Here is a 71,248-nt window from a genome sequence, read left to right on the forward strand (position 1 = left end):
AATGTCCCCTTTACAGCCTTTATTAACAGTAACTGATTACGAGCGTGTGCACTGCTTGCAGGCGCTTCTCCTAAGTTGAAGCAGAGCTACTCAGCCATTCTGTATCACTCAGGCACAATTTGCATTTCACCGTGATGTTTTCGTCCCTTTCACACAAGTTCAGATTCATGCGAATACCTCCACCATCTCATTAGCTGAGCTACACATGCACACCGATTGGATGCCTTCCACAGGTACGCGGCTACGCCCAAGACGTAGCAAAGAAACAGAAGCAATGCAAACGCATGGAGTATTTAATTTCTTTTCTTTTTGTGGCAACAAAAGGAGCAGAAAACACGATAATGTTTTCATAGTAAAGGATCCCTCATTTGAAAATGTAACTAAACAGCTGATTACGTTACGCTACCTGTTACAACAAAAAAATTATTTGAGTCCACTGATAATTATTTGTTGGCTCTTCACTACTTTTTCATTACACATATTTACTTCATCCACTGTAAATATAAAAATATTGTTTACAGCAGCTTTAAACATTAAAAAATCTAAAAATTCCCCCAAACAAGGAAGAAACGTAAAGGCTGACACAACACAGGGCGTGTTCATCCACCATTTCTTTATCTTTCTGCCGTCTTTTCCATCAGCCCCCCCCCTTTCATCCATCTCCCTCCATCTTTTTAACCCCTCTCCGTGTGAGGGCACGATTTGCAATCAGAGCATGCTTGGCGGCTGTTGTATCTTATGTGTGACACCTGTCGTCTGCGTTTTTTTTTCTATCCCATCAATCTTCCTTATTGGTATGGAAACCACGTTAAATCCCCAGTAAGTGCACAGAGCTGATGTATTAAACACACAGTCACTGATTACAGATGACAAGCTCACATCTCACTGGACCCATTTGATACCTCCAGATGTTTCATCTGCTATTATGTTAATTTAGCAGTTGTACCGGACCATGAGCACAGAGAATACTTGTGTCTGATTGGTTGGCAGGTATCAGTTAAAAAGCCGCAGGGCTCCCATGGAAACAGTGCTTCTGCTTCATGACGCGGTTTTAAACTTTATTGTTTTGATTCAGTCTCATGACTTATCAACGTAGTTTCCAGAAGGAGCAGGCAGCTGTTTCCAGGGAAAAGGCTCTGATAAAGCCCTGCTCACGACCTGCCCAGCACCAAATATCAGACAGTGACAAGCTAGTGAACACAGTGGAGCATTTAGCAGCAAAAGAGGCGAATACTTGAGTTATATTCGTCAAGTGGTCTGAAACATGACTCCAGGTTCATGCTAATGTTGGTCTGTGTCTGCTGGATTGCTGAATATTCAACTGTTTGCTAATATATTAGCCATGTTAGCCAACAGACGCACACACACACACATAGTGAGTACATATTGTTTGCTAGCTAGAGCGAATGCCTGCACTCCGAGTACATAGCGTTTTATAGTGGATAAATAGAGACTGCCACGGCCAAATTCATGTGAATAATGTGTGCGCACAAACTTCCTTTAAGCCTCAATGCATCTTTAAACAGTGCACACGTGCTTCATGAAAGGCACGTACTGTACCATGGTACTGTGAGTGCGGCGATCTCGTAGCTAAATGCAGACGATTTGCACACCGAGGTCATTCCTGATTCTCATCTAACAGCCCTAATCAGCCACATCAAATCTGCAAGGAAAGCTGTGTGAGAACACATTCATAAAATATACACCAGAACATCCACACACACACACACACGCACACACACACAGACTCTCCATTCACACATACCAGCTTCACTTTTGCATGAGACTCGAAACGTTGCGTTGCTGGTGAAGAGCGAACGGGTGTGTATCGGATTTCTCTCCCTGCCAGATTGTCTTTATGGATTTTTTCAAAGGACATATTTACACCGTGACTGCTGCCGTTCCATACGTTATGACCTCGATTAATGACACGCCTCGGCCTGTTTTTACTTCAGTGAATTACAGCTTGTGGTGTGAAACATAATTAAGACATATTCATAGATGCAGAAAAACACTCACAAAGGTTAAATCCTGCTTTGGGGAGATTTGAAGTCTTGACCTTTCTGTCACTATAAAATTATAAAAATGGCCCTGGCCAGGGTCCATGTAGATGGCAGAGCCAATAAACTATAGATAGAGTCCATTGTTTTGGGGTTTTTTTTTCTCAAGACAAAGAAACTTTCTTTGACCTCCACAATCTAGCATTGTCTGGCACTTTCCGTGTGCTGGAGCCAGTGGACTGTACAAGGAGAGGACATCAGTATGAAGTCACACACACACACACACACACACACACGCACTGAATTCTTAGTATTCTCTGGGGGACTCCAATCTGTTTCACAGTGTCCTCAAGACACCAGGCAGACCTGAGAAAGCATGAAAAGTCCCTTTAACACACCGCAGTCCACTGCCATTAGTCACACTGATAACACAGGAATATGTGTAAAAGTGCGTGAGCGGGTCCACAGGGGTTATCTTAAATTGGAAGGGGAAGAGTGTTTTTAGTGCTACGGCAGGATACCCGCTTTGATGGGCTCGAGTAGAAGCTAAATAAGCAGAGACAGTGGAAATAAATCATATATTTTCATGAGCGCTGCAACTCGTGATTATTTTCTTTATCAATTAATAAAATAGTTCCCATTCCAAGTTCCCAGAAGTCAAAGTGACATCTTCACATGTCTTGTTTTGTCCGACGAACAGTCCCGACCCCAAAGATATTCAATTAACAAAGAGATAAAACACAGTAGAAGATTGAGTTGCTGGAACCAGGAAATGGCCGTTTTGGTGGAAATTTGGGTGCCAATTAACTTTCTGTCTATCAGCATTCAAATAACACACTTTCTTTTTCAGCTGCAATTGCTATGTAATTATATTTTTGGCTGTATTTACATTTATTTCAAGGAAAAGTTACATTTGAGGAGATATCTGATGCACATGTGAAGAAATGCATGTGTACATTATGTATTTAAAATGTAACTTGGCCATCTTCCAGTCAAGTTCTACCATTTTTATGATGTTTAATGTTACATTTTTGTTAAGTTGTCTGCCCTCAGTTATGTCTTATATTTGCGTTACTATAAAGGCAAAATAAGAAACTAAATTATTAAAAAAAAACAAACAAAAACAAAACCAAAAACAAAACACCGTGAGAATACAAATAAATAAAAACTGATCCGGGACCTGACTAAAGCTCTTTAATTACAACACTCGTCTGTTGTAAGAGCTGTCCTCCAGCACTGTCTAAAGCGCAGCTTATTATGTCCCAAATTCATAACTTCATAAGACTGAAACATTTAAATCTGACCTGAGATCAGACTGAGAGTTAATTCCATCTTTCATATCGCTCACTGCTGTTGGGCAAAGCCTGCAGGCTGATAAGAAGCACTTGTGTCTACAGTTATTAATAAAAAAAATGATTTGATTCCTTCATTAGCGTGAAACGAGGCTGTAAACAAACCTCATACAAGATCTCCTGTCTCTAAAAACTGCTTCTTTTACTGAAAAACAGTAGATTCTTAACCTTAAAAGACTCACTTTATTACTTCTCCAGCTCAGTTTAGTATGAGAGGTACATTCTGTGTCAGCCCCTCAGACATTACAGTATTAGCATATAGCTGTCTTGACTACTTTTGAAGGTCAGAATAACAGTGTATATATTTCAAGTGTGGACGATATACATCTTCACACAATACATCCAATCTAAATCCAATTTATTCTGCATAAAAACACGCCAGTACCCTGAATTCAAAGTAGAAGAAACAGGCGCCGAGCAAGGAAACTAGTCTTTTATCTCACGAGGGTAAAAGTAAAGGTGGTAAGAATAGCGAGGAGAGTCAAGGTCAAACATGTCATTAAGGCGATCTCGACTGCGCCGGCGGGACTGAGCCAAGCTGGGGAGGGGGCTTCATCACCGGCAGGCACCGCTCAGCCAAGGCGCAGGAAATTACGTTTCCTCGGGGTGGGAGTTCGTTGATTGTTTCTATATTTGGGAAATTCCTGGGGATCATAGAGGCAGAGATCTGAGGAATGTTGTGCCAAAGTTGGTGCACAACAGTAACACCCTCCATTGACTGGACACCCAAAATGTCAACAAAGAGACGACAGTTTCAAACTGTGTCAAAGGTGAATCTCCTCAACCTCTGGTAAACTTTGGAGGAGGTTGGACATGACGTGAGTTGTTCTGAGCTTGGGTAGGGCGGGATGGAAACTAATAAAACAGATGTTTTATGGGAGAACTTGAATTATTTTCTTAGTTTTGGCTGGATGGCTTCAGTTCATATTGGACAATTCTGTACCTCCCGATATGTAGGATGGTGGAAAGCAAGGTTGTGGAGATCAGAGGAGACCGGAGCTCACATCCAATCACAGACCTGTGGTGAACTTTTGCATTCATCATCAGCAACCATGATCTTTCCCTAACTCATACCTTAACCAAGGTCTATCTGCCATTACTCTGATTTATCCCTAATCTCAACCCAACCATAGCTGCCAGTCGCACACATTGCAGGAGCAGATTTCAAAAACACTGCCACTGAACCTTAATTCTGGGTTTTACACAGCTGTCCAATATTGACGTTCTTGTTTGGCAGTGAGGTTGAATTTTGAATCATTCCTACTGGTTACACAAAAGAGAAGCCAAGAAACACAAGCAGTCAGACCATCCAAAGCTTCTCAGTTTACCCAGAAAACGATAGTAAATGTTCAGAATATTATTCAAACTATCCATTCCCACCTCACAGTTTACAGACAGACCTCCTGGTTCAGCCTTGACTTGTTCTACTTGCCGCAGTTTGATTGAACCACCAAATGGTTCCGTAACCTGTCTGTCACTCTTCAGCTTGTGTTTGTTGGCCCATCAGACAAAAACACCTGTTTGGAACATTCCACAGGTAAACAGATTCATTGGTAACAGGTGATAGTATCATGATAGCGTATGAAAGGGGCATCCTGGAAAGGCTCAGTCGCTCATAAGCAGTATGGAGCGAGGTTCACCACTTTGTGAACACAATTGGATAATTGACATTACTACATGGCCTCAGGAACACTTCATGTAAAACTGTTGTCGGTAAACATGGTTCATTTGCAAAATGATTGTTTTATTTACATTTTACAGAGCGTCCCAACTTTTTTTTTGGAACCAGGTTGTGAAAGAAAAGCTATTTTTGGGTGACCCAAAAAGTCAACGTCAGCGTACTAGTTACATTAGGTCTTAATATCTGCCTGAAAACCGCTGAATTCAGCTTACAGCTTGTGCCCGTGCGCACATGGAGGTGTGTAAAGGTTTCGCATGTAACGTGTGTGTTTGCATAAGCGATTGCAGTCTGATGCCTAACTCTGTTTCCCAGTGTCCGCAGCACTGGGTGATCTCCGCTAATGAACAATTTGCTCGGTGAGGTGTGACCACAGGCATTGTGATGGGAGCCACACAGTGGACTACTGATGCAGGGAGCGAGAGAGATAGACAAATAGAGAGAGAGAGAGAGAGAGAGAGAGAGAGAGAGAGAGAGAGGGAGGGAGAGGGAGGGAGACTGGAACTCTATTCCACACAGACAAACCTACACGGGCTCAGAAAGACGGTCTCTCTTGCAGCACACACACACACACACACACTCACACACACCGCTGGCTGTGGATTCTCCATCTTATTCCAAACATCTGTAGGTAAGCAGCTGACACGCTTTCATCTGCCTGTCTGTGCATCTCTCTCTGTTTGCATGTGTATGTTAATCAGCTGCTTTGCATCTAGGAACAGGGACGTGTGGGTCTGACTCCCACATGCGTGCTGTTACACGCTGAGGCGCACAAACATACTGTATACCCTGGAACACATGCTAGAGGGCTTCAGATTAGGGACATCAGAGGCAATCATTGAATAGGAAATCTATAGGAAAACCAGAAATGTGTGTGTTGGTAGGTGTATTCATGAGAGGTTGTGTGTCTGTCAGTGTGTCATCTGGGTGAACCTGACATATAAAGATGATAACATCTGGAATTTTCATGACTACCTGCCTTGGATTATGCATGTCATAACCATGTTTATTCATTCTATTTAAATATAAGGATGCACAGAATATATGCATGTGTGTGTGTGTGTTTTGGTGCTAGCAAACCAGCAGATGCTCTTGCAAGCAAGGATTGTTTGTGTGTGTGTGTGTGTGTGTGTGTGTGTGTGTGTGACTGCTATTTGCATGTGAGTGCAGCACACTCCTACAAGCGGAACAGCGGAGTCCAAAAGGTGCTCAAATCCCGGGGATTAGCGAGACGTCTTTGGCTTTGGCTGTCACCATGGCAAAGGCAGCCGGTGGAACGCCTGTGTTTGAGAGCACCCTTTATAGTCGGCAGGTTCACTGCATTCATCAGCTGCAGGGCTAACATAAGCATTAGCCCGGCACAATTAACGTCAGTCACAAGCACGGGGAATGTGTTTCATGAGTGGTCAAAGTCGGGTTTTAAATAAGTGGAGCGTAAGAGGCACGGAAGACGTTTGGAGGACCAAACTAATCCGAGAAAAAGGAAAAATGACCATTGATGCGAATCAACAAGTTTTGCAAAAATGAAAGTGCAGGAGAGATCATTCATGGTGCTGCTAATGCTCCGAGAAGAATTCTGCTTATGGGAACTGAATTTGTAAAATGGCCAGAGGAAACCCCACAGATTAGGACAGCAAGGCTTTAATCTTGTTTGTAAATAGCATGACTCAGGATGTTGTTCGGTTGTAAAGCCTGCAGGGCAGACGTAGCCTGTCAGAGTCCTGCCTGTGATGCCGCTCATTTGGACCCATGGCCAGAGATGTGGCTATTCCCGGCCATGAGAGCAGCTCTCGTTATGGTCAATAATGTCCAGGGACTATTGACTGCAGCTGGCTGCACCATTTCTATCTGTGGATCTGTACCTCACTACTCACAAGTTAGTGATGGGACGCCAGAGAATCAGCTTGAAAATGTTGTCAAATAAGGAATTATACAGTTAAGTGAATCAGGGATCGATGAAACACAAACTGGGATCTGGATCTGGAATCTGTTTTTTAAAACTGACCTCTTCTGATATGCCATTTTGGGATGCTTTTTGGCTTTGAGTTAAGTCACAAGAGCAATAGCACTCTGATATCCTTCTGGTAAACGTGACACTACAGCCTGCAGCCGATTATCTTAGCTTTGCAGTAAAACTGGAAACTGGTATCTTGGCTCTGTCTGAAGGTCCACCTGCCGACACATTTAAAGCTCCGAACACGGTGTATCTTGTTTGTTTTATCTGTACAAAAGAGTAAAAACAATCAGGTGCGGTCTTAATGAATAATGAACCGGACTATTTCCTGCCTAGAAGAGGTAACTTTCCAGAGACTCGCTGTCACACCACAGAGACACCGAGTCAGAGCCAGCCAAGCTGTTTCCACCCTTGATGCTAAGATAAGCTAAGAGGGAGGAGCTGTATACTATGAAAACACTGGAATACCGATAACCTGACTGATTCATTTTAAATTACAATATTGATATGGCCTGTAATATCTTTATTGATATAAATATGGTCGTGTTGTCTGTAAAGATTAAATAAGCCAAGGGTTAAATAAATCCTGGGGTAGTCTTTTTTTGTTTTTTTTTTTACGTGTAAAACGACATTAATCACCTGAAATCTTCATTTTTTCTTGGTTGCTCTCTTTCCCAAGCTGTCACAAGAATTTTTCATAACCATAGTGACAACTACAGTACATCGATTTATAGGTGGATGGACAGACACTTGTTCGATGCGTTAAGCTCTCTAACACCTTATAAAGCCCTTCAAAGGCGCTGCTTTATGTAGAATAAATCCCTGCTGGCCTAAAGTGGAAAGTCAGATTGAATCTGTTCAGTATTGACATTCCCGCGTAAGCGTCAAAGTCAGGAGAGGACAACAGGAAAAAGCCATAAGTTGACTCCTTAGATGGGAGATAGCCTGTGTTAAAGAGCTGCAATTGAAAATCCAGCAGCCAACAGCATGTGGGAGGGTGCACATGTAAATACAAACTCTGATGCAAACATACCATCATATAACCATGGAAATAATACTAGAGTGAAAACTACAGTGCTTGTAAATATGCACACCCACACAGCCGATTCAGAGGAAAACAACTGTCACCCACAACAGTGGCCATTTGCAGGGAGGTAAATTACTCCATTATCCTGCACTGTTGGCATTGATCCTCAGGCCTAGCCGTGTTCATAGCAGGTTTGTTAAATAATAATGATTTTGGCCACAGTCAATTCGTCTCCATTTGTGGCTCCCCTCAGTGTAGGGCCTCTCCATTTCAATCACTCAGGAGCGACGCACACCTCTAATTCAGTCACCACTCCTTTAACAGCTTTCTTCTTCATTTGCCTTTCCTTTCATTCTCCGAGCCCGTACCCCCTCTCTTCGTCTGTCGCTCTCTCTCGTTAGCTTTGCCACAGCGGCCCTGTTAGGATCATAGTCTTCGCGGAGGGGGCTTGTAATGGTGTGATACTGCGGTCAGATTAATTTAGGATGGAGAAATTTCCATAGAGAAATGTTGTACAGCAGGTTGACGGGTGATTTAGAGCAAGATGGCTGATGGATCTGAGAGAAGGGAGAGAGAGGGGGCTTCTCACACACACAAACACACACAAACACACACACACACACACATACACACACAGACTAAATTGAAAGACCAGAGTCTGTTTACAGAGTTAATAAAAGAGGCTCTGGCAACAAACTAAAATGAGCATTAGGGAGACCGCCGCAGAGTTTACTCTCCTGCACTAAGAATGCCACAACTGAATGTCAATATGGTGTCTTTGTCTCTCTCGCTCTCTCCTTTTCTGCCCTTGTCTTTTGCTCTCTGCCCTTCCTTTCTGCCTCTCTCCTTGTCTTTCTCCGTCTCTGCTCCATTGAGCACACTACAGTGGCAGGCCCCATCTTTGTCAGGAGCAGCGAGACAAAACGCCAGCAAAATAATGGAGGGGACTTGTAAAATCCCCACAGACACTTTTTATAGTTCCTTTCCACTTGCTCTGCTGCCTGTCAAGCCAGACAATGCCCTCACTAACAGGCCTGTATTTGATGTGGTCATGAATGGTGACAAGAAAGTTAAAGGGCCACTCTGGAATTGTAGTAATGCAGAAGCTGTGTTGTGGTTTTCGATTCATTTGTGGCTAGTACATTAGGTTATCAATTTGTTAGCTTGATCGCTAGTTTGTTTAGAATGCTTTAAAATAGTAGCTAATTGTAATGTTATGATCAAATCAGAGTTGCAGTGAATTCTAACTTCAGCTACTTTCGTGGAGGTGGTAGAGCCTAAGAAACATCTTTAAGAAAAGGCCCTTGCATGCGTGCCATGCAGGGTTCTAAATTAACTTTTTTGATCACCAGCCAATGTGGCTGGTGACCTTCTAAAGTTACCAGCCAATCAGAATTTCCACTAGCCAAATTTTTTCCCTTGAAAATAAGAGATTATGAGTGCCACTGAATGCATTTGATCATTTTATTTACATTGTTGGCATGAAAAATGCACAGAAAGTACAACACATGAAACAAAATATACACAGAAAGTGCAAACATTTAATTTATACAAACAAAAAATGCTGTCAGATTTATTATTTTCTAAAAGACATTTTTCCAGTATTTAGTATCATTACATTCCTAATAAAATGTATTTTTCCTTTCAACTTAAAGTGTTTCTGCTTTCCTTCTTTAATAAGAAATATATATAAGTAACAGCCATGACTTAAACACTTGCAAAAAATTGCATTGGTAATAAATTGAATTATGTATGTACAACTAGAAAACACAAATAGTGCAGCAGTCAGTACTGCAGACTCCTTCGGCTCTCCTGATGACTTCGGGCACTCTCATGGTCCTTTACTGCCTCGACTTTAAAATTATTAGTCCCCACCACAAAATTATTCGTCTTGTTTTTTTCTTTCGTGTACATGCGGCAATCCTTACAAAACATGACGGCATTTTCGTGATCAAACACAAGCCATTCACGACCTGTCAGCCATTTAGCGTTAAACTTTCTTTTCTTCGTTTCGCACGCTTTGTCGACATTCTCATCCCCTGCCTCCTTCCTCTTCTCGCCCCCAGACGTCTGTCCCAACCACGCATGTAGTTTAACTGTACTTTTTACTTTTAGCTAGCTCAGTCTCCTTTTTTACAGTTTATACGCCGCCGTTCATTCTTCTTCTTCTTCGTTTGCGTTTCCGTGGTTTCTCGCGCCGGTTGCACTGCAAACTATAGTGTGCCTGCGCACAGCCAATGGGCGTCTTGTACGTCATCACGTAGCATTACGACAGTGTTCATGGGAAATGTAGGACGGACTGTCAGGGGGACAAATGACCAAGAACTGTAGAGCGGCTCTGACTGACATGATTGCCTAATGCATTACCGGCCAAATTGGCTAGTAAGTTTTTATTTACACCCGCCAATATGAATTTTAACCCGCATTTGGCGGGTTGGCGGGTGTTAATTTAGAACCCTGGTGCCATGACAAGATGAGTCAGCCATCAACAGAATACCATCTGCCACGGCGCATGAGTCAAATCAAACAAAGTGCAAACCGAAAGTCTTCTACTTGACTGGAAAGAGCAGAATCGTGTAAACTGCTCCATGATGAGGTGTTACTGATGAAAGTCATTCTGATTGAGTGATTCTACAGTTGGAAACTTAAAAACATGTTGGAAGATGTGTCGTGAAGTGTCGTTTCGTGTGCTACAGGAGTTTCCTTTTACCGCACGATGCCGAGTGAAAGTGATACTGACGTGAAATGTGAGAACCTTAGCCAAAATAAATTATACATATTCCTGACGCTGTTTAAATAATTGATCAGTAATGCATCAAATCAACAGAAAGGCAATCAAGGATGGACTATAATTTGCCTCAAGCTTCACAACTAATCAAACTTGGTTCCTCAACAAGACATCTTTCCCTTTCTCTTTAAACACAGCATTTAATAGTTTATTGATTTATAATTGTCTTGAAGAAGGCAACGCAGCGTGCATGCGAGAGTGTGTGTACCTACTATATGTGGCGACACGAGGACAGATGAGGGCAATTAATAGTGGGTTGGTTAGTGAATATCACTAACCAGGGCAAGCCGGACAACGCCACCTTGGGAGTTTCACCCAAGGAAATACAACAACAAACCCCAAGTTAAAGGCACTAAGGTTCGTAACGATGAGGCAGAAGACGTGCTTAAAAAAAAGATAAACAACCAATCCTTTATTATGAAGTGCACACAAAAGAAACCATAGATGCCACCGGCACACAAGGGATAAGGACGGGGGGACCTTCCAGTGCTGAGGCTTACCGGCAGGGAGACGGGTCCACAAGAGTGTGAGGGATCCAATAGGAGGATTCAGGTCACCCCGGTCACACGTGGCAGCCACACACACATGCAAACACTTTAGTTGGAGGAGCCCATTCCAGGGGACGCACAGCACACACACAAAAAAAAGAAGGGAACCCACCACCCAGGACACCAGAACCACCACCATCGGCTCTCAGCAACTGTAAGGAGAAAAAGGGAAGTAAAATTAATGGGGTTACACTCACAAAAAGAATAAAACGCAATTCCCCAAATCAAAGTAACAAAAACAATTTGATTAACAAACCAAATCCAAAGGCAGCGTATCAACTTAACGGCAAGAACTTAAATCCCACAAAAATCAGGAATAAAATAATATAAACAAAAGAAAATAAATGAACACAACATAACTTGAACAAAAACAATTTAACTCCAAAAGTACATAAAGCAAAATCAAGGGCAACCCCACTATCCTCACACACACACACACACACACACACACACGCACACACGAGCTAAAAAATAGTACAGGCTCTGCAATTCGGCGCTGTAGTTGCAGCGTTGCACGGGGCGAAGCGGGCCACACCAAGCGCAGCACACCGTTAGCGTAGCCAACCCCAGTAGCGTGAAGCAACGCTATATGAAGCAGGATGGCATCAGGCGAAAGAGCGTCGAATCAGACAACAGTACGTAAAACAGTGGCAGGCAAGCAATAGCAGGCAAAGCAGTAGCAGGCAAAGCAGTAGCAGGCAAAGCGGTAGCAAGCAAACCGTAACAGGCAAAGCGGTAGCAAGCAAACCGTAACAGGCAAAGCGGTAGCAAGCAAACCGTAACAGGCAAAGCAGCAGCAGGCACACAGTAGCAGGCAAAGTCGTGCCGGTCTCCGGCGCTGCTTCGGTTCCGCAGCACCTGCAAAAAAATAAAGTTAAGAATCTCACTGGGGGGGGGGCCCACGAACTAACGTCAACAAACTGCCATCAGGCTAGCTTACCGATCGGATGTTGTTTAACCACCTGAGCGGACGTGGAAAGCTCGCACGCTCCAGCAGCAGGAGGACAGCCAGGCAGTTTGGGAGACTGGCGCGACTGGCGCGTAAGTATGGAAGTACCCCGTGCTATGAAGAGAGCCAACTAGTGAGATAAAACAGCAAACTTTCTACACCAGTACCGGCAGCTAATGCTACGTTACCTGTGCAGGTGGCAGCGGGGGGGGAGCGGAAACGAGGCGACCAGGAAGTGAACGGTCTCAACGCCAAGGAGCAAGAGGGAGTCCGGATGAACCCGGTCCCCTCATATAGAGTGCCCCTGTATGGCGATTGGCCAAAGTGGCAATGAGAGCATGGCAGCACACTCATGCGTTAGGGGCGGGGCTGAACATTTCACCCTGCTACAATCTACCCCCCCCAAATGCATCGTCGCCCCGACGATGGGTCAGCCAAGACCAAAGGATCGATGCTAGCTCCAGGGTCTAAAGAGTGCGGACACTGCATTAGACACAGGAGCTGGCAGGTTCACAGTTCCATCTCCCCTGCCCCTCGCAGATCTTGGGAGATGATGCACATTAGAGTGTTGACCAGCGGTTGACCGCGTGCTCCGACGAGCTGCGACTTCACAGGTTCCAGGGTAATCGACTGGTGGGGCAGCCAACCGTGCAGGTGGCGCATCCTCCACCACCGCCCCTGAAACTGGAGCAGGGCCTGACACCATTGGGATTGGGTCCACTTGTGGAAGCAGCACCCACGGAGTGGTTCGAGTCACTGCAGCTGTTTGTATGGGGGTCGCATGAGAAGTCTCATGCCTCAACACAAGCAAATCTCCCTCACGAGGTAGTTCATCTTCTGACTGTGGCTGGTCAGGAGAGGGTGGAAGAGGGACAGCAGCACTATCTGGAGCACCGGCCCCAACTACAGCCTTCAACAGTGTGCGGTGGACCTGTTTGACTTTGGCCTGGTCATCTACAGGGGCAATGGTGTATACAGAGCCTCCCTCTTTTGGTGCTTTTAGGACCTTATACACTACAGAGCCCCACAGATCCTGGATCTTATGCCGCCCTTTCAAATTGAGGTCCCGCAACAACACCCATTGGCCCTCCTGCAGTGGGGCATCTCGGACATGCCGGTCGTGGTTATTCTTTCGGCGCTGAGCTGCAACCCTCAGCCTCTCTCGGGCGCCTTCGAAGGCAATGTGTAAGCAGGTTTGGTGCTCCTGGATCCATTCACTGACATCACCACCGACCGAGTCCTGGACTCGACCCAACAAGAAATCGACTGGGAGTCTGGGCTCCTGCCCAAACATCAGGAAGAACGGGGACTCACCAGTAGCCTGGTGGGGGGTGGTGTTGTAGGAGTACAAGAGCTGAGGCAAACAGGAGTGCCAGTCCCGCTTCCGAGAGACAGGCAGGGTACGCAGCAAGTTGTGAAGGGTTCGATTGAACCGTTCGCACTGCCCGTTGCCAGCTGGATGGTACGGGGTAGTGCGGGATTTCTCAACGCCATAGAGGCTACAAAGCTGCTGAATCAGACAGCTTTCAAAGTTGCGGCCCTGATCTGAATGTATACGGGCAGGGACACCAAACTTACAAAACCATTCTGTGACCAAAACCTGAGCCACAGTGGAGGCTCGTTGGTCACGGGTGGGAATGGCCAGCGTGTACTTACTGAAAACGTCAGTCATAATGAGGACGTTTTCAATCCCAGTGTGGGTGGGCTCCAACACCGTGTAGTCCATGGCCACAATTTCGTTAGGCCGAGATGCCAGCAAATGCCCCATGAAGCTTTGAGCCGTGGGCTGGGTGTTTTTGGCAACCAGGCACCTCTCACACGATTGACACCAGTGTGTCACATCGGAGGGCATACCTGGCCAGTAACACCGCTGTCGCAGTAGCTCCAAGGTCCTCTCGACACCTTGGTGGCCATGCCTTTGGTGGACCTCTGTCAGAACCTCTTCTTTCAAGGCAGCAGGCAACAGCAGCTGGAAAACGGCCTCCGCACCATCTGGGCAAATGACCTGCCGATACAAGACTCCGTTATTCTCAACCAGGCGATCCCATTGGCGGAGGAGGGCCAAAGCCGGCTGTGATAGCTGTTTGCGCTCCTCATAGCTTGGGCGCCGCTTCTGTGTCCAGAAGGTCAAGACTTCCCGAATTACAGGGTCAGCCTGCTGGAGTGTACAGATGTCAGAGGGGGCACGATGAGGCAAAGCCACCACGGCAGCTTGGGTCACCTTGGACCTTGGAACCTGCAAGACTTGCTGCAAGGGTTCAGGAAGTGATGTGCCCGGGAGCAGGATTTCCATGTCCTGTGCACCAGGGGGATTCTGACGAGACAAAGCATCAGCATTCCGGTTAGCCTTTCCCGAGCGGTACTTGACCTCAAAGTCAAATGCGGCAAGCTGGGCTGCCCAACGCTGTTCGGTGGCACCAAGCTTGGCAGATGACAGGTGGCTAAGGGGATTGTTGTCTGTAAAGACAACACACTTGTTACCAAGCAGATACTCCCTGAATTTTTCAGTCATGGCCCACTTCAGCGCCAAAAACTCCAACTTCATGGAACTATAGTTCGTCATGTTGCGCTCAGTGGGCCTCAGACTTCTGCTTGCATAAGCGATGGGCCTCACCTTACCACCCTGCTCCTGCGACAGTACTGCTCCCAGGCCACCATGACTGGCGTCAACCTCCAGGATGAAGGGGAGGGAGAAGTCGGCATAAGCCAGGACAGGTGCAGTGGTAAGCTTGGTCTTAAGGGCCTCAAAACTGCTGTGGCACTCCTCAGACCAGTTTCCAGCAACTGCATGCTCTGACCTCTTCCTGGACTTGGTGCCGCCCCACTCAGCCACCAGCCGGTGTAGAGGGGCAGCCAACTTGGCAAAACCTTCCACAAACCGGCGGTAGTAACTGGCAAAGCCAAGGAATGACCGCAGTTCAGAGATGGTAGTTGGAGGCTGCCAGTTGGCTACCACCTCCACCTTGCTGGGATCTGTGGAGACACCTTGATCAGAAATCACATGCCCCAAATAGCGCACCTCCCGTTGGAAAAAGACGCACTTTGAGAGCTTTGCTTTTAGCCCCTCCTGCTGTAGCCGCCCCAGCACCACCTCCAGCCTCTCCAGGTGTTGCTCAACCGTGGAGGAGAAAACCACAATGTCGTCAAGATATAACAACAAGGATTGGCATTGTTGGTCCCCAAAGATCCGTTGCATTAATCTCTGGAATGTGCTGGGGGCATTGCAGAGCCCAAAAGGCATGCGATTCCACTCAAAGAGGCCGAATGGAGTGCAAAATGCTGTTTTAGGCCGGTCTGCCTCAGCAACTGGGACTTGGTTGTACCCGCTGGCGAGATCCATGGTGGAAAACCAGCGGGCACCTGTCAAGGCATCAAGAGACTCCTCAATGCGAGGGAGAGGAAACGCATCCTTTCGGGTCTTGTTGTTCAGCGGCCTATAGTCAACGCACATACGGAGACTGCCGTCTTTCTTTTTAACAAGTACGATGGGGGACGCGTAGGGGCTGCTGCTCTCTCTGATTACCTGGGCCTCCAGCAAGTTATTAATATGCTCTTTCACCACCTCATAATCAGAGGGAGGGATGCGCCTGTAACGCTGGCGGACAGGAACATCGTCCACCAGAGGGATGTCGTGGGCAATCAAGTTGGTGCAGCCAAGGTCCCCATCATGAGCAGAAAAGACCGGTGCATACCTTGTGAGGAGGGACCTCACCTTACTCTGCTCCCCAGCAGGCACGGAGGACAAATCCATGGCCGCTATCTGCTCTGGGACAGAAGCAGAAACAGACTGGGAGGCCACTGTGGCCATGCTAGATGGCACTTCTGTGACCCCAGCAGGCATGCTCACAACGCTTACCTCATCCAGACTGCCCACAACAGTACGGGGATAGAGCAACACGTCTGTGGAACCTACATTCACAATAGGAATGTAGGCAGTGCCCCTTTCCACCCGAACCAACGCAGGAGAGGCAAGCAGTCCAGCTGGAAGGCCAGAGTCCAAGGGCTCAAACAGCGTGGTGGTACCAGAGTACTGTTTGGAGCAGGTGGCCGTAACAATCTTCATTGTGCCACCGGGGATCCGGCATGCCCTCCTGCCACGCACCCTGACCTTACCCAAGACAGGCTGGGGGGCCTGCACAGTGGCTTGGTGGCACTTCTGCAGTGCCTGCAGAACTGACTCTGGCGCCTCAGATACTGAGGGCAGATCAAACAAGGCCAGGCCGTGCTGCCCGAAGAGCTCTCGATAGCATCTGCGGATTACATTCATCCCTAAAACACCAGGGACCTGAGCAGACACACCACCAGGAGGGTCCTTGACCACTAAAACCCCACACCGCGGCATCAACTTACCACAGAGCTCAACTTCGAGCTCCAAGTAGCCAATGTAGGGGATGGCTAAACCATTGGCTGCCGTGAGCTGTAGCCAGTGGCATGACTGAAGTTTCTCTTGACCCCAAGGCTCAAAATGTTGGTGGAAGAAGCTCTCTGTTACAGTAGACACCATGGAACCAGTGTCTATCAAGCAAGGGACGTTAATTCCACCCATGCTTATGCCTAAATGAGGGCAAGAGGACATGAGCTTGGACACCTCCGTGGAATCACCAAAAACAACTTCTGAGCCAGTGGCTGCACCCCCCGAACTGTGGCTCTGCAATTCGGCGGGCGCTAGTTTTCCGACGGCTGAGTAGCATGGGGCTGCCTGCTGAACTGTTGCGCAGGTAAGGAAGGCTGGGTGCGAGGAGCAACACGAACCCCATCGCACTCCCTGGCAAAATGACCCGGCTGCTGACATCGTCTACAAATGATGGGGCCACGATGAGGGGAACGACTGCGCTGCTGAGAAGTCTGTAAACGAGAAATGCTTTGAGTGAGTTGATTAAGCTGCTCTTGCTGGACTTTAAGCATCTCCCTCATCTCACTCAACTCGGACACAGGGGGTGGGTTAGCTACCCCCTGAGGACCACTTTTGACTCCACACTGAAGGCCAAGAACTGAGGGGACCGAGTGACTTCGGCCCCTAGCACCTCCGGGCAAACCCTCACGCTCCCACCTGATCGCCTCACCCCGAACCTCAAGCAAGGTAGCAGTAGGCTGCCTGCGCACAAACTGTTTTAGCTCACGGCGGAGAGCCCCGTCAATAACATGCTCGACAAACTGATCGCGTAGCAAGACCTCGGCGTTCGGCATGTCGCTAGGCGCACGCTGTTTTACAGATGCCATGAGGCTCATTAACGCAAGGGAAAACTCTTGCAGGGTCTCCCCCTCTTGCTGTCGTCTGGAAAAGAAAGCCTCTTGCAAGGCTACGTAAGAGTCAGCACAACCATAGAGCTCTTGCAACACAGCAATTATTTTGGCTGGATCCCCCCGTTCAGCACTAGAACGGAATTTGATCTCCTCCCGAGCCTCTCCCTCAAGGTGATCAAACAAGAAAAAGGCCTGATCGGATGTAGCCAAATGACGTGCTCTTATGCAAGCCTGCATCTCTTCAACCCACTCAGCTAACCCTATACCAGTTCTACCCCTGAACATAGGACATCGCCTATCTCTGGGCACAAACACGAGTCTCTCTGCTAAAGGGGCACTAGCAATGGAAGGGGCAGTCGGGGGCACTGCAGAAGTAGATGGCACGGCACTAGGAGCAGATATGGCTGCAGCCTGTTCCTGCCGCAGCCTCTCATTATCTGCTCTCAACTGGGCAACTAAATCCCTCAACTCTTGCAACTCTCCCTCCATAGCTACACCTTGACCAAATAAAGTGGAGACTTAGCACGCTGCTTGGGTTGAGTACACTCACCGGCCAGACTTCCTCCACAGGAGCCAACTGCTGCTTTGCCTCGGCTTGATATAAGAAAAAAACAAAAACAACAACAACAACGACAACAAAACACTCACGCACCTGGAACTGCTTTTACCTGAAATCACAAGATTATGTATGAAAGACAAAGAAAGAAAAAAAAGGACAAGAAACGCACGTCTCTGCTCTCAAAGTGATCCTGCCGACAACGCCAGATTGTGGCGACACGAGGACAGATGAGGGCAATTAATAGTGGGTTGGTTAGTGAATATCACTAACCAGGGCAAGCCGGACAACGCCACCTTGGGAGTTTCACCCAAGGAAATACAACAACAAACCCCAAGTTAAAGGCACTAAGGTTCGTAACGATGAGGCAGAAGACGTGCTTAAAAAAAAGATAAACAACCAATCCTTTATTATGAAGTGCACACAAAAGAAACCATAGATGCCACCGGCACACAAGGGATAAGGACGGGGGGACCTTCCAGTGCTGAGGCTTACCGGCAGGGAGACGGGTCCACAAGAGTGTGAGGGATCCAATAGGAGGATTCAGGTCACCCCGGTCACACGTGGCAGCCACACACACATGCAAACACTTTAGTTGGAGGAGCCCATTCCAGGGGACGCACAGCACACACACAAAAAAAAGAAGGGAACCCACCACCCAGGACACCAGAACCACCACCATCGGCTCTCAGCAACTGTAAGGAGAAAAAGGGAAGTAAAATTAATGGGGTTACACTCACAAAAAGAATAAAACGCAATTCCCCAAATCAAAGTAACAAAAACAATTTGATTAACAAACCAAATCCAAAGGCAGCGTATCAACTTAACGGCAAGAACTTAAATCCCACAAAAATCAGGAATAAAATAATATAAACAAAAGAAAATAAATGAACACAACATAACTTGAACAAAAACAATTTAACTCCAAAAGTACATAAAGCAAAATCAAGGGCAACCCCACTATCCTCACACACACACACACACACACACACACACGCACACACGAGCTAAAAAATAGTACAGGCTCTGCAATTCGGCGCTGTAGTTGCAGCGTTGCACGGGGCGAAGCGGGCCACACCAAGCGCAGCACACCGTTAGCGTAGCCAACCCCAGTAGCGTGAAGCAACGCTATATGAAGCAGGATGGCATCAGGCGAAAGAGCGTCGAATCAGACAACAGTACGTAAAACAGTGGCAGGCAAGCAATAGCAGGCAAAGCAGTAGCAGGCAAAGCAGTAGCAGGCAAAGCGGTAGCAAGCAAACCGTAACAGGCAAAGCGGTAGCAAGCAAACCGTAACAGGCAAAGCGGTAGCAAGCAAACCGTAACAGGCAAAGCAGCAGCAGGCACACAGTAGCAGGCAAAGTCGTGCCGGTCTCCGGCGCTGCTTCGGTTCCGCAGCACCTGCAAAAAAATAAAGTTAAGAATCTCACTGGGGGGGGGGCCCACGAACTAACGTCAACAAACTGCCATCAGGCTAGCTTACCGATCGGATGTTGTTTAACCACCTGAGCGGACGTGGAAAGCTCGCACGCTCCAGCAGCAGGAGGACAGCCAGGCAGTTTGGGAGACTGGCGCGACTGGCGCGTAAGTATGGAAGTACCCCGTGCTATGAAGAGAGCCAACTAGTGAGATAAAACAGCAAACTTTCTACACCAGTACCGGCAGCTAATGCTACGTTACCTGTGCAGGTGGCAGCGGGGGGGGGAGCGGAAACGAGGCGACCAGGAAGTGAACGGTCTCAACGCCAAGGAGCAAGAGGGAGTCCGGATGAACCCGGTCCCCTCATATAGAGTGCCCCTGTATGGCGATTGGCCAAAGTGGCAATGAGAGCATGGCAGCACACTCATGCGTTAGGGGCGGGGCTGAACATTTCACCCTGCTACATATAGAACAGAACATGTGGGCGAACAAGTACACTATTGCACTAACATGCAGCGTCAGATCCAAATTCATCTACAATCACATCTCTGCATGCAAGAAATGTGACCGTGTGTGGGTTGGTTGGTGCAAGCTTCAGCACGCAGGCATCTAAAAACAACCTCACCTCACTGGAAGCTGATTTTCATGCTGTTCAGTCAAAATGCTAAAACGAGGGAGTGTGTGGGAAGCTCTGTGTTTGACCCCCCCCTCGTAGTCAGCCTTCATATCTCAGCAGCTGACTGCGTATCCGGGCTGGTTTCATCCCTCCAGGCGGGAACAGAGGGGGAGATGGGAGGTCAAGTCCCTGCTCTCCTGATCAGCGAGAATGGGCTCGAGACTCTTATGCTAGTGGCCGATTGATCTGGTGTGTGTGGGTACGAAAGCAAACACCGAGAAGTTGGGAGAGCAGAGAGAGCTGGCATGGATTAGGGGGAAAAGGGAGTCGTAAATAAACTTGTCAGAGAGAAGAAGAGAGGTAGACAATGAAGAAAAAGTGTGAAGTAATGAGAGTATGATAGAGAAGCTGGAGAGAACTTCACTCTGATCACTTATTTCTGTGAATATTCATGATTTTTTTTACTCCCACACGAACAGATCTCCGTCCCTCTGCTTTCAAGAACAAATAAATCTGAGATTGAAAGAGAGCAAGGCCAAACTCGGGTGGGGGTGGTTGGGGGGGGAGTTTAGTGGGGAGTTAAGTGCAGATAAAGCATACAGGTTGTTGTTCTCACAGGGGAAATTCCTTTGGTGCTCCAATCTTTTCACTGAGGCAACAGGCTAGTGACTTTGAACCACTCGGCGCTCCACAAAAGAAAAAGAGGTCCCTCTTTTCTTATGTTGGCAACCCAGACCCTAATTCTTCACAATCCTCCCCCAGCCCCACGCACACACACATTATGTCTTGGCCATTTCTCACTGAATAGATTACATATGGATGGAGGTTCCTTCTCTAATTGGTCAGTCCGTGTAGCCGCCCAACCACTGCGACACAGCATGCATGTGAGCAGCAGTATGACATAAATACTGACCACCACATCTAACGGGACACCACAAATTGTGGGGTGTCCATAATGCTTAAGTTCTTGTTGTGATTTGTGGTGGGTGACATATTTTTTTTAGCCTGCTAACTTCAGCAGTCGCTTGTAATGGGTGGCACAGTTTCTAGACTTGATTTACTTTTACAGTCTGGAAAAACAGGCGAAAAGCAGGTCACCCTCTGAGAAACGAAAACCCGACCTTCCAGAAATGTTCGATGAAAAGAAAAATGAACAGATGTGAATTCTATTAGGTTTTCGTGGGCTTAAATTTAGCTGTCAGGAGGGTGGATGAAAAGTGTGTCACTCGGTGTGTTCTTGTCTTTTAGGCCATTTTGCCGGACAGCCAGCCAAACCCGCCTCAGGGAGCAGGAGAATGGAGAACAACATGTGACCGGTCCGTGCCCCACTGTCGACAGCATGCTTCGCCTCCTCCGGACCTTGGCTTTCTGCTTCTGGTGTTTTTTGCTACTTCACAAGCAGGCTGTGGCTGATGAAGAAGCCCTCTGGGGGCCGACACCATCAAGAGAGAGCCCACCTGAAAGTAAACAAAGTTCTTCCTGGTGGCCAAAGCTCCCTTCCCTTCCCTCGCTACCGTTCCATATCCCCTTTTATGGGAGCTCAGACAGTAACGACGAGGCGGCTGTGTTGACCACAACCGCCAAAGGGCTGACAGAGCCAATCGATCATTTGCAAGACCAGTTGGGTTCAGGGGAAGGGAGCATTTCTGAAGTCTCTGAGCCACCCATCACTTCGACTCAGGGGCTCCTAACGAGCGTGACGAAGATAGGACCAGAATCACTTCCCACGGGAACATCAGATTCTCCACACAGCAGCATAGCGCAGAGCCACAATGATACTCTTGTTCCAGACTCCTACTCTCCCACAAGCAGTTCTATCAGAAACACTCTGTTCACCAACAGTTCTACAAGCACAAGGACTCCTGAACAAAATACAACACATACCCACCCACCACGGGGCACCGCAGGAGCAGCCAGATCCAACACGGCTGCCACTCCGCAACACCTCCCTGAGGAACTCACTGATAAAGAGGAGGCTGAAGATTTTACAGAAGAGATCGCTTCCACGATAGCGCCAGAAACTACAGTCCCCACTGCCCTGACATGGGCAGCAGCCCAAACCACAACAACAATCCCTGGACTGGTGGAGACCACACTGACCGTTACTCCCCCTACATCCTCAGAATCCATGTTTGTCAGAATACCCCAGGACTCGACTGTTCATATTATCCTCCATGCTGGAGAGGCCACAGTGACAGAAAGTGACCCCACTCAGAGTGGGGCTGACCTGGGCTTCTCAGTGACCAGGTCGGGGCCCATGCAGGAGCAGCCAGGGGTAATCACCACTGCCACTAGGACTGATCACAAACTACCGCCGGAATCCATAGCAAGCACAACTCAGAGCCAAAGGGTTAACTTCCCAATAGCAGGAGGTAAGCAAAGCTGAACAAATCAATAGTGGCTGGATTGACTCAATAGATGTGATCAATCATGTGGAGGCAGGTTCTAAGTGTTCAATAGATGGTTGTCAAAAGGCTGCAGACAGTTCGGCTTGATCAATGACATTTCTGACATGGTAAGTAGTCAAAGGTCCGACATTAGCATAAATCCAGATCTTGTTGAAAGTCAGTCAACAATCATGTAGTACAAGTCTGGAATCAACATTTCCCTGATTGTAACGGTGTCTTCTTGTTCACCTTGCTCAGAGTTTTACTCTGTGGGGTTTTTTAATAGATAGATATTAGCTTTACTGATCCTGTGGACAAACACAATTCAGCAACGTGACCGCTTTCAGAACAGAGCTGCTCCTACAAAACAATGAAACATCTTAATTATGTTTCCAATGCTTGCTGCCCACAGACTTTGAACTATTCAATAAAATAGTTCCATGACACACACAAGTCTGAATGGAGATTAAAGCATCAAAATCTGTTGTGAAATCTGTTGTGGATATTTAAAGAGACTTTTTGGAATGATGTGTTTTTGTTGACTGGCCGCATCTATATCCTTACTTCATTTAGCATTTCACAACCGCTACCAGAGAGCAATTTGTACCGCCCAAAAAACACTTAACTAATCCCTTTAACAGTCTGTAATGAGTTTTCAAGCAACATTGCATAAGACATTACCTCCATAAATGGAAGGAAAGTGTATTTGATTGAATGCTGCTCGATGGGGGTTTTGTTCTCCACAGAGCGTGAAAAGGGAAGGACAGTGAGCTAAAGCAGCTACTGATAGCCAGTAGGTTTCAGGAGACTTTGACACGACATTGAGGCAAAACCTCCTTCTTCAAGACCCATCCCCCAACACTGGTGGCAGTCTGGTGTCTGTATGCTTAATGAGTCTTCAGAGGAACATCCTCCTGAGCTACAGACGCATTCATCATGTTGGGTCAAAGGCTGAGGCAGAAAATGATGAGTCGATTATTCTCAGCCGGCGAGGTTTGGTGTATATCTGATAAAACCATGATTGTTTGGTGGATGTATACTCACAGTTGTGTCTGTATTGTTCACCTAGCTAAAAAAAAAGACAATATCCTTTTAGTATTAGTCAATTCAAATATTTTAAAACATTTTCTAAACACATTTTCTGCATCTCACTACACCTACTGCCTAAAATCATCTCTTAAAAATATATTTTTGATGTTAGTGCTTCTGATTTGAAACAACTTTTAGCTTATTGCTTGAAAAAATCTCATGTCGAGGTCGATCTAGTGGCCGGTCTGAATAGAATTGAAGATGCTGATGTAATTTTCTTTCCCCAAGTACTTTAAGGACTTCTTCTTCATGTGTGATCCAATCAGAAGCTCAAGCCCGCCTACCAAATGGACCTTGAGATGAGACTGTTTTGTCAGCTGCTGTTTCCAAGGACAAAAAATGGGCTTCGAGACTAAGCTCTTGGAGATAGCAATGTAATCTGCTCATCGTCAAAAAGTTCATTAACGCTTCCTCTGTGAAAAAACACAGGTCGAGAGCAAATGTTCTCTTGCAGTGTTGGAATACGACTGTTCCATCTCCTGCATGTCCCACAGTGCTTTACGCTGCTTGTACCGAAAGTGATGTTTTGTCTGCAGCACCCAGTGTTGTGTCTGCACTTGTTTTCGGTCGAGCATCGTGTGGCGGCATACAGAAAAGATGGGGGGCTCGGCCTGGGTGGGGAGGGGTGCTGTGGCCGTGTATCAGTATTCCAAGCGCACACTCAGCAAAACCACCGCCTCTCCTGCGGGACCATCCGCTCGCCAGTCGCTGCTCATGGCTGCTGAATGTGCTTCTTGCCATTCAGCCTCCTCCCTCCCTGCTCCCCTCCTCCTCGTGCAGTCCTTTCGCCTCCGTACAAACACGAATCTCTGTCACTTTTTCTGTCATGACATGTCAGCCACGGCTGCTTTGAAGGTCGAAAACGGCTTGACGGGGATGAGAGAAGCTTCTGGTCATCCATGAAGAATGACAACCAATGGAACACGGTGCTTTTATGCACCCCAGTAGTCTGCTTGGTGTAGCATGGCACCGGAGTCCTGCCGTGTTTAAACGATTACACCTTGCCAAAGGACACAGGAGACTAATATGAAAATGAAAGCACAGCACCCCTGTGTTATCATAATGTACATTATCCCAGTGTGAATATACTGTGCGTGTGCTGTGCTGGGTGAACCACTTCCCCACTGGAGGAGTAGAACATCACCGCACGAATGGGAGGATTTTCTTTCAGAGCGCATTTGCTGTGAGGTGGTGCCCTTGAGGAGGCTGTCAGGTATTAAAAAAAAAAAAAAGCTCTGCATCTGTGTCAAATCCTCTACTAAGGGACACTTCGATATCTATCAACAAGGGCAATTATGAGAAGAGAGAGCGAACAAAACGGGGGGACAGAACTGGGGGTTGAGGCTGATGAGATTCTGGAGCATCTCAGAGAGCTGCACATTTTCTTCCTAAAAGCTTCCCTTCATCCTGCTCCTTCTTGCCCCTCCTCCCACCTTTTCCATTACTGTATGCTGTACTCACTGGCAATGGCGAGACTAGACCCTTAACACACTCCATTAATACCTGCAAGGATATATTGTCTCTGTGATCTGAGTGCTATGCCAAACAGCTAAAGCGCGATAGATTGATTATGGAGATGGATTTAAAGCAGAGCATGTGACATGAATATCCGACGCCCTTGTAGAATTGACATGGAAAAAGGGGCTGAAATCCAAATAGGGAACAGTGTGGTGACTTTAATGTTATGTTAATCTTCCCGTAATGACTTCTTTACCAGACAGAGTCCACGAGTTTTGAAAAACTGGACGGATTAGACCTGTTTGTTTTTAGGATTTGACCCTCAGCTCTCACGCTGGATTGCACTGACTAATGCAAATAAGCAATTATAGAACAATCTGGATTACTGCTCACCTCTATTCAGCCTGATATTAAAGCAAGACTTTAAAGCGTAATGGAGTTACAGCAGATCTTTTAATAATGATCTTTGAACTGAGCCAAATTAGCAACAACATGATGAAATTTGGTGCAAGTACATTTAGAAGAAATTCCAGATGAGGTGTTTCACTTATAATATTCCATTTTTATGCATCTGATTGTGAGCATCCTCCCTGCTGCGCTGCTATCCATCCCGTTCCTCTTCTTTCTTATCACTCTAAGCTCAGTATGTTTGTTACACACCCACGTGCGTGTTCTTCTGCAAACTCTCTCAGGGCTCGTGTAGATAAAGCAGTGTGTAATGGAGTGCAACATCATCTTTTGTTCATTATTTCTGGAAGCTGAAGATAATGAGTAGCTTCTGAATCACTGTACAGTGAATAAATACCGCACCAAAACGGCCATCATTGCTTCAAAAAAAAGTTGTGGGTGCTACTTTCAGTTCAATTTAGGACGAAACCTGAATTTTAATGCCGCACGTGCATGGAGAAACAGCCATTCACAACCTGAGCTGAACAGGACAAGAAAGATTCTTCTTTGACTGAGAAACAACAGACAGAAAATCACTCTTTAAGGACATGAGCGTTGAAAGAAAGCACTAATTAGGCAGACAGTGAAGTGATAATTCAGCACATGTGCAGTGTTGAGCTGCTCAGTAAGTAAAATGCAGATCCACTCCTTTCCTCTCTCTTATCCCTTTATGTTTGTATTTTGCTCTGTCAGCAGTCTCTCTGTAAATAGCTGGTCATCAGTAATTTTGCTTGTGAGACGCTGAAGAGTTCCGCTCTTCGTACTGTGTGAGGGAGCGCACATGTTTGCTGTCTTTATATCTCATTTGCAGCAGATCTTGTCAGATGTTGTAATTGAATCTGCAGGCCCGTCACAGCGTCTGTGCTGCAGAGCTAAGATGGTGCAGTGATCTGGCTGCGATGCACAGCGTCTCTTTCCAGTTCACTTGACGCGCTTGACAAACAACAGCTTAACTGTAAAAACAAAAAAGCTGTGACGGCGAAACACTTCAAGGAGGCCTGCTTCAGTCGGGTACTGTCAGAACAAATACACCTGTTTGCTTCCCCTGTTTGGAAAAATACTGAAAAGATGACTTGCATAATTTGAGATCTACACTGTTAAAAACGTTTGGTTAAAATTTCAAGGCAACTGTCAAAATTTAACCGTCCTCAAGAAACTCCATTTATATACAACTAATATGTATATAAACAGCATGATAACTAAGGGCGTAGGAGCCACTAGTGGTTAAAAACACGTATGTATTTTTTCTTTAGCATTAGTCTCTGTTACTCATCACTCTCCCTCTCCTGTGGCTGAGACAGATCTCCAGCTGTGTGGAGGCCAACAGAGCAATAAAGCAGATTTTGCTTTGGAGACTTTTAAAACTCACAATTAGCTCGGGCGCTGTGAGCGTGACCTAGATTATACTGTACGATAGTAGCTTGCATTGCCTCGTAGCTGTTATGATTGTTTCTCTCGCTCATTATTCCTCCCACTCCGCCTTATGCCGTGGTATCTTTTTATTAATATTCATTCTGAAGATGTAAACTAACACTGTACCTGCCATCCCCGGCTTCATCGTCAGCCTTTGCCAACAGATTCACTCTCTGAATATTCTCCAAAATCTGCTCCATCTTTCATTTATAACTGCTGCGCTGTGTTGTAAAACACACAAATCCTGCACAGAGGGCTGACTGTGACAACATGTTTTGTGAGCACACCAAAGGGAGAAGGGGATGATGTGGCTCTGTCATGTCGTCATTGCTTTCTCATCCTCTCTGGCTCTTGCTTCCCTTGTCTGTTTGCTCCCTCTGCGCTCTTTATGAAACGCTCTTCCGTGTTTGCCTCCGCTTTATCGCACTAAGACAGATGATTGAACGAGGGGTCTGGGTTTGTGATGGACCAGGATGTACACACCCATGCACACGCACACATCAGGATGTCAATGTAATTAGACTACAGAGGGCCAGACTACCGCGCTATGGATGACTGGCTTCAACTAAGTGGTTGATAGGCCAATCCACTTGACAGAACTGGGTTAAGAAATATAGTCCTTCCATTCCTGAAATGTGAAGTCTCAGACATGCTCTGAGCCGAGAACAGAACGGGTTAAACTTTCTTCGGGCTCCAGATTTGCTAATCTGTTTTCCTCAGACTACTCAGAGCTACAGGGTCGTGCTCTTTAAATTGTATTCCTGAGATCGCTTAGAGGCTAAACTGCATGTGTCTTCCCAGAGCTGCCAGGCAAAGAGGATAAGGAGGATGAGGAGGCTGAGGAAGGTGCGGCTCCTTCAGCAGACGGGCATGGTGACGCTGGTTTGGCAGACATTTCCACGCCATCCGCTAAGCTGCTAACACCGTCCCTGACGCAGAGCACAGGTGAGCGAACAAATCCTAAACAAACACAGTAACTTCGAATTCCCATCTGTTTCAAGCATGTGTTTGCACCGCCATAGGGTTCAGAGGACAACTCAAAGGACTGCACGCTGCTTATTTCATAAGCTGTCCTGTAGCTGCTTCAATATCAGTAAATCTGTCAGAGGACTGGGAAAAACAATTACCCAGCATCCTTCGCCTGAAGCCACTAATTGCTTCCAACGGGAGGAAAAAACTGCTCATTCAAGCTGTGACTTTGGAGAACTCCTGAGAGCAGAAGAGATGAGCAATAAACAAACACTCCCCCGTACTGTCTCTCAGATGAACAATCATCGGTCCGATTACAATAGCTGCCTTTAAAAAGAACCAAAAGTACACACAAGTATTGATTAAGTTTGGCCAAGGACTGTAAAATGTTGCAGCTCTGCACACGTCAGTTTCAATAAATAAATGATCGCTATTTTTTCTGTTTTCATCCATTATGCCAATTATCTATTATAGATGAGTGATTCATTACCTGATTAAAGATTGAATATACAAAAACATGGTGCAAATACTGTTCATAATATAATATTAGATGAAACTAAGGCTGGCAATATATTATATTTTCAGGCCATCTGTTTCCATGCACATTTTCAATTTGTGCATAAAAACTTATTTGAGTTGAATTTGCAGAAATGAAAGAACCTGCAGAAATTTGAAGGAAAAAAGGGACTGTGAAACAGATGGATCAAATCAAATTATGATGTACATGAAGCACGTGGCCTAAACGTCCACTGAAGAGACAAAAAATGGAGGCAGACGTGTGTGCGGAGCGATGAGGACAGTACTTCGAACAAACCTGTGCCCTATCTGTAACTCTCAAAGGTCATTGGTTTTTAGCAAATGTCACCCAAACAGGAGTAAAGAGTGCCTTTTAGAGTATAATATCAATATCATCACGTCTTAGTCTATCATACACATTCGTCCTTCATCGTGAACTTGACTTCTGGTAAAGTGCTGTATGTTTATTAAAAGATTCATTTTCAGCCCAGTTCACAGGAGCAGATGTAACCCACATTACCTCTCCCAGAATAGCAGATGTTGTCAAGTGATTTTCAAAAATAGACCTGTCAAATGTGCCATTCGCTGATGATGGGACGCTACGGGGCTGTCTAGCCTGGTGTGTCACGAGTGAGTGAGTGATACAGTGATGTTACTCACCCATCTCTCTGCCATTTCAACGTGTCCCCCTTCAAGCACAAATCTGTTGGTGATAATACAGGCCGCACATAAACAAATTTAGAGTTATCATACAAGCTCTTCCATTTGTTTTAATGGACCCACGGCAGGTGCTTGTGCATTAAGTGCAACTGTTTGAGAAGCAGATAAACTCTCAGCCTCACATTTCCCAACACACACACACAACCGGCTTGTCCTCAGTATGCATGATCCAGCTTCTCCACAGCTCCTGCTAAATTGCTTTTTCTGAGTTGAGCCAAATTGAAAATGAAGGCAATCAGATGAAAACTACACGGAGCTCTCAGCTTCACGACACAGAATCAACGGCGAGCCAATTAACGACGTGTGTGTGTGTGTGTGTGCGCGCGTTGTTGCCCACGTAACATCAGACGAATCCTTCACCTTTATTACCTCAGCTGGTCTACAGATTGAGGTGCCTCAGGTGAGACCTTTCAGGATTTACTATCAAAACCCAAAGAAATGAAGACATAAATAAAGCCCCTGTGCACTAATGGTGTTTCCACAGAGACCTGAATGAAAGCACTCCTCACAAGAAATTATCTGTGAAGCAGATCACCTCCAGGATCTTAAATTCTTTTGATTTATACTAAATTTTGCATCAAATATTCATAGAAATCATCACCTTATAGCTGCCGGCACTATGAAAGAAGGGCTAAATGTAGAATATTACCATGCTGATCAAATGAAACTAACCTTGACATGGTGGGTTTTCAGCCGTGCTGTTGTAGCACAGTATGCAAGCGAAGGCAACATCAAAAATTATTGGTTTGGTTTAAGCTAATGAGCTTCCTATCACTCTCAGCTGCACTTCTTGTTATGTGCTAATTTGCAAATGCTAGCATGCTAAAATGCTAAACACAAATGTTGAATCCTGGAAACATTTTATCTTCTAAACCTCAGCAGCGTGAGTAAGAGCATGATGCCCTGCTAGCATTAGCTGCTAGCGTGGCCGCAGACCACTAGTTTTGTATTAAACCTGCCATAACTGATTTTCTTGGCCTCCTGGGGGCTGCAGAAAAAACGAGTTGCATGCTTATTTACACATACAGCAGAATATTATCATTGTTCATTATGTGCCAATATTAATTCTCCATTTTTGGTCTTGATCTACTTCTGAGGGAATCTGCCTCTTTAGCTGCCGAATGCTGATCGGCTTGTCAACCTAAAATTAAAACTGAGTTTTTATGAGTTAAAATGACCTCTCAGTGGGTCTCCACAGGCACTCTGCTCTCAGACTGTGTCTGTCTACTGTAGGTGTGTCTGCTGTCCAGAGCATGGGAGACTTGTTCCCACAGGAATGTGTCAGATGACCGAGCAGCATGCAGTGGAAAGCAGCGCTCTGATCCAGCCTTGTACTGCAGCCACCACATACCAAACCCTGTCCGGGCTGTTCAGCCAGCCCGGCAGCTCAGATGTGACATTCATCGGCATGAGTGAGGCAACAACACATGGCAATGATTCAACACGCGTCACGTTTTCCTCTCGGCCTGACTCAGTGGCGTCCAAATCATCACTATCGCCCTGGAAAGTAAACAGATGGATGGAGAAGTCATTGCCATAACACTGCACTGAAGCCCACCTACTTTATCAGTGGCCCCCACATTGAAAATGCCTGCAGCTGTGTGTTTGTTTTACACTCCAGACACATTTCCCACACTGCTACTGTCTGTTTTGACAGGACTGTCAGTGCAGTCATACAGCGCAAGTTTATGAGAGCACTGGCTTATTTAATGCCCTGATTTAAAGCTGTGTCACAACTTTCAACAACATTAAAACAGCTCCTCTCTCAAAATGACACTTGAGTAACAGCACATCTGGTACTGACTTAGTATGGAGCTTGACGTGTCACATCATTATTTCTGTGTGGTGCTACAAGTGAGGATTATTGACCAAATACCTGCAAAACTAATGGCATTCCCATTGCCCACAGCTGTATTTTGGTGCTAATTAACAAACACTAACACATGCTTATCTAAGTGGTGACCATGCTAAATGTTGCCCTCTAAACATCCATAGATGTTACTATAGTATTAATACAGCCATGTAAACATCAGCCATCACCACTGACGCTGTGAGCCCATAGTCCAATATTTGGTATATTCACTTCATAAATGAGTTAAGTGATTCATTCTCTGTCATTCATCTAATTTCATTAGTCAAAAATTGGTCCAGGACCATTTCAAATTTAGAAAATGTTATCCAGACACTTCAGGACACTGTTTATTATTCTGTCATTCCCTCCTGGCAAATTAAACGTCAGTATGGAACGGGATGATTAAACCGACTTAATGGCTGCTCTGCTTGTACTTTCCTGGCAGAACAGCAGCGGTGTGTGAATGTGTGGCATATCTGAATGTACTGACTGATGATCACACATCTCTCTAATTCTCTGGCCCACCATATACAGCTTGCTCTTAACAATATTGCCTCGTGCAGCGCTCATTATGAGAATGATGCATAAGGGAGCCACGTTTTGTTAATAACGATTCATCAGGGATTTAATTAAAAAACAGTACATCAGCCTCTCAAAAAGTCATCAATCCTTGTTTTTCCTCCTGTTGAGGGTGTGATTAAGCTTCAAAAGACAGCTCGGGATGTCTGAAGTAAAACTGCTGCGTCGCTGCACCAGCAGCTGGCAGCGGGGCCATATTTCCTGGAGTTTGACGTTTTTCATCACAACCTGGGACAGCGGTTCAGCTCTGGGGTCAGGAGATGAATGAGGAGAAACGATAAAGACTTTGTCACAAACAGGCAGACAGCGAGGCAGTGCAAAAGCACTGAAAGGAGGATCTGAGGCAGGAAAAGAACAAGGCTCTGTTGACAAGGGGGACGTGAGAACTGCAACAGTACAAACACATGCAAATGCTCTGAGATACACTCAGATATGAGCACACGTGGGCACAACTGCTAATGTCAGAGTGCTGAAAGCAGACGTGCAACCATTTCACTCTCCCCGACAGAGCCAGAGCTGCAGACCGACACATGTTACACATAATGGAAGCAGCAGCTGCCATGCACTGGATCTATGCAGTTGGGGGGAAAAAAGCAGACAGCAGCAGAAGCAGAAAACATAAAACATGGGAAGAGACTTGTAAAAATCAGGGCAGTCAAAGAGAACAGAAAACCGTCCCAGTTTCAAAATAACAAACCCACCTATGGGAGTTTCCCCTTTTTAAAGGCGTGTGTTGAAGGGAAATCATAAACAAAGGGAGCGAATTAGGGGACCAGGATGGGGTGGGATGGGAAACACAAGAATACAACCCATAAAAGTGCATTAAAAGACAGATGAGAGAGACTTGAAACAAAAATGCTGGACCACATGAAGCCTGCTTTTAGTTTTACTTCGGAAACTATTTAGACATCTTCAATCTATATGCAAAGATTTCGGGGTTTTGTGGTGCTGATGTCTGCACATTTGAGTTCTGGAACTGGCGCGCAGCATTACCACCCGAGGTAATGCATTCCCCAGGCGTCGCCGGACATATTTAAACCCCCTTTTTTCACTTTTATACAAGAGCTACGGCAGTGCTTTTTGGCTTCATTTAGATGCATTTTTACAGTCTGGAACACAGATATTACTGCAGAATCTATTTATGAGCGTACACTTCACTAAACCTGCCTGCTGCGTGATTTACTGTTCTGTTTCTTCATCCTGTTCATTTCTCCCCGTCTCTGTGGCACATTTTAGCACCTGGCCCTTTATGGAGGAGTGATTGTCTCCGATAAGCTTGCAGCAAAATGACTGATGAGCCAGTGTGCAAATGACTGCTGCTGCTTCTCTTCTGCTGCATTTGACCACCGTTTTTGTAATAGAGCAAGGCTTTTGAGTCATTATTAGACTATATCTGTGATGAAAGACAGCGTGTGTGTGGTGAGGGCTCTGTTTTATTGGAAAAAAACAAGGTCCATGATGTGAGGCTCAGCGATACGGAGGCTAGGAGGCTGAAAAACGTTTGTCTTTCCGCCCATCTGTGAGGCATTATGCTGTGAAGTGAACTGTCCTTCGTCCCATTCAAGTCATCCTCCAGTAACTGAACTACATAAACATGGATGGCACAGAGGAGCTTTGCAGGCGTCTGTAATTCACGCAAACAGATATATACGTGGTTACTCCTTAATTTCCAAAACTAAAACGTTTCCTTCACAGTGCTAAAACCCAACAGAATCATTGAACTGTACTCACATGAAAACTCCAGATGGCTTACGTAATGCAAGAGAAACTATCTGTGGTTCTGAGTGGGCTGATGTCTAACACACACACACACACACACACACACACACACACACACACACACACACACGCACACACACACACACACACACACACACACCACTGCCATTTCTTTTGGGTCCAGCTCAGTTTGAAGTTGCCTTCTTACAAGCTTTTAAACAGGATTAGCACATTAGGAGGAAAGCACGCTTTCACCATCCTGGAACTGAGCCAATGAGTTTTCTGGCTCAGATAGTTTGAGCGTTGATTAAATGCTTCTGTGTATTCTCACGGGAGCGCGATCAGTGTGCTTTTAAAGTGATATAAAAAGTAGATGTTTACATCTGTTGCCATTTACTCATTCAGATATTAATCTTGTTTATCCTCCAAGCTAACATGATCTCTGAATATGTACTTTCTTTCCAGGCATCCCCCCAGAAACTCCCCATTTTCTCCCGTACACTGAAGACTGGATGTCCAGCCTGACGGACAGCGACGTCACCTTCCTCCCTGACTGCAATAAAGAGCGCTCTGGGATCTGCAATCTCTCCGACACCTGGGACTCCACAACCTCCTCAGATGTTAAACCCACACAAAACACCACTGCCATGAACCAATCAATCAGCCCCTTCCTGATCCCAGCTCCAGTCATGCTGGTGCCGTTGTACACCGACTGGAACAGTGCCATGGCTGCTTGGGGCCTGGCCTGGGAGGCGCATGTTTACGGTGCCGGTTGCGCCTTTGCAATGCTAACCCTAGCCTCGGCACTCAATCTGCTCTGCTTGCCGCTACGATGCCCATCCGGATGTGGCTATTTTGCCCTGGTCAGCTTGTTTCTACTTGCTGCTGGCTGTACCAGATCTTTCTCGCTCCTGTACGATGCCTATGGCCACCAGGACCGTTTGCCCTCCACAGAGGCGTCACTGATGCTCTATGAGGCACCATTTCCCTGCTTGACTGCAGCTTTCGGTCTGGTTTTCCTTCTCCTTTCCATGCGCTCAAGAATGCAGCTCTCTTACTCAGCCTTCCAGAGACCCTGTTTCCTGGCCTGCCTGGTTTTCCTGCATTTTGCTGCAGCATTCGGACCGGTGACATTACTGAAGTTTTACCAGCAAAAGCCTCCCCTTTGCCTCTTTCTTTCTCTCATTTCCCGTGGAGCCTTTGTAGCACTGGCCACATTTCTGTCCGCTGCATATTTTGTGTTCTACATCTACGTGCGGGCAGATTCGAAGCACATCTACCACCTGAATAACACATCTCCCACACCTGCTGAGCGCTACAATCGCTGCCCCTTTGCTGAGAGCCGGGACTGGGACCGTGCAGCTGTTACTGTTTGTCTTTCAGCACTGTTTTCTTTAGCATGTGCAGGACTGCAGTTATATGCAATTCTCAATGCCATGGGTGTGGCAGGAGGAGAGGAGGTCTTCCACCCTTGGCCCTGGTGGGCTTTTCAGTTTAGCTGCAGACTGTGTGAGCTCGGGGTTTGTCTCACCTTAGCTCTGGTTGTCGCACAACCAGTCTACTGTTCTGACCACCTCCCAGCTGCTGGGAGCTGCTGGACTGAACTGTTGGCGTCCAAGTCGCCCATTCTGCCTGGGAGCTACCAGTGGTCCTTGAGCCAGCAGGAAAAGCTCGCCATCGTCGATACTGTAGGGCTTGGAGAGACAGAGAGCCTTCCTCTTTACACTCTGATGGATGAGAGGCTTGGCAGCAGTCTGAACGGACTGGACCTTCTCTACCACAGCAACCGGGCCTTGGCATACAGAGACCTTGACTTGGATTTGGACTTACAGGGTTCAGAAAAACGTGGGGATGGAGGAGGTGAAGAGCCCTCAGGCGGATCCTCGTTTACCAGTGACTCCACCACAGACCTGCGGCCACCTTCACCCATCAACCTGCGTCGCAGCATAGACGAAGCCCTCTTCAGTGAGGCCATCTTCCCCATGAGCCTCTTTAGTCCTGCGAGGCCTATTCGCTGCAGTGATCTATCCCTAAACAACCACTGTGCACTTCCCAGCAACGGCCTCTGTGATCCCCTCTCAGCTGACCCTGGCCTTTATCGGACCTCTTCCTGCGTGGAGATGGCCTCTCAACCACAGCCCCCTTGCGTCGAAACTCAAGACACTATTGCAGGTGCTCCACCATCTCCCTCCCTGTCCTCCTCCTCCAGCTGTTCATCTCCTGAACGTTGGAGAGGGAGCTCTTCCTCCTGTTCCCTCTACCGAGCCTCTCTCGGAGGTTCCTCGCTGGTTCTCTGCCCGAGCCCAGAGAGACAAGCTCATCAGCTTCTCCAGCAAGGAGGCACAAGCCATGCGCCGTCCTCTGTCCACCAGGGCCACGCTGACCCACAGAGGCACTATCATACACTGGGAGCAGCCTCACAGGAGAGCCTGGACCTGGACATGTCGTCTGAGGCAGACCGATCTGTGCAGGAGGAGTTCATCAGTGTTTGCAGACAAATCGATGCTTTGAGCATCTGCAGTGAGACTATTGATTTATAAAAAGGACAGTCTGGTCAAACAAGGGTTACACTGAGGATTTACTGAAGAGGGTGTGTGGCAAGTCGACCGTGAAGGTTCTTTACAGCCTATTTGGTAATGCATGGTAGCTGTTGCTTACACCATAAAATACCTATAGCTGCCAAAGTTTTCGGAAGTTTGATGAGCGCGCTTGCGTGATCATTAGTGAATGTCTATGAGCGTTTAAGTGCCATGAATGTCAAAAGCCAAAAGGTAATTTGTAACTTTTACATGTTTGATAAAGGCAGGTGAAGTTTGATATAGTGAAAAGAATAGTAACATTTTACTGAGTGGAGATAACAGAGGTTATTTGTACAAATGTTTTTATCGCATTCCAACATTCCAATAGATTGTACTGTGACTGAATTAAGCACTTATTAAATACTACTGAAGTCCTATCCTTTCAACCTCAGAATATCACTGTCATTAAATCTCATGTTGAATAAATGGGATTAGAATTAAGCTTGTCAAAGTATAAACTCTCCATATCAATATGCCAAACATTTTACTTGCAGTTATGGTGCAGCAGTGCCCTCTACTGGCAAAACGCACACTATGTTACCTTTATCCTCCTACATTTATCACCAATGGATTGTGCTCCTTCACACACTGACAGCATCTTCTATGACCAGCTTACTAATTTATTTATGTTCAAACATAACTGTGCTCATCACATGGTTTAATAAAGATTGTTTTATAACATTTGTCTCCTTTTAATTACAGTTCATCAAGCTACATGACTTTGCAACTTCAATAAGACAGTAGTCCCACACACAGTTTGATTTGTTTATTCTTTTTTTGACCATACTGAACAGCAAAAGCAACTTTTCTCTGCAGAGTGTTTTACTGTAAACATGTTCTGAAGTGATATTCCTCAAAAAACCCCAACGGATTTATTGAATACTGAGTCTTTTCCGTCCATCTAAAAAGCCCTTGCTTATTGTTTTGGTTGTTGGTTACAGACGCTCCCACTGTGTTCTGGCAACATATTGCGATAAATTGAAGCGGAAATCATAAAAAAAAGTGCAACACTCAAAACAAAACAACTGTAAACCCAGTATCTCACTTAACACTATATTTGTGCTTTGTAGATGGACTAACAAGACTCAGTACTCTGCAAATAACACATTTTATAAACCTGAATTTTCTCTTTAGATGTGAAATGGAAAACAAGCAGCTATCATTTCCAACTGAATATAGGTATATATTTCTCCATATATTTTCATGTACACATTCTTGCAATTTTGTTTAATTGCAAGGCCTTTGTTTGTTAGTCAAGTGAACCCTGTGCAGGGTGAAGTACATTAGCACGTTAGAGAAAGCAACTCATCTCTTACAATCTGGGACTTTATTGAAAGAAAAAAAAGAAGAAAAATTACATCTGGCCGCACGAACATCCAGAATGGAAACGTTAGAAAAAGCATAGTCCTACATAAGCTGAATGATAAAAACACAGCGATATTGCTTCAAAGTAAGAAAAGGAGGCGAGAGGGTGTGTAGCATTGAGTTTTCACTGAGCGGTGCAGCCTTTATCCATCCCCCCGTTCAAGGCATATCTCTGGTAAAATGCAACAAATACATCAGAAAGAAACCTATGCCACGCTGTGAGAACGCAGGAATGCACAAAGACAAGGTAACAAGCGACTCGTTGCGCTAATTTTGGTTTTGAAGTTACAAAAAGAAGAGTGTCGGAGGAAGTGTAAATACACTTGGCAGTATGTATGCAATTACAACAAAGCAGAATATAAATACAGCCGTGTTTGGCTTCGTGAAAAAACAAACATGCATATCAAAAACACTTCATGCTCAATTCAACTCAATGCCCCCGAGACTATACAGGTATTATATAAAGTTAGTTTTATCTAAAAGTATTCAAATTATGGGCAGAGAAATTGTCCTCCTCCTCACTACGAACTCTCTTTTGATTGATTTGATTCATTTTACGTTTTCTTCTCTGAAACACACCTGATTCTTCAGCTTTTGGTCCCTTCCACGCTCAACATGTGAACACTACGCACTGAGGTGGGACACTGGTTATTTGGCTCAAGATGTCTTCGAAGGGCAAATGAATGTCCGCAGTGCTAAAGACTGCAGGTCTGGATTCTGTCTACTGATTGTGGGCGACACTGGAGGATACAAAGTCAACAGGACAATCACCATGGCCAATATCTCGTACCTCAGGATCCACAACGCAGGAAGTAAACAATATGTACCGAGTTTTAAGCAGCTACTGTTCATCAAGTAGCTTCGACCTGTGACGACTTAAAAATGCAAACAATAAGTAAGATTGCCACGATATACCGACACGCTGCACATAGAGAGACAAGTGTTGTGTCTTGCTTTCTGCACGTATGCACTCATGTGTTTAAGAAGTGGGAGGGGCGTCTGACGAGGGGGTGTGCTGGTAAGCGTGGATCCCAAAAAAAAGCCAAGAAGAGATGCTGATGGGATCTGCACCGTGGCTGGTTTAGCTAATATTAACAGGACACATTAACACAGTGCACCTTCACTTTGTTTGTCCCGACGCACAATTTAAACTATTTCACACACTCGTGATTCACCAAAACAGGCACTCCGCTCATTTTCTCGCTATTATCAACACACTCAAAATTGGGACCGGCTGCATACTCGCAATACAGGTTTGTAAGTCACTCCAAAGACCCTGTTGTGCCGCTTCTTGAGTGCAAAATCCCAGGTGTATCAGAGAGTCAGGTGTCAGTGTGAAGATTCTCACTTCGCTATGTTGCCTCTGTCCTCCCCAAAGCAGCAGGCTTGGATCAGAGAGAGTAACTGTGGATACGATGCAGGGGAAGGCAGAGAGGGTGTAGTGGGTATTTTAGCAGAAGTGGCGATTTAACATTTGGTCACTGTTAGATTGGGTATGTCACGTGCACTGCTGATCTGCACTCTATCCCCCGTTCAGTAAAGCCGCTTCTCGTAACTGTGGAGGCAGAGAAAAACCAGAGAGAAATCAGCGCTTGCTCTGATGAGAAATATCAGTATGGCTGCTACGACGATGCAAACTGCGACTCGGCAAAATCGCATCTGACTGTTACAACATGTTTTCTGAATGCATTTGGCAGAAAACTGCGAAATTGCATTTGCACAAGAGCAAAAACAGGAGTAACAGGATAGAAAGTAGACGTGTCCTTTTCAGGTGAAATTAGAGAGGTCGAGCTAATGCTAATGGGAATTTAAAATCCTGATGCTCTGCTGCGTTGTGCCTTCTTTCTTGCAACTATAGAGCAGGTCCATCTCCCAATGCAGCATCAACACCTAACAGGAAGTGCAGCAACTAGAGCCAAGCAGTTTCTTAGCAACATAATGATGAAATCCTCTATGAGAGTCAACAAAGAAACCACAGTTTTAGAGTTCCCATTGCTGCGTGTGGGAGTGGCAGATTTAATAACCTGCTCTCTCTTTAAAAAAAAAAGACTGTTTCTACATCGACAAGTCAGTCCAACTTCCCTTTAAAAATGGGCAAAAATGATAAAATACTGAACTTTTCATAACAGTCAGATTACTAATAATTAATCTTTGAATTATCAATCTTGTGCATGATCCCTTCAGAGGACAGTATTGATGTTTTGTTGTCCTTGAATACCAAAGTGTTATAGCAAGAACCGAATGCAGGATGGTTTTTGTGTTTTTGTACTCACGAGTGGAGTCCGTGAACTCCTCCCTCCACCTGTGCAGACATGGTCCTCTTCTCAAACTTCAGCTCTCCAGAGTACATCATGGAGCTGAGACAGACACACATTGTCAAATATAATACGCATAAAAGCTCACATCTGTAATGTAATCAGTAATTCACACACACACACACACACACACACATTACTCACCGGAGGACAGAAAGACTCTTTGCCCCGATGTCCTGGCAGCCATGCTGGATACCAGCTATCAGGTAGGGTACAAACTTGTGGATGGAGCCCTTGTCCTGGACCGAGCCTGACACACCCTGGGCTACCTTCACCTTGTCGCCCTCGCTGTGGAAACACATCAATCAATCACAGCCTTGTTTGCTGTTCATGGAATTTGGCATTTGGCTACTTTAAACCACCCACATACCTAAAATAGCGTTTCTGGCTGCTGGTGCTCTTCTCCATAGCGTCCAGGGAGCCCATACCGCGGTACTTCTTCAGCCGCACGCCGTCTGAGAAGAAATACTCTCCTGGAGCCTCGGTGGTTGCCGCTAGCAAGGAGCCCATCATAACTGGAGATGGAAGATACCAGAGAATGACGTGTGTTCTTCTATTAACCTCCTCACTGAAGAATTCAATGGATTCAGTGATGTGGAGTGAGATCCGGAGCTTGGCGAACTTGCTTACCGGTAACTTGCTTGCTGGATTCGCTGGTTTGTTATGTTATTTAGCCTAGTTTTCCTCCCAGGTATGTTATTTATGCTACTGTGTAGTTGAATAACTGTTAATGTGTCACGTTAACATACTGGACACCTATTCAGCCTGTTGTTCTGTGTGCTACTGTGTAGTTGAATAACTTGCCTTTCCTGGATTTTGTGAAATAAATTTCTAAATAAATGCGACTTATACATATGTTTTTTTCCTCTTCATGACGCATTGTTTGACTGATGCAACTTGTACTCCAGAGCGATTTATAGCCCGAAAAATACGGTCGTCCCCTCTTGTAAATTTGGAATATGTAATACATTAAGTTGTTCCTGTCTCATGTGAGCTAAGAACAAACATCTGTATTTCCACCTCCCACATGCAGTCATAATGTCTGAAACCTCACCAGTCGATGCTCCCAGGGACAGAGCCTTCACCACGTGGCCCACAGTCTGAATGCCACCGTCAGCGATGACTGGCACCCCGAAGCGCCTGGCGTACTCCGCTACCTTGTACACCGAGGTCCCCTGGGGCCGTCCGCATGCCATGACTACAAGGCGGAAAACATATCTAACATGAGCGCCATGGCAACAACAAAGAACAGGACAACAGATCAGACCTTTGGGACAAACAGAAATCAGCTTCCAAACGAAAAAGCAGCATCTTCTTCACTGGTGACACATATTATGAGACGTGATCGCGTTCATGTCCTTTTGCTGCAACACGTCTCCTCTGCTCTCGCCGGTGAACGTGACCCAGTCCGAGCGCGAGAGGCCGGTCCCCATGGCAACCCAGACTGGGGCCTTGGCAGATCACCATGACAACTAGGAGCGGTCTCAGGATATTTGTTAGCGTTAGCAACTGACGGCCTTTTCTTCTCAGTGTAGCCAGATTGGAAACAGCTTCAGCTTCGACTGATGTGCTACAGTTTGATTATCTATTAGTTTCTCCTCCATATCTAAACTCTACGCTAGCAGCTCCACGGTCAGAACATATTGTTTTGTATTAACAGAGTGCTACACATGAACCATTAATCTCAAACAAAATTCCATTTTGAGAAAATTCGTTGCAGCCGTGTGGGAGATGGCTTTGGAAAAACAGGTGCGAGTACCTTCCTGTGTGATGCAGATGGAGCCGCAGCCCATGCCCACTCTCAGAGCATCGACACCGGCATCGATCAGGTTCTTGGCCTGGGCTGCTGTAACCACTGTAGGCGAGGGAAAAGAACGAAAAAGGTGCGTAAACATCTGCAAACTCTGTGGCATAAGAAAGCTATCAAAAAAAACAAAAAACAAAAATAAAAACGGGAGTGCTGTGTGTACAAAATCAAAGTCCTCTCACTAATACTTCCACTAATATGTAAATATTAACAGAGGAAACAACATCATGAAACTCACCATTTCCTCCCACCACTTGCAGGTCTGGATACTTCTGTTTAATATAATTTATCATGTTGATCTGATACACCGAGTTGCCTTGTGAAGAGTCCTGAAAGTGCAAAAGCATTCATGATTGAATTACAATGGATCGGAGGATTCTTAACAGACAATACAGGCGGTGTGATTATTATAAACATATTTCACACACAGGAGAAAAAAATGTACATTTAGGTTACACTTTCACAAATCATTAGTGCTTTGGTCAACTTCCAGATTTATGGAAATATAAACCTCATTATATAATGCATAATGCACTCTCCTACTGTTAGTTAGTCTTCTACAACACTGCCACACTTCCTGTTCAGTGGAACTGATTACACACAGTTTCATGCACTTTTAGGAAACCTCCGCTCCATCAACTACCCAACTTTGGCTCACACATCCATGAAAGCCTGCCACCAGTGATAAGATACATCAGCCAGAACACCCACCAGTACGACGACATCCACTCCAGCCTGCACCAACAGGTCCAGTCTGTATTTGTCGTCCTCCCTGGTGCCGATGGCGGCGCCACACAGCAGCTGTTTGCGCGAGTCTTTGGAGGCCAGCGGGTAGTCCCTGTTCTTCTTCAGATCCGTCCTGGCAATGATGGCCACCAGCTCGTCGTTATTATTTACAATGGGAAGCTTGCCTGGTGACAGAGAAGGTGGGGGTGAAGGTATCAAATTACATGAGAGAAAGACTAAAATCCAACTAGAGGAAGCTGCTGTCAGGACAGAAAGTCTACTTACCTTTTTTACTGCGCTGCAGAATATCGTTGGCTTCTTTCAGTGTAACGCCGGCTGGAGCCACTACCAGCTCGTCCCTCTTCGTCATGGCCTTGAAGGTGACAAGAAATAATTGAATGAGTGAAGCAAAGATTTTTAAACTGATGGGACGTACAGTTTCTTAAAAACATACCTCCTCCAGAGGTTTGTCATGGTCTTTCTCAGAGAGGAAGTCGATATCTCTGGATGTGACGATGCCCACCAGTTTGCTGCCCATTTTGCCCGTCTCTGTGACGGGGATACCGGAGAAGCCATGTCTCACTTTGGCCTCGAACACATCCCCGACTGTGTGGCGCGGACTCATCACAACTGGGTCTGTGATAAAACCCTGCTCAAACCTCTGGAAACCAAGAGAAACCAAACATAACTGCTGTTATTTCTGTTTTATCGGCATTTGTGCAAAGCAGCAAAAGCAGCGCCAAGCCAAACACTGCACACGGGACATACAACATGAACAAAACACACACACTCACACACACATAAAACACACACACAAAAACAACACAGATGGAAGACAATTACCATAACCTATACAGAGACAAGATAACAAGAAAGGTCAAGGGCATGGTTGATATGAGAGTTAAGTTAGGTTGGCACATTAGTGTGTGAGGGTGCAATGGTGATGACAAGAAAATTAAAAACAATACTTCTACGACTAATACTACCAAATGCTGATAATCCACCACAAAGCACAAGTAAGATTGTGATTTTTTTTTTTTTTTTATTTTATTTTGCACATATGAAGGACAGTCCTAGTTTACCTTGACCTTGCGAACCTCATTGGCTTGAAATTCTGGTGTGCAGTTGTGGTGAATGATGCCGATGCCTCCCATTAGCTACCAAATCCAAAAAGAATAAAAAGTTGATCTCCGAGTTAAGCAATAAATGAAAATCAGTCTCAGTATTTCACCAGTTTTGGCAAAGCAGCGTCTTACCGCCATTGCGATTGCCATGGCTGACTCTGTGACCGTGTCCATGGGGGAGGAGATGAGAGGGGTCTTCAATGTGATCTTCCTGGTCAGCGCTGATGTCAGGTCCTGAAAAAACAAACAAACAAACACATTTTAATGTCTTCACCAAGAGGAGTTTGTTATTTTGCACATGAGCCACCAGGGGGCAGATTAAACTTGGCAGATGCAACACACAGAACAGTTGTGTTTCCAAGTGGTTAATAATGCTGGACTGACTGACACACAGCCTCAAATGACAGGAAGCCAATGAGTCCAAACAACTCATTTTAAGTACATATGTCCATAATTGTAGCTGCAAGTGTCTGCAAACAAAATAAAATGCACAGTCCATCAAAAACTCAGTCCTTCATGAGAGAGGAACCTGACACTCTTGAAAATGGAAATGAGCCATACTTCTGAAACACCAGCAGCCGCATTTAGCTTTCACATCTTCCCATAACAGGCAGCTTTTGTTATCCTCTGCTGCCTGAAACTAACAACCCCCCCTCGTACATGGGAAACCAGCAAATGAGCCAAGCTTTTACTCCTTATCTGTGACAGCTGTAAACTATGGAGGCTTTTCTCAGGGGTTCAAGGTGAAGGTGTGAGAAATCATCTAAGCCAGCTTCTCCATTTAGAGAACACTACTGCACCAACCTGCTAAATTCAACTGAGCGTTAGGAGAGAATGTCAAGAACATCACGAGCCCGAAGTATGTCACACAACAGGTCTAAACACACGTGGCCCACCGTCATGTTGCCAACGCCTTATACAAGTGCACAAATGCGTATGACAAATTTCAGTCTGAACGACTGAGTCACAGTCTGAACGTGAAGTACTCCAGTCCCAGTTGTGACTGAGGCATTTGTGTTATTCAAGGTTGAATGGCCTCACTATCCACTGAAAAACTAGGGCAAAGACCAAGACTCTGCAGAGACGGCTAACCCATGACGACACGGCGAGGCAGGCCAGCATCTCGCAATCTGAGATTAGAGATATCAATTCAATTTAAAACCTCCTCAGATGGACAAAGCAGGAGGGATTTCATCTAAAGCCTGAGATTAACTCGCCCATCATCTGCTGAGGGAGGCGGATGAGCAACAGCACCAGACATAAACGTAAACAGAACAGTGAGGGAGCAGCCAGTGGGTGACCACATTGGGCAAAAATAACAGGGCAGCAGGGAGAGAAGAAATGACGCAGACAGTTTCAAATGGGCAAAAACAAGAGTAGTTTTGTAAAAGCAACAATTATAAAATGAAGCTGCGTCTGGAGTAGAGAGGTTTGTTTCACTGTAATAAGGCTGATGGGTTAAGAACGGGCTCTGCCAAGAACGGTCTGTCTGCTGACACTGCAACGTTTATCATGGGGGGGGGCTGAATGTGACAGTTAAGTGCAACAATCTCTGAGAACAAGAAGAAAAAAAAAAGACCATCCATGCCCTTTCGTACTCTCAAACACGTCCCTCACACATGCGCATACTCACCACTTCGTCTGAGGTAAAGTCGATGAAGCCCGGCAAGATCAGGAAGTCACTGAAAGACATGAACAAAACGCAAAGTAAGAGGCTACAGCAACGTCGCACAGCTGCGAGGTTTAAAGCATCCACACACACAAACGCACACAGACAGAGTGCCTCATGTTTGAACCAACATGAATAAGAAGTATTGTTATAAAAAATATCCCCAAGCAAAGCAGAGGAGTGAAAATGTTTCCCTGCACTATGAGTAGCTAACTGTACACAGGGTGACAAGCTATAAAATGAGAGTGCTGTTGAACAAAATCATGTTTTAAAAAGGACAACTAGGCAAAAACAGATAAGATTATGTATCAAAGAACTACAATTAACCTTTGAATTAAACATTTAATTAGTCTAGTCTGATCTTACTACTCATTTCCTTCCGATAAAACACTTGAACCATCTACAGTCTGCAAGCTACTGCTGGTTATGTCTCTTCCCAGTTCCCAGAATATTGCAAAGTGGCACAGTGGCCGAGTACAGACACTTTGGCAAAAAGCAACAGTTGACCTCTTTCAGCTCTTGTTTAAATGCAATGTGAGGCAGAGGTAGACGCAGGAATGGTGTGTTTGTTTTTCAGTCTGTATGCATCTTGTGGGTTTTGCAGATGGGTGCTAAAACAGGCAGGGGGCAGACGGAAAGATGGAGGGATAAGGGAGGCTTTGTACGCCGTGTGGACGGAGGACATGAGAGCATGTGAAACAGGTGAACGGTACAGGTGGACATAACAGAGGATAAAAGAGGATGGGGGTGAGAGTGAAGGTGAAAGTGAAGGCTGACCCGCGAGCAGATCTCTGCTGCCTCAGTGTGGGTGGAGAAAAGGAAGGTCTGAAACAGCCACACTGGATAGGACACTTCAAGGGAGGAGTCCTGTTCGCTTTCCCCCTCACTTTAGAGTCCAAACACCAACCAAACATCAGTGTGGGAACGAGCAGGAAGCCCGGCAGACATCTGCTAGCATTTAACAGCAGCCACAAACCTCAGCTGCAGCGCACAGGCCGGACACACTGACTCTGGATCAGCGTCAGGCCGGAGCTCATTGTGTTGGCTTTGAATTCTAAAGAAAACACTGGCTTGGTGATGCCTCATTATGGTTTGCATTTGAATGCAGACAAATGCATGATGCTAAGAGGGAGTGTTTCAAAGTGCAAGCAAACACTACAACTGGTCCCGCTTGTACAGATGCCTGCTCTTTCCTGAATGTATAAAACACTACATCAGACTATGACTGAACCCAAAAAACAAACCATCTGAGAACATGACATCCAGTGTTTTGTAAATGTAGCAGCAAGTTTTAAAAGGAGTGAATCTCAATAAGTAACCTCCGTATGTCTGACTCATTTTATTGGGTTTGTATGAAAAAGTCACTGACAAAACACTATTATTACACAACAGTTAGCAGCAGCAGGAGTTTATCAGCCACAGTAGCTCCATCATAAGCAAAACAATCAGGTATATGTGCTCTTTCATCAGGGATTGGTTTGAGGCTTGCCAAGTAACGTGCCCTGAGGGCTTTAAAAGGGTAAGACAGGTTTTATGGTGGTTAAATTGTACAGTCTGTGAGAAAGCAGCCTGGGAAGCACTTTTAAACTTGATTACGGGGACATTTCTGTACATTTATTTTATAGTGTCTACATGTCAGTTCACCACTTCGCCTCATAATGTGCAGTTAACAGCAAACAAATGTGATCATTCACCCGCCTCTGTCTACATTCAGGCAAAAACACTGGTGCACCATCACTTTCCAGGCCATTTTAATCAAGTGCTGACGTGAATATGTAGATCTGATAAAGAGTGTTCACAATCACACCCAAGACCTGATTTCTGCACCTGGTTGAAGGCCACAGTACTGCAGGAAGCTCGTTTCTCTCACAAGGCTCTGTGTCTTCCTGTGTCTACATCTCGCTTTCTGTAAGTCAATTACTTTCTTTTTCCTGTAGCTAATGCAAAAATAAAAAGAAGCTAAAAGGCTCAATTAGCAATATCCTGCTGTCAAGTGCGCTGGTAGGCATATATACGTGTTGATCAAGTCATTGAGGATGCTTACATTTATATCAAATATGTACAGGGAAAGCGGTCAGAAACTTTAAATCTGCTTCAATGAAATCAAAAGAAGTGGAAACCACAACAGTTTTATCAGCATTTGCCACACAAACGTTAAAAGAGCACAAATGGCATGAAAAGAGTGACGCGGACTCTTTCATCCTCAAACCATCTGCATCCAGCCCAGTTGCTCCTGCGATCCACATGATACCAGTTCAGGCAATCATGTGCCAAACTTTCCTTTGGCCGTGATGCACTTCATTACAGCGTGGGGAGGTTCTTCACTCACATGCGGACACAATCAAATGCCATTACGTCTTCTATTCAATTAGCTTCTATAAAGCACGAGTAGCATGATTAGAGCAAAGATGCGGTGGATTTTCAGCTGACAAAGCTCTCAAACTAAGCTTGAATTACTTAAATATAGTTTTGCCGTGCAGGTGATGATGCAGTACGGACAATTATCTGCCATTTGTGTAATGTAGAATAATACATTAACTAATGGTCTTTCAAGGGAAGGCTGAGAGGGCATGTGCAGCATTGATTGTAGTGGTTGTTGTTAGGACTGGTGGCAAAGAGGTAAAGCACTGTGATGGATTTAGAGAAAGTTTTAGAAGAGAAAACATGCTTCGTTCTATCCTACAACCACTACAACAGATTAGCTCAATGCTTTGCTTCTTGTTGTTATTTAGGATTAAGAAAATAAGAGGATGATTTCATGGATGAGTAAAGAAAATCATTTCTGTCAAAATGCAGGATGAGTTCAAACACAAAGCATTTCTCGTTTGTCACCAGAATGCTTACCAGAGCCGAGTGAGGTTAATAGGCGAAAATTAGTGCTTAATTAGTACTTTTACCAAAGAAACGCATTTGTAAAAAAAAAGTGCACGAGCTGTTCTGTCATGCGTGCTGCATTCACAGGACGGGTCGTGCACTTTGATGGTTAGTTGAAGTTAATGATGCAGTTATGTCCACAGGAAGCAAATTTGATCCCCATGACCAAGATCAGGTTGAGCATTCCAACAAGGCCTTCATTGATCGTCTGCACACATGCACTTTCATGACGCCAGATTGAGACTTTTGGCATGGTTTGTTTGGGTCAGAGCAGTTTCTTTAGAAGAACATTCATTTGCTTCCCCCTTATGAATTCACCATTTGGACAGACAGAGGATTTTTAACAGCACAGTTTCAAAACAGTTTGAAGAGGACTGTTTTACTCACTTGTAAGTCAACCCATCTCCTTTAGAGCATAGCTCTTCAGCCGTATGACCATCGGAGACAACGCACTGTTGGTCAGATCTGCTGGTTCAAAATGTGTTGGCCATTACAAAGCACTGCTGCGTACACTTCACCCACCACTGCGCGCATGTGAGGTTTTAAAATTAGGAGACCTTACTTAGAATTAATGTCATTACTGAGATTTTCGGGAAAACAAATCAAAGTTTGTGATGCAACCTACTTGTACGTAAGGCCATCTCCGATTGAGAAGAGCTGCTGAGCTGAGAGTCCATCTTCAGGAACGTAGCCTGTGCCGCCGCTGATTAAGTAATCCGCCATGCTGCAAATGATAAAGACAGGCAACTTGAATCAACTGTGCAGCCCAGGACTCAGATGTTTATCTAAACACGGTAAAAGGATGCTCTGCAGGGACACTACACATCCACTTTGCAGGCAGAGCTTCAGTGACCTTCTCACAGGAAGACATAACCATAGCAACATCAACATTTCCCAGGCAACCGCAGGTCAGTGCGCCTGCGCGGCAGGTGCAAGCCGCAATCGCCTCCTCTGCTTGCAGAAAGGAGCCATTTAAAAAATTCAGAAATAAACTTACACCACTGTTATGCACACTTAATTGGATTTTTATGACTGCTGCTCGACCTCACGGGAGGCAATCTGATGTTAATTAGCATAAGATAACACACAACGTGCGGCCAACACGTAGATACGTCACTGTAGCGTCCGGTGATTTTATGTAAGTACAGAGACAGAGAGCAAATTGTCTGTCTCTGCCGCTAAAATATTCAGACAGACATCATTTACCAAACCCAAATCGAGCGCAGAGTGAATGTGCAACAGTGCAGTCGTCCCCACACGACCGCGTGTGAAGCAAATATGGCCGAGTGACCCACTAACATCTAACTGAACCACTACAGCTAGTGCCGCACGCCTCTGGTTTTACAACGACGGAGCGCGGTAATGTACAAGCATATAGAATAAAACGCTGTCCAAACAATAACAACATATCCTCAAAATGTCTTACTATCTCGACTTGCGCGGTGAGGTCTAGTGACTGGCCTGGTGACCTACATAACGTTATCAGTAGCTAGCAAACACTACCTGCTCGCACAGAACGTCCGTGGTTGACAAACTGTGCTACTTCACGACCGGTCTTGTTGTCTCGTTGTTTATTTAGCAAAGCTGCAACGCAGCCTCGTGGCTGCTAGTTTGCCGTGAGATATCGTCAGCCATGCGAGTATCCGTGTTAGCATCCCCACTCTCATGCCTCACAAGTCCGTAATTTACCTGGTTAACCATTTTGGAAACCGACATGCCCACCCAGCAGCACACAGGGACAATAAACATGATATTTTTAGAAGTGGTTTGCATTTCTTGTCTCCACCCATTGTGGTCTAGCAAACCTAGATGTATTTTAGAGGAATGCGGTGGGCATAGCAAATATAAGTTTAGATTGTATTACAATAAGCGGTGTTAAACAACTTTAATACATGCCGAATTAAAGAAGGGCTTCTTTTAGACAAGACATGCTTTGAACTTTGTTTCTATCCAATATCACGCCTTTTTTAGAACAGAGCCAACGCTATTTCTGCGGAATTTTCAAGCGAGTTTGGTGTTGCCTTCTGGCGTAAGCCGGGCTTCCTGCCAACAGCACGAGTGCATACAGGTTGATACGACAATATCTGACTTCAGTTAACATTTTCAGGAACGAGGAGAGGCGTTGTGCCTCAAGTGAACCAGCAGGAGCACCGTTAAAAAAAATAAAAATAAACACGGCTGTAATTAAACGACAAGTGTCACTACACATGTATTTGTTTTTATATTACAAGTAGTTCAATGGGAACTACTCGGGGAAAGATAGCTATTATGTTAGCAAACCGTTAGCCTGGGGACTGGAGACATCTTTAATGTTATACCAGCCAGCTGGCAATATGGCTGATACTTAACCTGACAAGTATTCACTGATGTAAATGATAAATTTAGTGAGACCCCGTGTAAATCATTAGTCAGTGTTTGATACAAATAACGTTAATGTTTTCGCATTTTACCTTATTAACCCGTCACTTACGTCTTCGTAGTTTTAATTTATATTTACACGATTTCGCCAACGTACCCATTTTAATATTACCCAGTTAAAACGTGCAACATGATAAACAAGCAGGTAAACTCTATCCCATTATCATAAACCTGTTCCATTTGAGTGCAGGTGTGTTAATAATCCACTAAAGTAGCGACATACGACTGAACTTTACGCACACCAGACATGGGACTACGTTATCCTTCCAGACATGTGGGAGCAATTGTTAGCATTTAGCATCAGCGGCTCTCTTATTTTGTCTTGGCCGACGTAAAAACGCTGCCGAGGGTTTAAAGCAAGCTTCCCCTCCTTTCAAAAGGGCTGTTTTAAACTATGTAGCTTCTCAGCTAGCTTCAACTCCCAACATATTTCCCCACACTGAGTAATGTTAGCTAGCTACCTTACGGAGCAGATGCCCACGTTGACCAAAGGGAAGCAACTTTCCAGCCGTAAGCCAGTCTAAAAAAAAAAAAAAAAAAAAAAAAAATGTGATACATACAATACTTCCGTCTACCTCGAAGAAATAATAATAATAAAAAAAACTCGATGGAGAAAGTGGTGGCTCCGAGATGTACGGGTCGGCAGTGAGGAGAATCAGGAGTGATTGGCTGTGGCTGCAGACAGTGCGTGTTGGTGTTATGTAGTGGATGGAGCAGCGTCACATCCCCTTCCCTCTCAGGGGCGTTTAACACTGCGTGGCGGTGAAATCAGGACACGGAGGCGAAGGGAGTTAACCGTGCCATGTGCAAGTTGCACTAAAATGCTGGCAGACCGGTTTATTACACCGCAAATGTCGGTCGTGCAAGGTCATTTTTCAACCAGCAGTAGGTGTCGTCAAACAGACAGACTGGACATAAAAACAGACATGAATGAATGTCAAATAAGACTGAAGTGAGGACGAAAATCAAAAGAAAATGCATAAAGCCACACAATAAGAACATGAAATGCCGCAGTGTGTAAGCACGAGGCAAAGCACGACAGGGGCCTTATTGCAGTGTAATGAGTACTTTCATTACTTAGAGTACATTCTGTAGGTACTTTTACTCAAGTATCATTTTGAATGGAGGACTTTTACACTGCTACTGTTGGTTTTACTTAAGTGAAGCATCTGAATGCTTCATTAAGTGTTGTGCTTTCGTGAATAGCTCTTATTTCCGTGTTGTTGGTAAAATTGGCTTTTTGTATATAGTGATGACAGATTCAGACTCAGAGGATTCAGATCAAAGTATATTGCGAGTGATGCATTCTTTTATCTGTGTTTATTGTAAGATATCCTCGTGTGTTATTTGCACAGTGCTTGCAGAGGTAGGTGGATGCACAGGGTTGAATGGTAATCCCTGATTGAAAACTTGATGCCTTCTTTTTTCTTTACTTGGAGAAACATCGTGCTGAATTTAAGCAGCGCTGTCTGAATTTTGGTCACATGTTAATCATCTAAACTGGATTAAGTGCACTGACAAGACAGCACCGGTCACATTTTATCCACATGCTGCGTGAGGTGTGGACAGGAAGCTGCGTCTTACAAACCGCAGCTCAGGCTGACTCCAGGAAAAATGTCTGTGTTCAGTGTTCCGTAGTGCTTACAGGTGAGGAAACAGGACGAAGTTCAACCAGCTTTAGAGAACGCTGTTCTGTTTTAGGCTTTGCCAAGAATTCATGGGGTCACGGAGGAGAATGACATGCATTAAAATGAGGACTTTTGAGTCTTACTTCACCAGTGACTGTGAAATCTAATGAGGACAGTTTTATTTAGTGAGCAGCAGTCTGTGAAGAATATAAAAAGCATTACCAAAAACTGCCCAGTGCACACCCACAATGCTTCCAGGAGATAAGTGTTGGGCAGCCACTTTACTTTCTGGCAAAGAGAGGCAACATAAAACCACACACACTTGCCTCTTTCCAGCATTACAGCGCACACAAGAGCACATTCACAGTCAGCATGCCGTGTTTGTCATCGCGCTGTCAGCGGCACCCATAGCTGTGATGACAGAGAAGAACTGATGCCTTCTCGCAACTAAAAATATGTTTGTCACGGTCACTTTTATCACCTCTTCTACGGCGTCATGGCTTGTCATAGGTGCTGTCAAATGAGGAGGGACATAATTTGTGGCTTTAACGACATCAAAGGGTATTTTTACTTGAATTACAGGCAATCAAATCCAGCAGGCACTTTAAATAATCTTGCATAATCTTGTATTTGCAGTGGGGCTGCTGAGGATGGCGTAATAAAGCACCTGCATATCTCTGTGTCAGAATTTAGGGATTATGATTCAGAGTTGGGATTTGCCTTCAACTTTGGCAGGCAGTATGTCAGCCGTGCATGTGAGACATAAGTGCATTTAAACTGAACCTACTGTCTACAGGTGCACAGAATATTTCATTTGTTGCAGTTCACTGATTATTTCTTGCCCAGGTTACATTACAGTTCAGATATTGACAACAATTGAAAACCATGCGGTCTTCCCTGTAACCCAATATGCTTCACACGCCTCTCTTGTTCTATATTCATTTTAGGTTCCTAGATATGTCTGCCAAGGTGACTCAGGGGGATCTGTTTTCCCACTCTGTGTTTGTGTCAAATTAAATGTGGGTCATTGCAGATATGGGTCAGTGGTTCCTTTATGGCACTGTAGCTATTCTGAGCAGTTGATTCAGCCGTGTTCATCCCCCCTGCAGCACTCTGCTCACTCCTGCCTTGATGTTGCATTGAGCAATTGTCGGTGTGCACACAAGGGGCGGAAGGGTCACGTTAAAAATAGCACCTGACAGCTTTTTTTATTTTTATTTTAGCATCTGCTCATAAGCCATAGGTATTAACTTGGGGGCCTTTAAACAAGTCAAAAATTAAGTGCATCAACCAAAGCAAGGGATTTAACCTCAACAACATTTGCAAGCTGATCTAAATACAAGTGCGTGTGGACGTGTAAACCGACCCGACGGCATGAAGTCAATTTACATGTGCAGCCTTGTGAAGGCAGCGCCATTGAAAGCTGGACTGACATCACATTGTCATTGTATTTCACACCAGATAGTGGCATTGATTTCTGCAGTGCATTTATAGCCTTGCTTTAGGAACCCAAACTCAACCTAAATCTGTAAATTCTGGAAAAAAAATTATTAAATCACTACCTGCTAAGAAATAATTTCTGCAGCAGACAAATAGCCTAAAATATATTTCTGACACATTCTGCAAATAAAACAAATAGATGCATTTTAACCAACATAGTGCTTGAGTTCTACCTGATGGTGGCTCATTCTCCCTTTGACTCACCTCTCTGGGACTAGACCAGCCTGGATGCGCGTGGCGCTGTATCTCTGCGCTGCAGTTTCATGCCTATGGCCATGCGAGGTTTGCCGGACATAACCCTCCCGAGGTGAAACACCGGTGTGTGGGAGCTGAGTGTCTCCCACAATTCTCCGATAATCCACCTGCTGGCTCTCCCTCGCTCCATCTGCACCAAAGTGCTCATAACCATACCCCTCCATAGTCCGACCAAGGTCAGTCTCTGAATCCAGTGGCCCTTTCGCTTTGCTGTGCAGCTTCTCAGAGGTTGCTTGCTTTTAAACAGACTCTCCAAAGTCGGTGGAAATATCCAGCTGAAGGTTACACACGAACTTCATAACCCAAGTGTGGTTAAAGTTAAGTTACAATCAGAAAAAAAACAAACGCAAACTCTCCAGTCGTTTCTAAATATTCTGATCTGAATTCCAGTGCCTGTTCTATTTACTCTGTCGGTACCCTGCAGACTAGATACTGAGCTGCACAGGTGTTCCTATAGAGAAAAACAGAAAAAAAGACTGCCGGGCTTCTTCGTCTGCCCCTACACAGGATGCACCTGCTTGCAAAAAGGCACCAGCCACCTCTAGGCGTGTCAACAGAGGGCGTCACCTGGGAGATTCTCCCACTGAGAGGGCGTCGCTGTGGAAATGATGCCAGCAGCGGAGCGTTGTTGTGGAGAGGCTGTTCTGCAGATGTCTTCGAAATGTTGGAGATTTTCTGTCATGATGGCAAAGGCTAATGGACGGGCTAAATGAGCACGCAGCACAGCCCTGTATTGTACTTATATGTGGGATAAAGCAGTCATGGCCCTGAGCGCTTCTCTGCCAGTTCAATGGAGTGAGTGGTACTGTCCTGCTGAGTGCTCTCTATGTCTTGCTCCCTCGCCATGTATGGGTTAATCCTGCTTTCTATCAGTGGCACTACGGAGCTTTCACAAAGAGGATTTCAGAATTAGTATGAACAGGACAAGAGACAAGCTTTGCAACGAGAGCAGCACATTTTTGCAGCAATCACTGTGGTGTGTTTTTGTTTGTCTCAGCGGGCTCCTGCTAACACCAAACACATACAGCAAACACCATCTCCAGACTTGAATGATGAATTTAGCTCCTCACCGACGGATGTGATTTGCTTGTGCAGGCCTCGTAGAAAATGATGGTTTCCAGTGCATAGCTGAGCAAAACCGGGGCCAAACAAAATGAGCCTGCATGAAAATAAGCTCTGGTGTAACCACTCCACTTTCTAAAAAAAAGTCAGAGGCTGCAGAGGTTAAACCCACAATCAAACACAGCATGTACTTGTACCTTGACACTGCAGAGTGAAGCTTGCACCAGAGTGTCAGAGTGTTACATAAATTAAAGAATATTTCGAAATAACCCCTATTGTGTGCAAGCATGTTTTTTTACACACACCACGACCACTTTCACATGTCAAAGTTCTCTCTGACATCAGGGTGTAATTTAGTTGGCTGTACATACAGTATGCAATGCAAGGAATTTTGTTGTTGCATGAAACATTTGAACAGCTTTGCCAGTGGAAAGGATTCCCCACTACACATACACACACATGGGCCGTTACTCTTCTCAAAGGGATCACCTCCAGGTGACTGACTGTTTGTGACAGTTGGTGAGACGTTAAGATGGAAAATCCTCTTAGCCTGTCCTCCGAGGCTCTGCTAAGTTCCCCACTCACAACTCATGGTTAAACACACGGCAACGGAAACCCCTCTCCCACACAATGGAGATAACAGATCAGGAAACTGCCTTTCAGCACCAAGGATACATTCAGAACATAAACACGTGTTATCTGAGTGTAAGCCATCACTGCTGTAGTAGCTTAAAATCATATGATCTACAGCATTAAAAGGTTAGTGTCTCATGCAGAAGGCATGAAAGGACAGCACTCTTAATTTCTCATGTGTATGTCCTCTGGTTGTGCACCCTCTCATTTAATTATCATAATGGACATCATGTGGACAGGGTGGACATTCTTTGACTGGCTGAGACAAATCAGAGTCATAGGATTTAACACAAGGGTAACCCATTTCCAATAAAAGAGCACTCCTCGTGCACGTGAATGACTGACCACAGAAGATATCACCTGTCAGATGATGTGAATCGACAGGAGAGTTGTAGTTAATTTCACATCCCAATACTTTGATATAGTGCAGGCAAAGCACTGCGCTACAACTGCAGCTGAGGGACGGAAAGAAATGTCTCTTCTGTAAGTAACACAGTTAATCAGAGTTTAAGAGAAAGAGAAACTATGATTGCCTTCTTATGAGTTTTATTTTAATGTAATTGCAGCTGTCATTTTTAGAAAAGATAAGTGTCTGCTCGTTTTAGAATATTTATATTTGTATTAATTCTCTTCATACAAGTAGAAAGAGGACTGCTGCTCTTATATGATTCAAGTCAATTTCATTGTAGAAATATAAAACAAACTGGAATAAATGCCTTAAATCTGGAAGTCACTAAACAAGACACAATGAGCAATGCTGGAGTTAATGATATTTTCCTCAGCCGTGCAATTAATCGATGTCTTGGTTATAAGCCAGGGATGTGGAGGCTTAACAAGAGAGGACGGTCTAATGAAGCAACGCTGCTCAGCTGCATTCCGGTTCAGTGTTTCTGTACTAAAATAAAATAAAACAGAACTAAAATCCAGCAGAGCACGGCAACTTAAACTGACCTCAGCAAAAGAGGAAACTGACGTGACTGAATGTCAAAGGGGGAACATATATACTGGCTGGCCAAACCATTATCAGACACAAGGGGGGATAAAACACAATAACTAAATCAGCCACAAGTAAGAAGACAGTTTCCTACTAACCAAAAGTAACTTTAAACTAAACTTAAATTGACTGCTAGATACACAAACAAAAGGCTCTCTCTGTGGTGCTGTAGTGCTGTGGTGGGTGCTTGGTGTAGCCCAGGGCCCAGGTGTTGGCATTTAACACTGCTCCCAGTGTTCAGTTGTTTACATGGTGAAGTCCAGATGTGGCAGAGCAGATAAACAGCGCAGTCGCTGAAAAGAAAGACAGTAGTATAAATGCACATTAAAGATAACAGAGCTGTTATTTATGTCAGATAATCACGTAGGTCAGAAAATGTTAGTTATGAAAATTGTCTGTAAGTGAATGTAAACCTGATTGAAAAGGTCAAATTAAGGTTAAAATGGGGGTAAGGGGAGGCTGTGGGTGTGGTGCAGTGACATATAGACCATTGTTATACTGGATATTTAAGCTGTCAAAGCGGAAAAACTGGAACTAAAATGACGAATGAATGCTTGCAAACGTGCATAAAACCTGGAATCTGCCGCACATATTTACTGTCTACTGTGACATGCAGAAATGACCATCGTGACACAGTACAATAGACAAAAACAACAAACAAAATGTAACGCAATAAGCCTTTTTCACAGGACAATAATACGGTGAATGAAGGCTGAATTCCCTTTAGTTGCTCCAGTTTCAGGGTTCTGGTATTGTGCATGTTGGCTAACTGTCACAGGTCATGGGGACATGTGAATAGAACAGAACCACTGTTAATGTGATTGTCAGCAGCTGTGTTTTTCCTTCTGTCACAGTCTGTTAAGGTCTATTATTACAAATTATAATGTCATGAGACTAAATATGGTACCATATGACCAGTGTCGTGTTGTTCTACTGAACTTTACCCTTTACTTAACTGTAGTAATGCAGGACGGCTCTCCAAGCCTGAAGCCCTGTGACTGAGAGACGAGCGTCCTGAGCTCTTGACTGTCACACACTGCCATCTAGTGGATGCTATGTTTTACTGCACCAAAACACTGTTACAATGTCCTGAGTAATGGGTTTCTTTGGGTGCAGTTTTCTTTCACAGATGTATCTGTCAGCTCTATTCCTGCAGAGAGGAAACCAGAATCTGTCTCAACTCTTCGACAGCAGCACACTAAAAGTGACTACTACATTAACTGCAGTGGTGGAGGAAGAATTAAGATCCTTTACACGAGAGTACCACAAGTCAAAGTCTTACTGTATCTAATAACTGTATGTTGATGCATATTACTGCATTAATTCATGTTAATAGCATCTGTTTAAAGAATAAATATTATATAAATTAATACTTTAATATGAATCTCATTAGCATGGTAGCACACGATTACTAGACATATTAGATAACAGTTAATAAACTGCTAGTTTATGCTTATTACTGCGTCAACCAATGTTAATGAACACAAGATTCTCAAAGTTGTACAGTATTTGAGTAAATGTACTTAGTTAAATTCTGCCCCTGAATAACTGTATTATTAATTATTTGTTGATTCTGAGTCGGTCACATGAATCACCATGTGCCCATTTCTTCACTTCGAATGGTCACCTGACAACAGCTGGGTTAATGCTGTGTCAAATAACTCAAGAGTTTCCTCTGATTCAAAGCCTTGTGCTCTCTCTCATTGTTTGCCAATCATGCGCCATCAACCTCTCAGTGTTTATGCGGCAGTGTATTAAAAGTAGCCGGTGATGAAATCTAATGAAATATGCCATTGTTTCTCCTTGAGACTTGTTTTAAGTCCAGTCAGTGAAATGAAAAACAAAAGGATTTAATGCCTGTGTGTGCGGATGAGTAATCCGAGCTGTTGGCTGCCTGTCAATTGTGGCCGTGGGAGTAGAAATGTCTGGCAGAGAAGTGCAGAGTCTCAGCTTCAAGTCCTAGACTATGAAAGCTGCTTACACAACTCTGTGCCTTTTTTTTAACCTCAGCAAATAGTAAGATGTGATTCTCTGGAAAGCAACCATTATTAACTAATATTCAGCACAGGCTTGTTCTGAGTTAATATTCTACATCATGCTCAATTTTTCTGATTCATACCTTACTCTTTGCCTTGAAAGTTTGGACTATAGTCAAATTTGAAACTAGGAGTTATGAGTCAGTCCTGCATCTGTGCTATTATCCTTCCAGTGAACTGTACTGAGTCTGCTTTGTGCTGGAATTTCCTCAAAAACCCTGGTAACCCTCGAGGGTACTGAAATCATGACTGCTGTATGAAACGCGTCTTTTTTTGCTGTGTTCATTCTTCTGAGTGGGGAATTTTCCATAGTGAAAGTCTGGAATTTCCGCTCTGGCACATAAATAAACTTTACTTCTTTGGTGGCTAAAGACTTCTAACATGTCTTCTTGCAAATTTATACAGTGTGGCTCGTGGTGGGGTAGACAAGTCTGAGCGAGCCTGTCGAAGTGTGTGTGTGTGTGTGTGTGTGTGTGTGTGTGTGTGTGTGTGTGTGTGTGGTGAAAATGAATACAGAATCTCCCTTAATACTCTTTGGCTGAGTCAGAACATACGTCAAACTTGTTGCTCAACAGCCAACACTTCCCCCTGTCCTAAAATGTTAATCCAACTGATATAACACCTCACTGTCTAATGGCCAGATTCAAAATAAGGAAGTGAAACGTATTTCATGAGATATCATCTCACTCTTAATCCTCTTGGTTGCCTGTGGGACAAAATTTTCCATCAGGGCCTAAGCCTCTAAAACACTGAAAACAAACTACAGCTGCTACCAAACAGGAAAAAGTAAATGAAAAATAAACAGCCGACCAAGGAGAGCACTAAAATTATCCCATCCAACAGTGTCAACAGCTCTCATTACGAGCACTGAGGCTACGTCCTCCATATTTTTGGCCATGCTAGTTGTGTGTCTTTAGGGTTAGCAATCAGTGCTGGTCAGTCAGCCTGTCCTTTTTTCCAGACTGAAATATCTCAACAACTATTGGATGGACTGCCATAAAGTTTTGTACAGACATTCATTGTGCCCAGAGGATGAATGACATTGCCATCCGTCTCAGTTGTAAGAAATTATTAGCAAACCAACACACTAAACTAAGATGGTGAACATGGTAAACATTATTTGTTAAACATATTAGCATTATCACTGTGAACATGTTAGCACTGTCACATTAGCATTTGCTCAAAGCACTGCTGTGTAGCCACACAGAGGAGCTAGAAAGACTGTACTTACAGATACAGTACATACAGCAGATGTTGCATTCAGGTCTGTGAGATGCTTCTCTGCCGCCACCTATCTGGACAAGAGGGTGGAGCTCGGGAGGATAGGCATTGCTAGACTTCCACTCTGAATGGATCTGAGTAAGAACCTGAGGACACGCCATGGTAGCAACTTGTCAGTCAAGGTAGCCACACCCTTAAACATATCCTGCTTTACTGTCTGTTTAATTCTGAATAAGTTACAAAATGAATATCAAAGTGTATTGATGAAGACTGACAGTACTAAGGCAATATATTTAGTGTTTAACCCCATCAACATCATTGATTTTTGTAAATATATGCTTATTCTGAATCTGATGCCAGCAACACATTTCAAACAAGTTGGGACAGGAGCAACAAAAGACTGGGAAAGTGGTGGAATGCTCCAAAAACACCTGTTTGGAAATTTCCACAGCTTAATAGGTTCATTGGTAACTGGGTATGCACAGGGCATCCTTGAAAGGCTCAGATGTTCACAAGTGAGGATGGAGCGAGGTTCACCACTTTGTGAACTCATGATTGTATAAAGGACATTACTACATGGGCTAGGGAACAGGTGTGTTTGCCAATGACTGCATTCTGTTGTTATTTATGTTTTGCACAGCGATGTAGTTTTTTTTAAATCAGGATTGCATTACTGGTCCTCTGCAGATACAAAAAATGGTATGAAATGCAAATCCTTACATCATCAATACCTAAATACATAACGGCCTCCTGTCATACAAATATACATGCATTAGGAGGCGCGGTTTCCCCGTACCAATATGGCGGCCGCCTTAACGCATCGCTCCACTGATCCGCAGCCGCACTGTGGAATGTAGGTGAGCTAACCTTTATCTCAGGTGTTCTCATCTGTGATAGTACCACAGTCTCAAAAAAGAGAGCACAAACTAAGCACTTATTTCTGACAAGACGAATACAAAATAATGAACGCACACATAACCATATTTAAGGAATAAATTGCACTTAAGAACCCCACGGGAAATCCCAGAACCTCCTCAGGCCACAAACCGTGAAGATTCAGGAAACCGCCTGCTGCTCATACGACGTGATGTCACTATTACGCGTAGTGATTAAGTCGTGCTTGATACGGAGCTGGCGGAGCACAGAGGGAGGCAGAGAGCAGCTGTGAGCGTTCAGCTTCGATGGGACGACGAGTCTTTGAAGAGGAGAAAAGTAATAACTGACCGACGACCATCAGCGGATTTATCCTCAGGGGGGGTTTGTTAATGTAACCGACTCCAGCCTCCACGGATACTGGAGAAGAAGAAAGACGGAAAGAGATATCGCAGATCAGTCGGTAAGTCATGACACCAAATGCATACGGTGTCCTGGTTTCAGCCCAGGTTGGAGAAGAGGGACAAACCGAGATTCGGGCTTGTTATCGCAGGGTGGTCTCGTGCTTTGTCGTTTCCGAAGCCATGTGCTCCGATACGGCTCGGCCGCTGCGTTCACGTCAGTGTCTTCGAGCGTCAGTGTTTGAGTTCGGTGGGTTTTGAGTTGGTCAAGACAGCAGAAGTGCAGAGCGGAGGTTAAACAGAAAAGAACACAGTAACCCCTGAAAGAACCGGTGATTTGCGGCTGATGTTTTTGAAAAGGAAGGATACCAGAGTCCTGGATGTTTAAAATGAGTATGAAGGTAGAAACGAGTCGAATGCATCTCGTTGACATCCACACATTGAATATTTTCTAATTCCCGCAAACTCAACATTAAATCTGCCATCAAAATCCAAACATTTTTCACTCAAACAGGGTCCACTGTGGGTTGCTGAACATTAAAATTCGATATTTCCAACAGCATGTAAATGCAGCAATAGCTCTTCCTGTTGATGTGGTCTGTTAACTGCAGCTTCCTTAAAGATTCGTTTTCTCCATAGTCCTTTCTACCGAATCCTCTACCGCTGAATGCACTGCAGGGTGAAAGTCATTCAGCATGTGCGTGTGGTATAGATGTTTAAAACTGGCCAAAAATAATGGCCAACATGTGTTTTTCCATGTATTAGACTATTAGTAATAAGTATTTATCTATCTGTGAGTTAAGATCTTGCAAGCATCTCCAGAAATCACCATAAATGTGGTTAAAATAACAGCCTCGCTGTAATTAATCTTTCAATTTGTTCGTTCTTTTCCTTTGCAGCCAGCTGTCCTTCACCACAGGAGCCATGGTGACAGCAGTCCTGAAGCTGTATTTTTTTGGAACGGCGCTCAGCATCCTCGCCGTCTTCTTTGGAATAGTGGACTCCTTTGGTGGTCTCATGTACGTGCAGGACCATCGCTACGCTTTGGACCAGCAGACAAAGACTCAGAAGCCGGCCTCCTCAAGCAACCACCAGAGAGGAGCATCTGTGACTAAACGCATCGGCTCGTAAGGGGACCAGTTCATGAAAAATGGCCTCTGGGTGAATATGCTGGATACGATGGATCAACAGAGACTCAACAACTGTGCTGTGTCTATTTCCAAATAGCTCCACAGGAGACTAGTTTGATGACTTGGATGTCACTTTGTACCATCTGCTGTCAAACACTGTAAGAGCAGTGTAGTGTGTGTTATAGCAACTACAAATCTGTAACTGCACTACACTGAACAATCATTTGCACTAAACATGAGGAATGTTTTGTTTTGTCAGATCAATGTGTGTGTGTTTTTGAGTTGTTAATTTTTAATAAAAGGAATGTTGGACAATGCACAAGTGTACTGCAGCCTCTTCTAAGAAACAAAGAAGAAGTCACAAGCGGCGTGTGTGCTGGAAAATGGATTGATGGAAACCACAATGACTCAGTTGTGTCAAAAGTTGTGAAAATTTACTAGAAATACCCCCCCCGATCAAACAAGTGCAAACCTGGTAAAGACATGAGCCTTTCACACCCAATGCGACTGCACAATCAGAAGCAAGTGTGCAGAACGTACAGCAGTCAAGTCGCCTCAAGTTTTTTTTTTGTATTGATGCCACTGATATCGCTTGCAGCCTCTCAGAAGCAAACACCAGCCTGCAAGAGCGATGGGTCCCAACACAGCCTGAGCTCTCCAGAGACAAGACACGGCAACGTATAAGAAAACAAATGAAGAGCGCTGAAAGGGTAGATCTAATTGCTCTGTAGAGATACCTTTTGTGCTGGTGACTGTGTGGTTCAGTCTCATTGCTCTCTAGGACAGAAAGGGACAGTGCATGCTGTACCTTCATTCTTCAGGTAGAGGTGTTAGTGAAAGTACAAACAAATAATTCCCGAAGCCTTCAAGCAGGCTGATGAGTCATTATTGGCCCAGACTGATACGGGACTCTGGGTTGTAGTGGCCCTCGCACACATTGGTGACTGACAAGAAAGAACAGCCTGTTTTCATCTTTGTGACTATGCGTTTTCCAGCTAATCCAAGAGGGTTTATAAATAGTTTATTTAGCTTAAGAGGGGGATTTTTTTTTCAACCCGTAAAGGAACAGTTACTTCTGAAGTTTACCACAAACATTCAAAATCACCGTATTTCGAGATATGTGGTTTGTACTAGACAGGAAGATTATGAAAAAGTGCAATCTAGTAAAAGTAACAAGTGACTAAAGCTGTCAGACAAATGTAGTGGAGTAAAAAGTGGAATATTTGCCTCTTGTGATGTGGTGGAGGTATGAAGTTGCCTCAGATTTGTGTTTGAGTGAAGCATTTGACTGCTAACGTGACTTCATCTCATGTTTTCCAGACTAAACAACAAGTTCGACCTTTTGTTAGTGCCTGTCGGTGCAGTCCGTCTGCTTGGTTTGACTTGCTTTTTGCTCTGTGTTTTCCGTCTCCAGGCCTGCAGGGAAGTATTCATCAGTGGCATGGGACGCATCTGAGCCTGCTGCGCCCTGTGCGTACAGGCTGCAGGAGCGGCCAGTCCGGTACACGTCTCCTCTCTACACACACCTCAGCTGACCTATGCGCCACAAAAGTTGTTGTGAATAAGTCTTCCGTTTTGGTCCCAGTCTAATATCTGGGCTGTGTTTCAAAATAACACATTTAAGAGTTTCTCGATCTTTGGCAAGACGACAATGTTTGTCAGAGCCTTCCAAATCTGCTACATATGACCCATACAGAAATATTTCATGTTTTTGGCAAGTTCCAGAGTGCTACAAACCGATGATATTTTGGAAAGTGTAGGATTCAGCATTATGTCAGGACTTGGAGGAATTTTTGCGCAATTAAGCAGCTAAAAACAAAACAGACTAAACAGCCACACGAAGCCCTCCCCAGGGGACATCTGCCATTGTCCTCTGTTTTGCAGTCTTCCCTCTGCCCCAAGGGCGAGGAAGCCTGCCAGCTTGCTTTGAAGCATTTTCCCCATCTGGGGTTACAGCCGTAAGACTGGCACGTACTCACATCCCGCACACCAACACAGTCACCCGAGGTGAGTCATAACAAGGCCAACATGTTTTATGTTTTGACATAACGCGCCATCACTGGTTCTCACAAAGAGGCACTTTTCAACTTCAACTGATTTGACCTCTTCTCCTTTTATGCGCGGTTTCCCTTCCTCTTACCAGCATGTAACCAACAGACCTATAACAAATGGGCTGTAATTATATGCTTTGGTCCCTAATTGGGGCTCATATTATTTGAAAAATTAAACATCTGGATAAGATTACAGTGTATATGAGCTGAACTACGAATAAATTTCATTCCGGTTTAAAGGGTCAAAAATGTAAAAGTGAGGTGAGTCATTCTCGCTGTGGTTTCCTCTTCATCTTCCTGCTCTACAAAATAAAAATAATAATTAACCCTCCTGTTATGTTCATTTGTCAGGAACAGCAATGATTTCCCACGAGAACATAAATGATTCCCGTCAAAAGTCATAACACCTGCACTCTCTCTCCCTTCTCTCTCTCTCTCTCTCTCTCTGTGTGTGTGTGTGTGTGTGTGTGTGTGTGTGTGAGACTGGGGTGAAATATGTCTCACAGTTGCAAAGAAAGAAACAGTCTGACATTTCTGACACCCTTTTACCTCCAGTTTGACTGCTAGGTCAAATTGACTCAAGCAGTATCTCTGTGATATAAACACGCAGGGGGTGGTTGCAAATATGTGAGATGAACCATTTTCATTTTATATGTTGATTACACTAATTAAGGCAACCAGAAGAAGTTTCATAGTTAATCTGTCTCACGCCACCTAGCACTGTATTTAGGCACACATATCCGACCTACAGTCAGAGTAAAAAGACATAAACTCAGCACTGAAGTTAATCAGTTTCCACGGTAGTAGGATAAAATTAAACAGCTGGATTTCAAGATCAGCCCGCGGCAAAACAGCTGCGCCTCATCCGTGGCACAGCTCACATCGCTGTCTGCAGGGTCCTCTGATGTCTTGGAAAGAGGTGGCTTCAAACACATATTGTTCGTTTGAGTTTCAGGTTCTGGTTTTAAAGACATTACAGCTGCACTGCAGGAACAATAATCATTTTGTCGTGCGTAAAAGCGCAAGTATGAGCAACACTGACACTTGACTGAGAGTTCAAGGAGCTAACATTATCAGTGAATACATGACGTCCTCTTGCGTTCGGTTTGCCAACTACAAATACAACAGGAAAACCACTCTGTTGTGCTGCATCCACCCCTCGTTTCATTGCAGAGCGCGCAAGAACTTCTCCTTTTTGTCGCATTTTTCCGCCTTTGGTAACTCCAAAGTTTTTGACGACATTTAACGCATCACGCGTTATCCTCTCAGTCCCAAGCTTTCCTCCTTACTTGCATTGGTTGCAAACGGGCACAAGGCGCGTTTCCATCAAAAACACTTGAAATGTTAATCCTCCCAGCAGCTCAGGTCACCTGGATGCGGGCAGACACACCTGCTGGCGGAGGACGCACCACTTCACACAGCACTTTTTATGTTAATGACCCGTCCAAGCACGTCCCACCCCGACTTGCCTTTACAGCGCAACTCTAATAACAGTCAGTATAGGCAGGCTTTTGGGTCACTGGTACTTTTTAGTGAGGTCCCCTCATTTCTTCGCTTCTGATATGATCTGGAGACTTGTGGTCCTGAGCGCGGCGGGCGTCCTGCTGTTGGGTGCTGAGGGCAGAAGCCGTGGGGGGAGGACGATGACTTTCCACCGGACTCAGCAGGATGAGAGCCAGGGCCGGGCTCGCGCACGCCCCAGGAGGGATATCAGCGGCTCCTCAGGCACCTCGAGACCTTCTCATGGTCCACCCTTCACCCTCTGCCGGACCCCCCTCACCCCCGCCGAGCACCAGGTCCTGGACCACAATACGCATGAGGTGAGGTGTGTTTGAGTTTCGTGACACTGTTCTGAAGCAAGGAAGGGCGTGGTGAACAGAATCCTGCACTAATGAGCTTTATTAAACATGGAAAATCAACACAGATAAACTTGTTTCTACGACAGGAAATTACATTTTTCTTGCTTTATTTATTTATTTTTTGCATTGTGTCATAATATCCATGATTTTTCATTAAAAAACAAACAAACAAATATGCAAATAGGTGAAACTACAATAAAAACAAGTGGAATTAAGACACAAAAAAAATGATTTTAAGACTAAATTTGAGACTAAATGACATTTGTGCAAAGTGGTGACTGGTGATCAACCACTAAACATCATGTCTGTCAGATCCATTAATCCCCTTTGGCAAGGAAATTATGTGATTATGATTATTATGTGATGTGTTTTTAACCTTAGAGGTGATGCTGCCATATGTGTGAGTATCTCCTCTCTCTGTCACCTAGACAGGGTTTAACGGTGATGACGGCTCCTATGTGATTCTCACATGGGTGGGCGATGGCACAGGAGTGAGTACCTCAGTATTACAGCACCGCAGCTGTTTCACTTTTCATTGAAAACTTGGCCTAGAAATATTTTTTAACCTTCATTCGTAGAAGCAGAAAAAAACCCCCATCACCTTCAAATTGAAATGATAACTTCAATCTGTGCGGACCCTCTTAATTGATCATTTTTCATCACGTCTGCTTTCCTAGGTCGTCCTGGTGCTGTCAACATTTAGTGCTCCAATAGACTCTTTTTTCGAAGGAGGCTCCTCACGACTTTATCGAAGGTGAGTTAGTATCAGACGTGCAGGGTAACATGAGCAGCACGTCCAGCTCACCCAACACACAGTAAAAACCGGACTTTCTTTCTCTCATCAGCACGGATTATGGAAAATCTTTCCATGACATTTCCCATCGGATCAACAACACCTTCATCCGGGAGGAGTTTGGAGTCAGTGTGGGACCAGGGGGCTCTGTAAGTTACCAGCAGGGCAGCTACAGTTACTTTAAACAATGATAAAGAAATGCAGCTCAAAGGGCTTTTCAACAGAGAAATCCCATGCACCAGGTGCTTCACATAACAAGACATAAAAGCTGTAAAACCCACTTGATAGTAATAATGAAAATAAGATAGGATAAGGATAAAAATGCACAATATAAGAAGGAAACTAAAGCCACTGATTACTAGTAATCCAAATATTTAGCGGGCTGGTCTCAGTGATTCTGCAGGTAGTGTGTTCCACAGCTTTGTGTCTGACAGTTGGCTAACTGTGTTGCATGTTTCTACATGGGGGAGGAGTGTGTGATGTTGCCTCACTTAAGTGTGAAGACATCTCTCACGCTGCTCCGCTGTCTAACCTGCTTGTGTCACATCTTCACCGTCAAAAACACTTTCTTTTTTGTCCTCACAGTGTTGTGGCTGACAAATTCGTAAATGCACCCACATGAATGCACTGAAGCGTAGATTTTTTTTTCCAATAACAGCATCATGAAACAATTTGGGGTTGTTGTTTTTTTTCTCTTTCTCTTTATTGTTTTCAGCTTTTTGTCCCCCACATAATGTTGCTTCTTGCTCTTGAGAGTCAGGGTTTTTGTGGACTGGTTTTTGTTAGAAAACATAAAAAGACTTTTTTGTTTACACAGAAAAATAGTCGTCCTTTGATGGAACAGCAGTGAAAATTCAATAATCGATTTTAATTGACAGGTTATACTGACAGCAGACGTGCCGGTGGTGGACCACCGAGGCGGGATCATCTTCACCTCCAGGGATGCCGGTGCGACCTTCAAGTTCATCCAACTGCCCTTCCACCTGGCTCAGCCAATCACGTACCACTTCCTCAACCCGGACTACCTGGTGGCCCTCAGCATCGATGTGAGTCACATGGCCCGATCTTCAAGGTCACGGGGTCTCCTTTGCTGTATCCTTGGCTGAAAACCCTTGTGGCATTATGCGCTCGCACACATGAAGAACACACCTTGAAGCAAAGGTAAACATTCCTCTGTTCCTTCCTGACTTGCAGGGCGGCCTCTGGCTCTCTCTGGACTTTGGTGCCAAGTGGACAAAAGTTCATGATGGAGTGCATTCTTTCTCATGGTGAGCATAAACAGGAAACAAAACCACACACCGAATCCCAGTGTCTTAAAGTGAGTTAGATGAAGCGTGTTTATACTGTACAATATTGACTGGAATGTTTTCCAAATTGCTCTCCATGTGAAGCATGTGTTTTTCTGAAGAAGTTATGTGTAAATGGTTGCGACATCTTTGGGTGTTTGTGACATGTTGTGAACTTCCTCTTTCCATCAGGGGGGCTGGCAATAATTTGTTCTTCAGCTACAGTCAAGTAGACACAGGTAAGAAGCTGCAAGAAATCCACTTTCATGATCACAAAGAGCTTGAAAAAGATGTGAGCAGTGATTGGATCTGAAGGACAAACACAGACTGTATTACAAGTGTTTGTCTGTAATAAAAAACGTCAGAGAAACCTGACACGTGCAATAAATTTAATCTAATATGAAAAATAAACAGCATCGTATGGCTGTAAAAAAAAAAGAATAGATATTATTGGGCATCCAAAGGCAGTTTATGGTGTATATCTCATTTTCGGACACCCCTTTCTCTGATCGGAGGGGAGGATGTCAGACACTTTAAGCAGAGGTTGGTCTGGATTCACCAACGTGGATCCAGCTTTGATCCATCAAAAATGCTGTGGCTGATAATCATTGACAGGATCAGGACTGATTCCAGGACGGAGCTCCTCAGTCTTCAGCTCAGTTTCTCAAAATGAGCTTGTGGTCAGCCTGAAATCACAAATAGGGCCCAGATGGCTTTAAAATGTCTATTGTTAGACCCCCAGTCCAGATGAGAAAAAACTTCCCCCAACAAAACAGAAAAGGTACTTCCCAAAACTTCCCAAAACAAGCTCATTAATGTGTGTGATGCCTCATTCTTGTTGCCGTAGTTGAGGCAGATGAGAGGGGGGATTTGGTGCTGAAGAGGACGACGGATCTGGGGAAGACCTTCACCACCATCCATGAGGACATCTACAGCTTCGGCTACATCGGAGCCTTTCTCTTCTTCTCTGTGATGGAGGATTTGGTAAGAAGCGTCAACACACACACACACACACACACACGCTGGTGTCTGCATGACGTTCCTTTAAGTGTTTACGCAGCGCTGCGTTTGTTTCCCAGAGATCCCCTCGCGTCATGTATTTCTCATCGGACCAAGGAGACACCTTCAGCCAAGCGCTGCTGCCCTCGGCCTCCACCGAGCAGGTGAGGAAAAGGAGAACTTCTTGTCCAACTTCAGTCTTATTTTTGTCATTTTGTTTCATCGTTTCTATTGGTTATGATCACGAAAGTAAGACCCAGGTTTAATTTTTGAGTGAGTGTGATCGTCGAGTTTTAAATTGGCCACATCGCCGAGCCTGGTTAGCGTCTTTAACTTGACGTTTGGCTAATATTCGTTAAAATCATCAAAAACTGTCAAGTATCAAAATTGCGAAATAGTTGTCCGTGGCGAAATAACTGACATACATCTTAAAATCCAGTAGATGGCAGTAAAGTTCAATAGCGACAAATCAAAGCCGATCCAACACGATCCAGATTCATGGCTACCAGTTATCCTGTGGGGTCGCCCACTCAGAGCAGAGCAGTCGTTACGGTTATGCTCTGACTAATGTCCAAAAGTGAATGTGCTGTAAACTCCACCAGAGACGTTCAGGAAACATGTTTGAACTTTACGCTTCAGGAAAAGAAGCAGTAACACGAACTGTGAAGTTTGTGCTTGGAGATTTGAGTGAGTGGACTGTTGGCCTTCCAGTTTTTCTTGGTCTGCTGTTTCTTTTGTGCCTTTTCTGTCAGATATTGGCACTCATCTTGAAATACTTCAGATGTTCACTTAATTATCTCCCCCGTCACGTCTCTCCGACCGTCAGACGTGGAGTTGGGAAGGTTTTAGTCTCTCCTGTGAAGTCCTTCAGTTACACACACACACACACACACACACATACACACACACAGACACACACATGCTTTTGGTTTCTGGCTGTCATCGAGGTCAGTTCGCTGCAAGTAAAAACATCAATGGCGACATTTCCTTTTTCAACACCGGCTAAACACACATCTGTTGTGTTGAAACACCCACACACACACACACACACACACACACTACATCTTGTTTACAGCACAAACACACACTCTCTCTCACGGTGATTAGACAAGGTTTACAGCAACGATTAAATTAGTCATCACAAAGTTGTTGTTTTTTTTATTTGCAAGTCCAGATTTTCTCACCCACATGTTTCCTCTCTCTCCCTCGATGTGTGTGTGTGTGTGTGTGTGTGTGTGTGTGTGTGTGCAGTTCTACTCCATCCTGGATGGAGATGAAGATATGCTCTTCATGCACGTGGACAACCCGGGAGGTAACAGGCGAAAACACACGCACCCGTTCTCACCTGCTCACCTGCACAAAGGCGACTTTGAAAACACTCCTGACACATATTTGCGAATGTGCCCGTGTTGTGAGGACAGCGCGGCAGAATTTATAGCTCTCTCAGCCCCTTTTGTTGTAATGGAAAAGCTCAACGGTAAAGGCCGGACTGGTTTCACAAGTTCTCGGCGCTGCTGACAAATCATTCCATCATACCGAGTGTGTGTTTGTGCCTGCGAGCCCAGCTGCCCGGTCTTTGTTCCTTTCTCTCCCCCGCCTCCCCCATGCTTTCCTTCCCACTCAGTCCCTCTTTCTTATTCATGTCTATTTCTGCTTCACCTTATTATTTTATTTCTCTTAGCCCGGCTTCAGTGCTGCATGGGTCAGCTGATGGGACTGTTGCACTGCTGAGATAAATAGGGGAGATAAGGGGGAGAGGGGCTTTATCTTTTGTTGGCTGGAGGGAGGGAGATTTAGTTTACACTGCAAAAGCTGACAAACATATCTTGGGATCAGGGTGTAACACAAGCGCACGCACGCACACACACACACACACACACACACTGAAAAAGTAAACCACGTCCACCACCTCCCTCAGCTCAGCTCGCCCTTCATGGCTTTAGCTGACGCGAGTGCGAGCTTCACACAGCTAAAATATGATTGATGATGACTTGTTGTTGTCGTGCTGATGCTGAAAGGTTTGCGTCAGCCGTTCCCAGGTGCTGATTCTCCGTGAGGGCATCTAACAGCAGGAAATCCTCACTGCGTTCAATCAGAGACAGGCATTTTTTGTTTTGGAAGCATGTTCCTCACTGCAGATTATTCACTGGAATCAGACATGTCAGTACAGTGATGATCGCCAAAAATACACTTTATGCTGTTTATTAAATTCCTTCAAAGTCTTCACTACATATGTAATATGAGTGTGGACAGACGTGGGTCTAAAGAGCAACTTGACTGGTTGGTGGAGGATTTCTAATATATGTTATGGCACTGGCAGGTTGTACAATGGTGGGAAAACTGAAAGAAGAATCACTTTCAGTAGCTTCT

At 44.9% G+C, this 71,248-nt stretch overlaps 3 protein-coding genes and 1 long non-coding RNA gene across 12 annotated transcripts in view; 3 read left to right on the plus strand and 1 right to left on the minus strand.

Annotated features, from left to right (window-relative positions):
- Positions 1-5,528: 5,528 nt before the first annotated feature.
- On the plus strand, positions 5,529-36,540 carry prrt4b (proline rich transmembrane protein 4b). The gene is made up of 4 exons (XM_076721809.1): positions 5,529-5,661; positions 21,380-22,503; positions 27,727-27,870; positions 33,746-36,540. Exons 2-4 carry the CDS (start codon positions 21,471-21,473, stop codon positions 35,818-35,820), a joined length of 3,252 nt encoding a protein of 1,083 aa, XP_076577924.1. The 5' UTR covers positions 5,529-5,661; positions 21,380-21,470; the 3' UTR covers positions 35,821-36,540.
- A 70-nt stretch (positions 36,541-36,610) lies between these two features.
- Positions 36,611-53,822, minus strand: impdh1b (IMP (inosine 5'-monophosphate) dehydrogenase 1b). 9 transcript variants are annotated; one of them, XM_076721811.1, is made up of 16 exons: positions 53,490-53,822; positions 48,365-48,463; positions 48,127-48,204; positions 44,830-44,878; positions 43,329-43,430; positions 43,155-43,229; positions 42,527-42,733; positions 42,358-42,445; positions 42,058-42,257; positions 41,585-41,675; positions 41,299-41,394; positions 40,594-40,737; positions 39,910-40,054; positions 39,684-39,827; positions 39,498-39,581; positions 36,611-38,779 (listed from the first exon to the last, which is right to left on the minus strand). In XM_076721811.1, the coding sequence occupies exons 1-16, from the start codon at positions 53,702-53,704 to the stop codon at positions 38,758-38,760; spliced, it is 1,839 nt and encodes a 612-aa protein (XP_076577926.1). In that variant the 5' UTR covers positions 53,705-53,822; the 3' UTR covers positions 36,611-38,757. The 9 variants fall into 9 exon arrangements, with proteins under 9 accessions (XP_076577926.1, XP_076577925.1, XP_076577930.1 ...); XM_076721810.1 differs by having other exon boundaries at positions 48,127-48,207; XM_076721815.1 differs by lacking the exon at positions 53,490-53,822 and adding an exon at positions 50,619-50,862.
- A 6,717-nt stretch (positions 53,823-60,539) lies between these two features.
- LOC143315055 (uncharacterized) lies at positions 60,540-62,212 on the plus strand. Its single transcript, XR_013075861.1, has 2 exons — positions 60,540-60,822; positions 61,660-62,212. It is a non-coding gene; the product is annotated as an uncharacterized LOC143315055 (long non-coding RNA).
- Positions 62,213-65,470: 3,258 nt separating this feature from the next.
- Positions 65,471-71,248, plus strand: part of LOC143315093 (sortilin) — a 9,997-nt gene continuing 4,219 nt past the window's right edge. The window contains exons 1-10 of the mRNA XM_076722559.1: positions 65,471-65,761; positions 66,229-66,291; positions 66,478-66,554; positions 66,646-66,742; positions 67,472-67,639; positions 67,788-67,861; positions 68,072-68,118; positions 68,727-68,863; positions 68,959-69,042; positions 70,130-70,190. Coding sequence (XP_076578674.1) covers positions 65,504-65,761; positions 66,229-66,291; positions 66,478-66,554; positions 66,646-66,742; positions 67,472-67,639; positions 67,788-67,861; positions 68,072-68,118; positions 68,727-68,863; positions 68,959-69,042; positions 70,130-70,190 — 1,066 coding nt within the window. The 5' untranslated portion in view covers positions 65,471-65,503. The remainder of the gene's footprint in view (positions 65,762-66,228; positions 66,292-66,477; positions 66,555-66,645; positions 66,743-67,471; positions 67,640-67,787; positions 67,862-68,071; positions 68,119-68,726; positions 68,864-68,958; positions 69,043-70,129; positions 70,191-71,248) is intronic.

This window comes from Chaetodon auriga, chromosome 22 (assembly GCF_051107435.1).
Source record: "Chaetodon auriga isolate fChaAug3 chromosome 22, fChaAug3.hap1, whole genome shotgun sequence".
NCBI classification, from domain to species: domain Eukaryota; kingdom Metazoa; phylum Chordata; class Actinopteri; order Chaetodontiformes; family Chaetodontidae; genus Chaetodon; species Chaetodon auriga.

Excerpts from the sequence above, each read along its gene's own strand:
- prrt4b (XM_076721809.1), top strand. The coding sequence starts at position 21,471 with ATGCTTCGCCTCCTCCGGACCTTGGCTTTCTGCTTCTGGTGTTTTTTG. Across the intron at positions 22,504-27,726 it reads TAACTTCCCAATAGCAGGAG|AGCTGCCAGGCAAAGAGGAT; the intron begins GTAAGCAAAGCT and ends GTGTCTTCCCAG. Across the intron at positions 27,871-33,745 it reads GTCCCTGACGCAGAGCACAG|GCATCCCCCCAGAAACTCCC; the intron begins GTGAGCGAACAA and ends CTTTCTTTCCAG.
- impdh1b (XM_076721810.1), bottom strand. The coding sequence starts at position 53,704 with ATGGAGGGGTATGGTTATGAGCACTTTGGTGCAGATGGAGCGAGGGAG. Across the intron at positions 43,431-44,829 it reads ACTTTACCTCAGACGAAGTG|GACCTGACATCAGCGCTGAC; the intron begins GTGAGTATGCGC and ends TTGTTTTTTCAG. Across the intron at positions 38,780-39,497 it reads GGAGTTCACGGACTCCACTC|TTACGAGAAGCGGCTTTACT; the intron begins GTGAGTACAAAA and ends CTGCCTCCACAG.